We start from the raw sequence: 63,017 nt of genomic DNA, 5'->3' as shown, positions 1-63,017 counted from the left end.
TTTTTTTTTTTTTTTTTTTTTTTTTTTTTTTTTTTTTTTTTGGGGGGGGGGGGGGGGGGGGGGGGGGGGTTTAAGGGGAAAATTCATTTCTAAGAGTTTATCTATGTCCTATTTAAAAATTAAGAAAAGAAAGTTTACAATTTTAAAATTCATAAATTATTAAAATTTATTTATGAAATAATTGATTTAAAAAATATTTTATTAATTAAACATATTAAGGTCACAAACCTATATAATTTGATCACAGCTTATCAAATTAATTGATTACAAATTATTTCTAAGTCACAAATCAAAAATTCTATAGGTAACAAATTATTTGTCGCTCACAAATCAAAAATTTCATAAGTCACAATTTATTGATCGGTCACAAATCAAAATTTCATAGGTCACAACCCATTTGTCGGTCACAAATTAAAATTTTCATTAGTCACAATTATTGATCAGTCACAAAATCAAAATTTTTATTGGTCACAATTCATTTTCGAACACAAATAAAAAAAATTCATAGGTCACAATTCATTAATTGGTCACAACTCATTTGTCAACCACAAATTATCAAAATAATTGGTCATACTGGTGAAAATTCATTAATTTTATAATCACAACTTAATAAATTATGAGTCACACATTTTTAGGTCACATATTATTTATTAGACACAAATTAACCAATTTTTTTGTCACAAATACCCTTGTCCATCCCATCTACCTCGAACACCACCTGCCACGACCACCATCATCTCGCCAGACTGCAAAACCAGCAACCACCACACACCACATCAATACAAAATCACTGTCACGGTAACCAAACCACACCACCACCACACACCAAACTCTAAAACCAACCACCTCCACCGCAGCCAGAAACCACCACGTCGCCAATACCACCGCACCCTTGCACAACAGCACACCTAACCACCGCTCCACAGTCTACGGCACAACAGTAGTATAATACCACCACATCACACATCCAAGACACTACACAACCACAACACACGCAACACCACAGTAGTGCTTGCAACATGCTCACAGCGGCGATCGACATTGATAATTTTTGCAGCAGCCGCGGTAGAGAGAAATGGAGAGAATCTGATAGCCTCAGCCGCGGTGTCTGAGCGTCGACACCGCTGAGAGCGCTCTGATTGACAATGGCGATTCCATATCAGCCGCTATAGAGATAGTCGCAGCAGCTGCTGTGACGATCGATGTTGGTGCCGATCTCTGGTAGACAAAAGGAGACGTTGAGACTTGAGAGACATAGGGTAGAGAGAGAGTGTGGAGAGAAATTGAAGAAGAAAATGAATGGATTAGGGCTTGGAACGGGTTGATTATTTTTCATATATTAATTAATTAAGTAATCATCTGATTTTTGAAATAACAAACTTAATCATTTATGATTTATGAAATTGAATCTTCAAATATCTTAGTTTATGTAATTTCCTCTTTTTTTAAGAAAAATGCTAGAGGTACAAAATGGTATCCATTTCGTTGTCCAAAATGGACATTCGGCGCCTCGGTATTGGCCAAGGTGCCTTTGAGCCCCGGCGTGGTAGGCGCCTCGACAATGGACAGTGGACACCGTTTTGTACCCATAGCACAGTCGTTTTTTTAATCATGAGGGGCCCGTCGAGGTGAGAGAAATGAGAGAGGAGGCCTTTTTATAGGCCTGGTAAAGGAGCATTATTCTTTTAACAATTAATTTTCTGTTTAAAAATTAGAAAGCTGGCCAAAAGTTGGAATTATGGGGCTAAACACATGGAAGGAGCCAATCTCTGCCCACAAAAGCAACTCTTCATTTAAGAAAAAAAAAAAATTAAATTGTCATTTGATATTATAACGGCTATATTTTTTATTTTCTATCTCTTATGTGAGGCCCATAACAACTATATTTTTCATTCTCATTCTACAAATAATGTGGCTCAAATGGGCTCTATCTATAATGAAGTAAAAATGTTGGACTATAATTTTTTTTCAAAATATTGTTTAAGAATAGTAAATGATTCAGGTTAGATATAGCTTGTTACATAAAAAGGTTAACAATTTGTTGTATCTTCTAGTGATGACGTTGTCGGTCTTACTCCCTAGGGAATCCTTGGACCCTAATGTTTCAAAATGCATTTTTTTTTATAACTTAATCCATTAGATCAACGACTTTATCAAATATCGTCGATTGGCCCGGTCAAAGTCAATTACACCTTGCTCACATTATTAGGACTGGCCTAGTCAAGGGCTAGGGTCGTCAAGCTTTCGGTCTGACTGAGCAGATTGGGTCAAGGTTACTAACATTGGTTGCATTGCTATAAAAGGTATGGTGAATAACTTATTAGAGTTTGAATTAATTTTAAGTAAATTATTTTAAAAAAAAAAGAGAGAGAGTATATAATCTAAAGTCATTTTTAAAATGAATTCTAATTCTTATGCATAATTTTGTCTGTTACTTTTCTTAAAAATGAAGATCCAACTTGTTGCATTGTTTCCATTTAAAAAATGTATTTAACTGCTAAACCTCTCAAGTCTCAACATTAAGGACGCCTAAAACTTATTTTTATGAAAATTATTAATTGATAGTATCAGATATCAACTCCCCCCCCCCCCCCCCCCCCAAAAAAAAAAACCCCCCCCCCCCCCCCCCCCCCACCAAATGAAGAGTCGCTTTTGTGGTAGAGATTGGCTCCTCCCAATGTGTTTAGCCCCATTATTCCAACTTTTTGCCAGCTTTCTAATTTTTAAACAGTAAATTAATTGTTGAATAAATTGCAAGTGGCCAGAACTGCGTCAGGCCTTTTAATTGTTGCAAAAAACGTTGAAATTCAAAATGTCGAAAAACATCCCCATTTTTCGAAACCAATTTCCAAAAATAACGCTGCTATTCTTTAACTTTTAGGTAACCTCCCACGATCCCACCATTTATTCGAAGGGTAAACTAGGAAATCACATTTGGGTACCTGCCACAACTCTCCAACAGTATGGATTGTGTTTCTCTGGGCATTACCGACAAGGACCGTGCTATAGCTACAGCACGGTTCACACCTTTGTTCACAGCCCACTCACATCGGGAGGGCCCGCACATATTTAAAAAAAAAAAACAGAGGTGGGACTCCCTCACTGTGAGGGGACTGTGAATGTTGATGTACAGCTCGAGCTGTACAAGCAGCTTAGTCCTTATCGACAATTAGTGATGGCAATGGGGAGGGTTCGGGGTGGGGCGGGGTCGCCCCGCCCCGCCTCTCCAGCACCATGCCCCGCGAAGGCGGGGCTGGGCTGGGCAGTTTTTTTGCCCCGTTTCTCGCTCCGTTTAATTTTTTTTTTAAGTTCAATAAAATGCGGATAACATTCAAGCTTACAAAGTTAATATCCAAAAAAAACACTACAAATCTTAAATATAATTGTCACTATTGGTACACAACATTGATTATTATAATGAACAAGATTTTTTTGTGTTTTTTTCCTTTGATATTATCACAAAAGTTGTAACCCCACACACTTTAATTTATGACAATATATAGATTTTCAAATTTGTTCAATTGAATATGTTATATCTTTTTATATTTATTTTTATCAATATAATATCAATTTGACAAAGTAGCATAATTGTATATATAAATTAGTTAAGTTTGATAAGACTTGTACAATTGAGGATTTTAGAAAATAGGTCATCCTTCTATTTGAAGCATGTTGAACCTTAACCTTTTATATTAAAAAAAAAAAAAAAACTTCACGGGGCTGGGCATCCCCGCCCCACGCCCTGCAACGGGGCGGGGAGACACCGGGGCGGGATAAATTTCTATCACTACCGACAATTCATTCAATGTGACCCCACAATGAAGAAAATGAAACTAGCAAAAACTTGGAATAATAGGGACTCAAACACACATCAATACCACATAATTTTTTTTTATAATTTATCAGTAACTAATAAATGATTTCTGCATGACAAAAATGGGAATAATATAATTTTTTTAAATATAATATACAAATTTATAAAATCAAAATGTAATTATTATCACTAATAAATAAGTTCAAAAATTTATTATTTAAAGATAACAACTAATTAGTGATAAATAACTTAAAATTTTAATTTTGTCTCAAAAAAGATTTTTATAATTTTAAAAAATTAAATAAGTTTCAAATAATAACCTATTGACCTGATCGTTGACTCGTCAATTCAATCAGGAATTACATAATCTGGTACCACAACTGGGTCGATATTTGAGTTGAGTCTAACAAGCATGCTTATAAAGCAAAATCCAAACGAGCACTTGAAAAACTCCTACAATGAAGTGCAATTTCTGATCAAAGTTTTCAAGAATTTCAGTAAAAAAAAAAAAAATCATAAAATGTTTCCTTGGACTTCACAAATTTATTGAAAAATAAATCCCTGTATCATAGAAATTATAATATATGTTTTTATCAAAATCAAAGTTAATTATTAATTTTAACTATATATTTAATGGAATTCATAACTTTTTAATCACAAATTTCATTAAATTTTATCAAATTTTTCTAAAATTTGATTTTAATCTCTACCAGATAGGGTAATAATAAAAATTAGGAAATCTCTTTTGAATTTCAAAAGTATGATTGGAATTTCAAAAGTTCGAGCCATTGTCTTTGTCAACTACGTGAGGTGTATGTTGGTGTGTTTTGTTTCGGTACATAGGTCTAACGTCAAATTAGTGGATATTTACGTTTGCACCATCACTTGGGACTTCAGGCGGTGCCTGTTGTACCGTCTATGTTTTCTCCAAATAAAAGAATTCTCGGGTCATGCTGTTATAAAATGAAACTTTTTTTTTTTCGTTTTATTTTTTGTTTAATTTACACCGAAAGTATACTGAATTCACGACAAGGTGTTTGTTGTGAGTAAATTTAATCACTGCTCATTGAACTTGGGGGTATATTACTACTTGCTCACCAAACATTATAATATTATTCATTGCTCACTCAACTATCCAATTGCTTATCCATTCATCACCCAACTGATCTCCCTCATCCTAGACTAACGGAATTTGCCACGTGGAAGATGGAAATCCCACGTGGCACATAAATTAGATGTGATATCGAAAAACTCACCTGAAAATCAGACCTGGAGTCAGTTATCGGCTGGCATGGGTTTACAGACTCCTCACCGTCCAACAAAAAACCCAGGTGAAATCCTATCTCTGCCTCCCTTACATTCTCCACCAAAAACCACAGAACTAGTGACGACGAGTGGAACGTGAGTCGAAATTTCCACCTCCATGAGCCGGAAGATCCACTTCCACCTAACGCCAAACCTACTCTTGACACCATTGTTACCCTCCTCCACCGCCGTCGAATCGTGGGAACTACAACAACCCAAATTCGCCTTCTCTACCACCGATCTCTTCACCTTTAGGCTGGGCTATGAGCACACTATGCGAGAGATTAGACCGTTGTAGCTTCCATGAAATTTTTTTGGATTCCTAATTTATCGAAACCCTAAATACTCCCTCAAATCCGAGAAGAACCCTGAAATCGCCCCCAATTCCAACTTCCATTTTCTTGCCACAGTGTACCCATGAACGAAGGTCCTAAATCGAAACTCAAGTTCGCCCCCAATCTGCTGCACTGACTAGGCTGCATTCAGGGTCCAAGAACTTGAAGGAGAAGATGAGGAAGATGAATGGCTTTCTATACTTTTGGCCCATTTGATGTGTGACGTGCCACGTTGTAGATTCTATTAGTTTAAGGTAATGGAAATCTGATGAGTGATCAACCGGCAAACAATTTGATAGATGAGTGAGCAACCAGTAATGTTTTAATGTTTAGTGAGCAAGTGATAATGTAATATAAAGTTCAGTGATCATTCATTAAATTTACTCGTTTGTTGTTGAATAGTTTTTATTTTTTATTTTGCGTTGGAATTCGAATCTTGTACGCAATGAACTAAACATGAACAATGTTCTGGCGAATAAAGCTGCAGAGCCCAAGATTAAATCTCGGGCTCCAATCCAAGGGCTGATGTAAAGGGGCGTGAGCCCCATGTATTAAAGATCAAGGGTCGAGGCATGCGCCTGTTGTTGAGATCGACGGATTGTAGAGAATGAATTAATAACGCAATATGAAGTATTAATGATTGCAACGATATAAAAATATATATCAAGGTATAAAGTAAAGAAGAAAAGATGAATTAACGCAGAGGCAAGATGTGTTATTAATTGACAATATGGAAAGAATACAACGCCTCAGCAATATTGGCTTCTCCTAAACCAAAAGAGGAGACATATATTTATAGGTACATATTATGTCTAAAGATGGAAATAAAGAGAAATAAGGAAATAATATGTTTCTAATAAAATCACGTCAAAATAAGGAAATAACATTTTTTCCACGTGCAAATAAGGAAACAATTTATTTCCAAAAGTTTTACCCTAATTTGGGTCATAAACCCAACAATCTCCATCTTGACCCAAATTCTGGTGCAACGAACGAAACTCCAAGATTTCAAATCCCTTTACAACGAAATAGCTAAACTCCTCAACACAGTAACCAAAACTCTCCATCACCAAAACCATCTTCATCTGCAAGGCATCCACAAACGAAACCTGAACCCAAATCCCGAGTTTCCAAAAATTCTACCGAGGAATTACCGTTTACCAAATAGGGTCGAAGCACACTCTGCAGCAGAAACCAAACCAATGCTTGATCAGAAGGCTCATTGTCAGAACTGTCACCTTCAACGATCCCGAAAGCATCACAGACATCAATAACATCATTGTACATACACTATATGAGTCCACCCCTGACATTTGAACACAGTGCATCCGCTGAAATTGGTGCAAAATGGAATCACCAACGCTCTCCCTAGTAGTGTTTTGAACCGACCCAGAGCCCAATACAAGATATACTATACCAAACTGTATATCCACCACGGTACTGAACTTGTCCTGATGTCTCAAAATTGGTTTCGTGCTTCCCTGTAATATGTATAACTGGGATTTCTTCCGTCCCTCCAGTACAACCTGGACACCTCTTCGAACCTTCAAGACTCCACCTCCACAAAAGAATTTATACCCTTTTGCATCCAGTGTACTCAGCAAGATGAGATTCATCTTTAGATCAGGAACATGTCGAACCTGACCAAGTGTTCTGACCGTCCCATCCTGCAACCGCAATTTGACTCGATCGATTCCACCAATATGTTAAGACTTGTTGTTTGCCATTACAACTCCACCTTGCTGAACGGCCTCATATGTCTAAAACAAATTCCTATCGGAACACATATGTTGCGAACATGTCGAATCAAGATTCCACTCATCACCAGGCTTAGATTCCACGTCAGAAACTACAGTCAACATCACATCTCCATCATCCGAAAAATCCTCAGTCATATTAGTCTTGTCCGAATTCCATGATTGCCCCATATGATTTGCAGCTAAACCATCTTTAGCTTGCAACTTCTCACAATCCTTCTTCAAGTGTCCTTTCCGTCTGTAGTAGAAGCAGTACACATTGCTGTTCTCCCTAAATCTGTTTCTCCGTCGACCACCATGAGATACAAGAGCTTCCTCATCCCTCGATGTAGCTCCAACGAGATGCTTTAATTTTTCCTTCGAATGCAAAGCATCATAGACATCGTCTATAGTTACTGTAGCCTGACTGTACAAAATGATGTCCCAGAACGACGCATAAGAGCCAGACAACGAACATAACAGGATCAAGGCAAGATCCTCTTCATCATACTTAACCTCCAACGTCTTCAAATCTGTGACAATCTCCTTGAACACAGCAATATGGTCTTTCAACGACCCTTCTTCTGCCATGCCATGGGAATATAATTTTTGCTTTAGAACCAGTTTGCTAGTAAGACTCTTGATCATGCACAACTGCTCCAATTTCAACCATAAAGTAGTAGTCGTTTTCTCCTTCAAGACATCCTGCAGAATATTGTTTGATAGATGAAAATGAATTAGCAACAATGCCTTCCGATCCTCCTGTTATTTCTCCTCTGTTTGTCCAATTAGCTGGCATCTTCTCAAAATCCAGCAAAACATCTTCCAAATCCAATTAAGATAAAATAGCCCTCATCTTTACTTGTTACAACGAAAACTTTGTATTGCGATCCAAAAGCGGAATAGCAAACTTCATGGCAACCATCTCTGAAAAACTTCAACCAATCCACAAAAGACCCAAACTCTGATACCACTTGTTGAGATCGACGGATTGTAGAGAATGAAGTTAATGACGCAATATGAAGTATTAAGGATTGCAATAATATAAAAATATATATCAATGTATAAAGTAAAAAAGAAAAGATGAATTAACGCAGAGGCAAAATATATTATTAATTGACAATATAGAGAGAATACAACACCACAGCAATATTGACTTCTCTTAAATTGAAAGATGAGACCTATATTTATACATCTTTAGACATACTTTGTCTAAAGATGGAAATAAAGAAAAATAAAAAAATAATATGTTTTCAATAAAATCACGTTAAAATAAGAAAGTAATATTTTTTTCACGGTTAAATAAAAAAAAAATTTATTTTCAAAAGATTTACCCTAATTTGGGTCACAAATTCAATACTGTAGCATGATTTATGTTCTGACATGTCGTGACAGGGTCTTAATGTGGAATATTGACATATTGGCAGATAGCAGTGGCAGCCTTTGACTGGAAGCGTTTGACTGTTAGGTGGCCATCACATGCTCACGTTTATTTCCTCATATGCACCCATTTTCAAAGATGATGGGCCGAAATCTGAGCGAAATTGACGTACAGGGGCCCACGGTGTCGGCTTCAACGGTCGGAAAAGTCATAAAATGAAGAAAAATTTTGGTACAAACAGATCCGTACTAGAAGGAAATTTCCAGACTCGACTTTTGGATTTGGCTGTTTGGGGGCCACTTGCTCCACTTTTTGGCCTGTTTTTGCTATCTTCTCTGGAAAAAGTTGCAACCTGCAAATTATTGACTTGCTGAAACTGAGAAAAATAATCTGTTGTTCACAATATCTTTTTCGTCTCAAAATTGATCAAGCACCAAGCTTGAAGATGGCAAGCATCGTTGTGCCTCCATTTTTACAAGTTATAATTGACAAGCTATCGGAGCCTGTTTTTCGAAGGATTGATGATATTTGGCATGCCAAAGACCGGCTGAACAAGCTGCAAAGAATACTGCCAAGGGTCCAAGGTGTCATCGAGGATGCAGAAGAGCGGCAAATTACCGATAAAGCTGTTAGAACTTGGCTTTCTCAGCTCAAAGATGCAGCCTCCAAAGTAGAGGACTTGCTTGAAGAATTCAGATTTAACTGTATGCATGAGGGACTCACCAAAAACCTAATTGTCATTCTTCAAGATTTAGAAAAGGCAGCAGAGGAAGGGCTCAGCTTACACTTAAAAGAAAGAAATATTGCGAATAAGCAATTTGAAAAGAAGGAAACTAGCTCTTTTGTTATTGGACCTGAGGTTTATGGAAGGGAGGAGGACAAAAGGAAGATAGTAGATATGTTATTAGTCGGTGGAGGAACTACATCTGTGATATCAATAGTTGGTCCTCCAGGCATTGGAAAAACCACTCTTGCTCAGTTCATCTATAATGACGATGAGGTAAAGAAACATTTCGGTGATTTAAGAATTTGGGTTTTTGTATCGCAAGATTTTAATGCCAAAAGAATAATTAAAGAAGTAATTGAGAAATCAACTGGAAAGAAATGTGATTTAATGGACTTGGACGGTCTGCACTCTCAAATGTTGAAATCACTAAAAGAAAAGAAATATCTTCTCGTGCTCGATGATGTTTGGAATGAAGCTCACGGTGATTGGGAACAACTGATGCCACTGTTCAAGTGTGGAGTTGATGGAAGCAAAATACTTGTCACGACCCGCAGTCAAAAAGCTGCATTGGTTATAGGCAATCGAGATACAGCATATCGCTTGAAGGGTTTGTCTAATGATGATTGCTGGAAAATATTCACAGAGCGTGCTTTTTTTACTCGAACAGAAGAAGAGGAGTATCTAAAACTTCAAGCAATTGGGAAAGAACTAATGCGGAAATGTGGAGGTGTGCCTTTGGCTGCAAAAATTCTTGGTGGTCGCATGCGCCTCAAGAGAAAGGAGGAGGAGTGGTTATATGTGCAGAATAGTAATCTTTGGAATTTGAGGGATTACAAAGATGAAATTTTTCCTGTCCTACTGGTAAGTTACATGCATTTGCCGCCGCATCTCAAACATTGCTTTGCATTCTGCTCAATATTTCCGAAGAATTACGAAATCAAGAGGGAGAAATTAATCCCTATGTGGATTGCACTAGGCCTAATTCTTCCGGATGGTGGAAGCAAGGCACTAGAAGAAATTGGGGATGAGTATTTCAATGAGTTGGTCTGGATGTCCGTGTTCGAAGATGTCATGGAATATGAAGGTGGAGTCATAAGAAGGTACAAGATAAATGAACATTTTCACAGTCTTGCCCAATCTCTTACAGAAAATGAATGTTTAGTATCAGAAAACAGACGTGCAGGAAACAGTCTTGATCAAGTTCGTCATGCATCAATTGTATCTAAGCATATATCGTCCCCCATTCTAAATGACCTTCTTCGGGTAAAACATTTGCGTACTCTTCTTGTGTTCTCAGAAGGTGGAGCTCTGGAAGATTGTTCCCACATCATTAAACATTTTCCTTACTTGAGGATGCTGGATCTAAGTGGATGCCTAGTGCAGCTGCCTTCAATGAATTACCTGCCATTGTTGAAACACCTTGATCTGTCCAACAATCATTTCTATGATTTACCTTCAGAAATATCTTCCCTCTGCTCTTTACTGACATTGAATTTATTCGGTTGCTACAATCTTAGATCGTTGCCTAATTTGACTGGAATTACCGGCTTGAAGCATCTCATCGTCAGCGGATGTGAAGCTCTGCAGGAGATGCCCGTAGGCATCGGATCGTTATCTAAACTTCAGACGCTGCCAATATATGTTGTTGGGCATAGATGTAATGCTTGCTTGTATCAACCACACCCATCATATCTGGGAGATGGGTCAGTTGACTCATTTTCAGTGACTGGCGTGCTTGAATTTTTTGCTGCAGAGTCTTATTCTTGTTCGTGTCCAGCACCCATATCAGATCTGGAACCTTTGAAACTTCGAGGGGAACTAAAAATCAAGCACTTGGAGCGAGTTCATCGTGTTGAAGAAGTGGAATCGAAGCCTTTGATGAATAACGAGTATCTGGAGTCATTAGGACTTTGTTGGGGCAATGAAGCAGTAGATCGCATCATGAATCCTGCTTTAGAAGCCAACATAGCCAGACCCCAAGAAAGAAATAACCAAGCACCAGGGCCGTCAGAGGAGCCTGAAACACGTGCTTCTTATACTGATACGGACTTGCCCGGGAAAGTTTTGGTGTGCCTCCAACCACATAAAAATTTGAAGAAAATATTCATAGTTGGTTATCCTGGAATCGAGTTTCCATGCTGGACTCTTCCGAACCTTACTGAGATGGTGTTGATCAATTGCCGAGGATGCGAGCAGCTACCAATTCATGGTAATCTTCCATATCTTAGAACACTGCGCGTGGTAGGAATGGACAAGATTGTGTGTATTCGCCCTGAGTTCTATGGTGAGGGTGTTACATCATTTCCATCACTGCAAGAACTATTTATAAGAGACTTTCCAAGGTTGCAAGGGTGGGATTGCCCGAATGACACAGAAATATTTCCACAACTGAGCAAATTAGTCATCAGAAATTGTCCAAAACTTGATTTAAAATCACTCCCATTGTCTCTCCGTAAAGCACTTAGAGATGCAGAGTAGTCGTTCAATCATATTAAATAGAATAGAAGAATTAACCTTGTGATGCAAATATTCCAGGTATGAGCGCTGGAAGAAGAGCCGTGCTGGAAGAGGAGACAAGACCTGACCTGCTGGGACTTTGGTGGCTTGACTTGCTGGGACTTTAGTGGCCAACATTCTAGGGATAATTAGATTTGAATTTGTTTTGCCTTTTTATTATCTAGTTGTTTTATTTTATTATTATCTTTCCTAGATTTATGCATTTATTAGTTAGCCATTTCTTAGATATTCAAGAATAAATAGTCTGGTAGAGGAGTCTGTAATTCAAGTTGTTTTGGTTGATAGAACCTTGTGGTTCCTTGGAAAGATTCCAAGAAAGGGTGCATTGGAGAGATTCCAAACTCCGTTTCCATTGTTAATTGGTTCTTTGGAGAGATTCCGGGTTCCATATTAACTCCATCAATCGAAAACAAAATTCCTTTGCTTTTCTTCAATTGAAATAAAATTCTTTGCTACAATTTTTCTGTTGCACTACCTTGTTTTCAACCCTAATGATTGAGAGTTTTGATGATTTGTCATCTCTACCAGAAAATTTCCTCAGAAATAATTGTCTCCTCACGAGCTTGAAGATCAAATCTTGCCAGACACTTCAGCTCCTTGGTTCAGGTTTCAGATGCCTGACTTCCCTTAAATCCCTGAACATTCAATGGTGTGAACAACTCTCCTTGCTGCCAGAAGGATTTGAAAACCTCAATGCTTTGGAGTGTTTCGAAATCAGTGACTGCCGCAGTGTTAAGATTACACGTGCAACCAGATTTCTCCTGCTCACTCTTCCAGCAGCATCCAGAAGCTTCCAGCAGATTCCTCCAGATTCTATCTCAACAGAACGGTTGTCTTCAGCATGTTTAGTTGTTTAGTTAGATGATTAGTTAGTTAATTACCCTAGCTATTTTTCTCTATAAATAAGGCACCGTGTCTACATTTTTTGTCTATTGTAATGTGATATTCCAATCCCTTGAGGTTTCATGTTCTCCTTTCATGGAGATTTCTTCCTCCTTATGGAGATGTTTGTCCTCCTTCGTGGAGTGTTATGTTCCTCCTAATGGAGTGTCCAATTTTAATTCTTCTTTCTCTTTTTATGGAGCTCAATCGAAGTTTTTCATTCAATAAATTGTAATACACAGTATTGAAACTCTTCCAGAGAATCCAATTGGAGGTTTGATATCTCTTCAGATCTTGTCAATTGAGAACTGCAGTAGACTGAGTTCCGTATCAGTTGGACTTCAATATCTTATAGCTCTCAAACACTTAAACATTATGTACCGTCCAAATCTAGCTGGTTTGCCAGATAGTTTAGAGCACCTTACCTCCCTTTTAAGTTTGGCCATCATATACCGCCCTCTGATAGAATGTTTGCCCTTGAGAACTCTAGCAATATCAGAATGCCCTAATATAAAATCTTTGCCTGTTGCTTTTCGACACCTGACAAAACTCCAGCAACTGTCTATTCAAGACTGCCCCGATCTCCAAAGTTGTTGCCAGGGAGATAGAGGTGAAGATTGGTGGAAAGTTTCTCATGTCCCGCATAAATATATCTTCTCATCTCAGAAGCTGAGCCAGTAATTCAGGTTACCAGCCTCTTGGCTTGAAAAGTAAATTTTCTAGCTTTACCATTCTGTATGCTTCTTATGTTCCTATAATCACTCGAGAATGTTTCTCTCATCAAATATCTGAAATCCTTTTATGTTTTCAACAGGTGTCTCTTTTGCAAATTAAGGTCACTTGGCTTTAATGTCTTTCTTGAAATGCCTGAACTGTTGAAATAATGTCTTAACTTGAAGCGACGGAGATAGCCAAATTACAGCTATGTAAAAGCATGCTTCTGCAACTTCAATGCTGGTTCCTTCTGTTGTTTATCTGATGCAAAGTACCGCTCTGTTTCTTATCTGCGTTCTTATGATGATTGTTGAATCTAGTACTCAATTTGGTGCTATGGGCTATGGCCTTAGCCCTTAGGCCAAGAAGTCGGAAAAACATAAAAAGGGAAAAAAAAGAGTGTTGGGAGCTTCCACTGAATGATTTTTCGTCAAGGGCCCACGTTAGTTTCGGTATACTTTTCTATGTGATTATCTCCACTTGTGTTAGGTCCTGCCTTGATGATTTTTTAGTTTTTTCCTTTTTTTTGCCCTATTGGGTTTGTGTTGTTATGCGAATGGGAGGTCACGTTTAAGCCCTCCCTAAGGTAAGCTTTACTTTTTGTAGACTGCAGTTCAGGTATAAATGCACAAGCAACACGACATTTTGCCTTATAGATGCATCGGTTTAGTTTTCCTTCCCTTCACTGTGGTAGCTCAACAGACTAAGCATAACATACCCCTGTTTGGACTCCATTAAAATGAAATTTTGTAGGAAAATGTAAATAGTGATTTTTTGGAGAATTGTGGTTAAAAATAAGAAAAAGTTTTGGATTTATGTGTAACATTATTTTATGGAAAAATGTGTAGTTAAAAATGAATTTGGAAAAATGAAGCCCAAACGGGAAAATATGGTTAGACGGCTTACTTCACTGACATACAATACAACCCAACACTTTCATGATGTCCAGTTTCAACAACACAAATTAACGGCCTTTTTTCCACTTAGCTGCTGCTGTGAATGGTGCTTTAAACCATTGTTAATGAGAGATTTGGCTTTCTGATATTAAATTTGTCAAGTGATAACTGATCAATGAATACATGCAAAAGAAGGCTTAAATTTAAGTTAGTCATGCACATAGGCCGAAGAGTTAGTATGAAATTACCTGATCTAATGATTGAATATTGGAGCTGTAAAATGAGTAGGCACGACACTTGATAGTTAGCCCCTGTTTGAGCCCCATTTTTACTTCATTAAAATGAAAAATATGACCGTTATCCATCACATCAAATCACCATTTTTGAATTTCTATCTCTGGTGTGGAGCTCATAACGGCTCTATTTCTCATTCTCATTCTCATTATAATGTGGCTCAAACAGGGGTTTAATATGAAATCTACTCGTTCTAATGATTGAACTGTCGAGGTGTAAGATTTAAAATGGGCTAATATGAGACGTTTAGAAATAATGTTTGATATCATCTTTGTTTATACAAATTAATATTTAATTCTAATTCTATTATTAGTATTATTGGGTGTCAAAATATACCGAATTGTTTACATTTGGACTAAATATCCATTTCAACATGACCTAACATGGGTGATTGGTCAGCTTGTTTCCGATAGTCAGGTTGTGCCATGCCTGACTACGGGACATGCAAGGGCAAAGCTAGGGGGCAGGGGTGGCGATCCATCCAGCAACATTTAATATTTTTTTATAATTAGTAGAAAACTTAAAATTATTTTAATACGTATGCAAATTTTGTCTTCTAAACTTTTTACCCTTCAACATCAAGATCCTAGATCCACAATTGAGGACACGTGGCATGTCCAAGTTGGGCTAGGCGCCCTAGACATGCCTTCAAAGGGAAAGCTAGCAAAGGCAAGATTTGTGATGGAAATTTGTTGCTCTCTGCTGCAGATAAGTATAACATGTTTTTAACTAAGCTCCTGTGCCACATTTTTACCTCATTAAAAATGAAAAATATGATCGTTATCCATCACATCAAGTCACCATTTTTGAATTTCTATCTCTGGTGTGGGGTCCATAATGGCTCTATTTCTCATTCTCATTGTCATTATAATGTGACTCAAACAGGCTATAAGTAATAAAATATAAAAACATGAAACCGTATTGAGCTTGAGTTTAAAATATGTATTTAGTCGAATTGACACGAATCAGTTGCCCCTTTTAGCATTCTGGTGACGTTGACAATCATCCATCTTTTTAAATAAGCATATCTTAATATAATGATTCCTCCTCCATAAATTAGTAAATGAAGTACATCAATCCATCTATCAATCAATAGTTGTGTATAATTTGATCATGTTGTATTGCATGACATGATTACATTTAGACGAATACGTTGCCAACCAAACCATCCAATTTTCAATTTTAGTATAACTATATATGATAATTCTTGTTGTACATTACAGTGTTCATAATGGACACCCCTATGTACCTCGCAATGTACATGTAGCAAAGTCCATATATATATCTCTGTTGTATACACATTGGTTTAAACTTTAAAACGTTACACTTTAAAAAAAAAAATAAAAAAATTCCTCAATTTATTTCTTTATGGAGATAATTAAAGAATCTACAGGATATACATCCAAAGATCTTTGGTAAAATTTGTTGCAATCTGTTGAACAAATCTTAACAATCCCAAGCCAGATCCCCATTATAAAGGGAAAAATCATTAGAGTCCACAAAAGTAAAACACAAGTGGAACCTGACGCGGTGAATTCAAATAGGGTAATTATATTACCACTACAAAATTTAATTATTACACCACATTATAATCACATTACAATTAAAATATATTTTTAATATATACACCACAATAAATTTACAATTATACTCCTAATTCAATAAAAACAATAAAAAAATGAAAATTGTGGTGTGCTTATCACTAAAAGTGTGTTTGATTGACATAGAAAATATAACTTAGAAAAGAAAATTTTTTTCTTGTTTTGAGGAAAATAAAAACCACCTCCATCCAAGGAAAATATTTTCCTTAAAAACAAGAAAAATTAAGCATATTTTCAATAGTTGGAAAATGTTTTCCATGGAAAAAAATAGCAATCAAACACTCCGAATAAAAATTTGGGTGAAAAATTGATATTTTTCATGAAAAATAAATGTAATCAAACGTACCCTAATATTTGCAATTCCTTCCTTTTAAACCAATGCTTCAGTTAAATCAACGTATGTCTGTTCACTCCATGGAGATGGGCGAAGGCACACACGAAGCTCATCCTTTTCTGGTCCAACACGATGTTTGGGCACAAGAATCTCGAGCATAGTCCCAGTAGAGTCACCATATGCTTCTAATTTGGCATCTTCAGGAATACGTGTTGGAAGAGAAATTTCTCTGATAAACTCTCCTTCAGGGCGGTGCTCAGGGGCTGGATCAGTTAGCCTAAATGTTCTGTCTTACCTCTTAATTATTGGCATGCACCCAGTGCTCACACAAGATATCTTAAGAATCCCATGCGCGAGTGAGTTCCTCCATGTAACTTTCACCCTTTGAAGATCTGCAAAAGTGAAATGATCAGAATTGGAGAAGATTTTTATTTATACCTTAATTTTCAAATTCTCAGCAGGGTTTACTATTAGGAAAAGATGGAACAAGTTGGTTTCAATACTTTGTTTACAGACTTAAATTGTGATAGTGATGATGAGTATATTAGTGGCCCCAGGCAATTGATCCGGCAACCTTTGATCAATAATTGGCCAACAGTTACCGCCACAGGCGTGCCTGTTACTGTTACTCTTGATCATCTTCCAAGTAGGAGTGATGCTTGGAGCACATGAATGAGGGAAGAGTATGGGCTTGATACTTCAGAATTCACATACAATCCATCCGAGTCGAACAGGTACCAGCAAGCTGCCACACAATTATCAGAGGAAAGGAGTTGTTGTTTCTCCTTTCTGTTTCATTATTGAGAAATGGACGATTATGTTTTGTTTAAAAAAAAAAAATTGCTTGAGAGATGTTAAGGAAAATTAAAGAAAGAAGGAAAGAAGGTTTTAGTATTTGTGGTGTAACAATAATTTATTTAATTAAAAAGTATATTACAATTCTAATTATGTAATTTTACTTAGGGATATATAAATAAATAAGAAAATTGTGGTGTGCTTATTAAAATTTGTAGTGATATAATTACCCATTCAAATATTCAGTTTGCTCCAACCAAAATTCCAGTGTTAATGGGAGAGGAACAGCCACTGCCACTGCCCCCGCAGCCAGTGGCGAGCCACCTAACCCCAAGACCTCCCCCTGGAACGGGTTCTGTGGGGAAAGTGAAAAGCATGGATGTCGATCCAGTCCCATCTCCAGTATCAGCTCCCAAACCTTCTTGGTTCACTCCCATAAGGTTATCTTTTTTGGTATATATATAAATGTATTTCAGTATATATGGGTTATATTATTGGGTTCTTGATTATTTCAAGAACTTTAGTGTAAGGAATGGAAAAAGTTCGAATCTTGGGCGTATTTTTACCACTTGGGTAACCAGGAATTTGTTGGTTTTTATTGTTAAATAGAGTATCTGGGGAAATAGGTTTGCGCATTTACTTTTCTCCGAGGAAATGTGTGTTTGAAAATGTTTATATCACTTGTGTATTCTTGATTCATACGACTCACCACATATTCTTAAGGAAATATATGTAATAGGTTGTTGGGAAAATTTGTTATACGTGTTGGGTGATTGAAGGATGACAATTGTAACGCCCCAAAATTTTTATAAACACCGGAACGTTACGAAAAATTCACTTTTCCCTCTTTTAAATGCAGAACTATAAAAATAAAGATTCTTTAATAAACAAATAACTACAACATTTATAAAGTTTTTATTTGAAAACATGAAAATCGTATCTAAACATAAACATAAACTCTTAACATATTCAAATAACAATTTTTGAACAAAACTAAACTGATTGGTAAATTTAAAAACGACAAACTTATTTTTTTTTCTTTTCCTTTGATCCACTTGGCAACCCGCGTCACCAATTCGTCATAGTTCCAATTGACCCGATCTAACCTGTAAAAATTGTAAGGCTGAGTATTTAAAAATATCCAATAAGATACGTGCAATTTTCATAGGCAGATATATAACAATAAAATCTACACTTTATACCGTTCTTCCCTTATAGAGTATATCGGTGACCAAGCGACACACTCATCTTAGGTCCTCTATAATCCCGTAGGATTTCATTTATCTTTTTATAGAACCCGAAGATCCACTACCAATCCATGCATATTTAATTACATATAAAAGTATATAGAAACGAAAACAACTTGTACGTATGTATCTTACCTCGTTTGAAAAATCTGAATATACGTTCAAAATATTTTCTCGGCATTGAAAAACATGTGATTAAAATATTTGTTGTATGAAAACTTTATTTCCAATATTACTCTCTCTCTTTTCTCTCCTACGTTTTTCTGCCGTGCAGTGCATTCTATTTTCTTTCTCTCTTTGATTCTCTCTCTCTCTCTCTCTTCATATTTTGTGGTTAATACCTTTTTGAACATAGTGGGGTATTTATAGGGTATTTATAGTGTAGGCTTTTTGGAAAAGTGGGACACTGCACAATTAATCTTTATCTTAATCAACTAAAAAGATTTATTGGATTTGTATTGCACTTTTGTTTCTATCTCAAACAAATAACGTGATAGAGGGTTGGTTTATGCATGTACACGTGTAAATATGGGTAAGGAGGACTCCAATAAAATATTCCTCAACCCTTACTTGATTTCAGCAAAAATATTATTTTACTGATTATCACCAAAGTTGAGCACTGCTGAAAGACTTCATTTGATTTACTATTCTAGCCCAGCACAACATAAATTCTGAAATTTTCTACTATTATGATTCCATTAGATAACAACAACTTGGAGTTTTAATTGCATTACAATTAGTTTTTTATCCTAATAGGAAAATGGAAATCTACACATGGCTAACCACCATGTTAGTTCCCATAATGCTTTTCATCGTCATGATTATATATCATAGGTGATGTGACATCTTATATGAAGTGGTGGGATTGGATAGTTTTTTTTCTATCTCCTCTTTTTCTCTCTCATATTAATTAAACTACCCAATCCCACCACTTCATGTATTATGCCACATCACCGATAATGCATCATCATGATGATGAATAGCATTACTCAATATTAAAATGATTTACCTTATCTACCATTCACGTGTCTACTACACACATACAATTCAAAATCAAAGTAAAGAATTCTCTACAAAGGACACGTGGATAGCTAGGTGGTAATTACCAATAAAATACTAATAAATATTGATTCCTTTAAACGTCAATCTCTTAAACTTAGATTATCCGAATCAACTTTCCATCTCTTAAGCTTAGATTATCCGAATCAACTTTCTCTTGAGCCTAAAATTCATGATTTAATATGATCTATCCAATAAGCTAAATATTGATATATTAAATCTTGATCTATAAATATCTAATTATTAGACCCCAATATGATTTCAAAATCCTATTTCATTCTTTTATCTTTCCTTTTTTATATATATAATAATATAACAATTAACTTATTTACTTAGGATTAATATTAACGACTAACATTTATCCTAATCAACTATCAAAACTAATCTAAATTACCAGCCAATCATCTTAAATAACCTGATCAATTCCAGATTTATCTTTATCAAAATATAACCCATTCATCTCTACACACACATGGTTGGATCTAAAGTCAAAGCAAATAAATCTATTTAAAATAAAATTACCTCATCTTTAACAACCTACCATTGTACTATGACAAGAAAATTGCCCTACATTGTACCTAATAAATCATTCAACTCTAAAAGGAAGGCTATTTCTCTCTCCATCAAGTCATGATAAATTAAGAAATACATCTCTCTTTCTCCAACAATTAGCTCACGTGGGATGGAAGGATTTAAAATGAGTAATAATCTAATTAATTATAAATTTAGGCAAATCTTTCAACCTCAATAACATGGAGATAACTTATTCAAAATAATTATTTCTTGAGTCCAATATGCATTATTTAATACGAGCTACATAATGAGCTCAACATTGATATACTTATCACAACTCTATCAAAGTTCACATATTTGACCCAAAATAAAGAATTTAAAATATATTTTGACTTAGTCCCTCAACTTTTAAAATAGTAAAATATAATGCATAGAATAAATAATTTTTTATTCAAAAATTTCGGGATGTTACAACAATGGCTAAGGTTTTTGACTACTAATAAATTTTGAAATTAGGTGATGGTGAAGGATGACAATAATTAATACATTTGCTTTTTAATGAATCTTGAAATTCGGTTCTTATATAATTCCATTGATGAAATGGAATTGTTTTGAGTTGTAGAAGTGGCGGTTGTTTGTTTAATATGGAATCTACTGTCTTGCCATTAAACATTTCTGTTAATTTGATTCTAACTTGCTTTTTCTGGCAGGTTGCTTGTTATATTTTGTGTAATTAACCTAATAAATTACTTGGACCGTGGAGCAATAGCTAGCAATGGCGTTAATGGAAGCCGCAAAACTTGCACAAAAAATATTAAATGCTCACCAGGCACTGGAATTCAGTAAGTTCAATGTCAACATTTGGTCACTATTTCTTTTAATGGAGCATCTCCTTGCTTTATCTAACCCATAACCCTGAATTTTTTCTTTTTCTTTTTTACGAATTCTTAATTGTCATCCCGAAGATTTTTATACCATCCTTTCTCTCCATATGGCCTATTTTACACATTGCAAAAGAACCTAAATCTCTAAAATCGTGTAGGATGTAAATAAAAGGGGATTTAATGCAATCCATTTCTTTTACCTCTACTTCATTCCCACTTTTCACTCCAACCAAACATAGGGTAAGGATTCAAATCTACGCCATGTAATGCAGAGAGAAAACTACATTCATCCTCTCAATATTAAAAGAGCAAGAGAAAACAGAAAGAAAAACAAGAAAACAAATAACACCTCAAGAGTGATAGACTGTAAATGGTTCATTTCTAATTGGAAAATGTCTTTTTAGTTGTTTAACCCCTTGCCATATGAGGTTCTGCAATGCTGTGGGAGAATGTGTTGATGCTCATATAACAATACCCATACTACTACTCCAAGAATGTACATTTAGACTAACTACCAAATGAATAAATCCGTATATACTTTGCGTCGTTTCATAAGCCTCTTTCTACGCAGGGGTGATTTTGACCTAAATAATTTTAAGGATGGAGTTTTATCATCTACTTTCATGGTTGGACTCCTCGTGGCTTCCCCAATGTTTGCGTCTCTAACAAAGAGGTAGTCACTTTATGGTGTGATTCTTGCTCACTCCCATTATAGGTTTGATAAAATTTGAACACTCTGCATGAGAAGATGGTGATGTGTCAGGAAAGTATTAAATCAGAAAATGATATTTGTGTGGTATGAAGAAAATGTGAAATGGTTGTCAAGAAGTAGAATCAATGCTGCATGAATTGGATGGAGTTTTCCTGTCAAAATGATACAAGAACAAATTATGCTATTACATTTTCTTTGGTGTATTTTAATGTTATTTGTGATGTTATTGATGTCACAACAGCGTCATTGCAGTAAAATAAAATGTCAATGAATTATGTTCTATCAAGCATTCACTGTTGAGTTCTTTCCTACATCTATGGGAAGTATTTGAATTCTCCAAAATGTAGCATGAATATATTTTCAGAAACATTGCATGTCATGTGAGATTTGGTTTCTCAATCTTTTCAATGTTCTTATAAAATCAATAGGATGTCAATTTTGAAAGAGCTACTGTGTCTAACAGAATGTTCTTCTACCTGTCTGCAGCTAGCTTATTATAGTTCGTGTACTTGAATTTTGTAGAGTCAATCCATTTAGGTTTATTGGAGTTGGTTTGTCAGTCTGGACCATTGCTACTGCTGGTTGTGGTTTTTCAAAAAACTTTTGGTCCATTGCAATTTTTCGCATGTGAGTAAAATTCTCTTAATTACTCAAAGGTTTGCCATTTTTGTTTTTTTATTTTTTATTATTTTGTGATTTTTTTTATTTGGCTTGTTTTATTAGGCTAGTGGGTGTTGGCGAGGCTTCTTTTATAAGTCTTGCAGCTCCATTCATCGATGATAATGCCCCACCTGCTAAGGTTTGTTGTTTCATGCAATGATACATCATATAAGATTCACCCTTCGATTCACATGATATTGTCTTTTAACTTTATGCACTTGTTTCAGCAAGGCTTGTTTGAAATTATTTGAATTATACACATTTCTTTATAGTAAAGCATAATTTCCTCAAGGCATGTAGGTTGGTGAAACTCACAGGGTCACAATTGAACATTGACATGTATGTTCATCTTAGTATGATTATAAGAGCGGATTCTCTCATTATACTTTTGGGATCTGGAATGATGCAAGTATTTTACGGAAATAGCAGGCATGGAGTAGTGATGACTAATGAGATAGTTGTTATCTATCACAGTGTACATTATGCTTTGACTTGTGCCAAGTGCTAATTTTATTTCTCTAAACTTGTGGAAATTGAGATTGGAGTAATCATGTGCTTTTCTTCCATGTTACAATTTGCTCATTTCCTGCTCTGAGGCTCATATATCTTCTATCTTATCTTTCGTACATGAATTTTATTACATTTTGATGTGGTCTTCTCTTTTGTCAGAAAACATTTTGGCTGGGAGCATTTTACATGTGTATACCAACTGGAATTGCAGTTGGTTACGTTTATGGTGGTCTGGTATGCATATTCTTAATAACTATTTTGTGTGCTTTGAAATATTTAATGTTTTGAAGCAAACGTTCTTGTGAGTATCAAATGTCTCCTACAAGTGAACAAATCAACAAGTAAGTGATAAACTCAATTAATAAACAAGAATCAATCAAAACAATCAAGAAAGTGAAGAAATAGATGCAAGAACAAAGAAGTAATAATTCCTCCTTTTCTTAGGCTCAGAAACTTCGATCCAACACCACAAAGGTAACACCAACAATAGATTTTCGGAGTCCAAGATATACACTAAGTATTAGGGCACACAAAGGCAAAGAAAAATAGCTTCAAGGCACAAAGCAAGAAGGTTTTCAAAGGCACAAAGCACAGGGACTATTTTCTAGGGTTGTTGGTGTGTTTACATAGGTTTAGAGGTCAATTATATGTAGGTCAAGTAGAAAAACGAATTTCCTAGATATTCCAATAAAATCTTCAAAGATGGGTATCAATTTGAATAAGGTAGGTTACCAAAAGTTAGGGATAGTGTATATCTCTAACTACCAAGTCCATCTTTTAATTAGGTATTGAGCACCTAGCCCTAATGGGCCGATTCCCTCTAAATACCCAACTTAATTGGGTTACTACAATTGTGGTGTGGATCTTTAATACATATTTCAATCTCGGGCTTAAAACCTATGAGACGAACGGGTCTCAGTTTTTCATCATTGCCTAGGGGGTTGTTTGAGCATCACTAAAATACCTAACAACCTCCACCTTGATGCCAGAACAACCTGCAAGTCAGATAAGATAACAAATAGCTTAAGTAAAGAGACTTACAAGTTTGTACCGATATTTAGAAGATCAAGGCAACTTCTAAACTTTACCAATGGGAGCACTTTAGTTCCCATATCTGTAGGATTGTACTCTGAAAGGATTTTCTCAAGTTTTACCAGTTCTTGAGAAACCATATCTCTAATAAAATGCAATTTAACATCTATATGTTTAGTACGTTCATGAAAGACAGGATTTTTGCATAAGTGAATAGCAGATTGACTATCAGAATATATTGTCACGTCATTATCAAGAACACCTAGTTCATTTAACATACCTTTAAACCACATAGATTCTTTAAAGGCTTTAGTAGCAGCAATATATTCAGATTCAGTAGTAGATAATGCAACATGTTGAAGTTGTGATTTCCAGCTAATACATGATTCACACAAAGTAAATACATAGGAAGATGTAGATTTCCTATTATCTCTATCACCAGCATAATCAGCATCAGTAAAGCCTTTCAATTTTACTCCTTCAATACTAAACCAACATTGCATGTTCCTTTCAAACATTTAAACAACCATTTCAAAGCTTCCCAATGCGTGGGACCAGGGTTTGACATATACCTGCTAAGTGTACTAACAGTAAAAGCTAAATCAGATCTAGTACACACCATTAAATACATCACAGAACCGATGGCATTCGAATATGGAACATTTTTCATATATTCCTCTTCCTCTTCATTAGCAGGTGATTGTTCCTTAGATAACACAAAGTGATTGCCCAAAGGTAAAGAAACAGGTTTACATTCAATCATGCCAAACTTTTTCAAAATTTTCATAATGTATGGAGCCTGATGCAAAAGCAACAATGAATTTGACCTATCTCTTTTAATCTCCATGCCTAAGATCATTTTAGCATTACCTAGGTCTTTCATATCAAATTCATTACTCAAAGTAGTTTTTATACTGTTTAACAACTTTAAGTTAGGACCAATCAAAAGTATATCATCCATGTATAGCAACAGAAACACATAGTTATTATTCATACTGCCTTGATAGTACAAGCAATGATCAAATTCACTCCTTTTAAAACCAATTGTTTGAACAAACGAATCAAAACGTTTGTACCACTGTCTAGGAGATTTTTTTAAACCATATAGAGAGCGTTTTAGAAAACACACATGATTAGGTTTTTGTTTGTTTTCAAAACCCTTAGGTTGATCCATAAAAATCTTTTCATCAAATTCACCATGCAGAAAAGCAGTTTTAACATCAAGTTGTTCAAGTTCCTAATTAAAATGCGCAACTAATGCAATCATAGTCCTAATTGTGGTATACTTAACAACTGGAGAAAAGATCTCATTATAATCTATCCCTTCCTTTTGTGTGTAACCTTTGGCCACAAGTCTAGCCTTAAACCTTAAATCGTCTCCTTTGGTAATTCCCTCCTTAACCTTAAAAACCCATTTGCACCCAACAATAGACTTGTCTTTAGGTCTTGGGACTAACTCCCATGTTTGATTTTTATCGAGGGAATTTATCTCTTCTTTCATCGCTTTTACCCAATTCTCAGATTGTTCACTCCTCAAGGCTTCTTCATACATGTTTGGTTCCCTATCAACTAATTCTTCATAACTAGTATAAGCAAGCTCAAAATCAGACTCTAATCTTTGAGGCACCCTATGTGTTCTCCTAACTCTGTCTCTAGCTAACTGATAACCAGATAAAGGTTTTTGTTCTTCTTGATATTCCTCTACAATCTCATCTCTCTTAGTATTTTCATTCTGGCTGTCTTCTAATTCAGGATTTTGATGCTCCACCTCAATTGAGGTGGTGGGGGTTCTAACACTTAAAGATCTTAGATCCTCTCGGGATTCGTCACTAGTGTTTTCTTACTGTTTTTCTCTCAAACTGTCATTCTCTGATTTAAGGCACGACATATCAGACTCATTAAATGTAACATCACGACTTACGATGATCTTAACTCCAGGTTGACTTCTATCCCAAAGCCTATACCCTTTAACTCCTTTGGGGTGTCCTAAGAAAATACATTTCCTAGCTCTAGGTTCTAGTTTTCCCTCATTTTGATGAGAGAAAGCAGCACAGCCAAAAGTTTTCAACATAGTATAGTCAGCACATTTACCATACCATTTTTCATACGGAGTATCACCATTTAATGCAGTAGAAGGTGTCATATTAATCAAATAACATGTAGTTACAACAGCTTCACCCCAAAACGATTTAGGAATACCAGAACTCAACATCATACATCTAACTTTGTCAAGTGAAGTACGATTCATACGTTCAGCCACCCGGTTCTGTTGAGGTGTATAAGAAACAGTTCTATGTCTAGTAATTCCACATTTTTCACACATATCATCAAAATCTTTATTACAGAATTCTAGGCCATTATCAGTTCTTAGATATTTTACCATTTTGCCAGTTTGAGTTTCAACTTGCAATTTCCATATTTTGAAAACATTAAAGGTTTCAGTTTTATCCTTTGACAAATAAACCCATACTCTACGAGAGTAATCATCAATTATGGACAAAAAAAATATATTACCACCCATAGTAGGATTAGTAGCAGGCCCCCATAAATCTGTATGAATGTATTCCAAAACTTTAGCAGTTTTATGCATGCCAGATGAGAAAGATAACTTATGATGTTTTCCAAGCACACAGTGGTCACAGAAAGGCATATTAGACACACAGTCTTTTCCAAATACACCTTTATCATTTAGCAGTTTAAGTCCTTTAATACTTATGTGAGCTAATCTATTGTGCCACTTGTGTGTATCATCAGTGTTGGTCAAATTTATAGAGGAAATAGAATCTTTAACAATTTCAGCATTGGTCACATAAATACCGTTTCTTTTAATACCTTTACATGTGACAAGCGAACCCTTAATCATTTTCAACATATTGTTTCCAATTTTACTAGAAAAACCATCGGTTTCTAATGCTCCTACCGAAATAAGATTCCTAGCCATTTCAAGAATATATCTGACTCCATATAATTTAAGTACATAGCCAGTGTCAAATTTTAACGTGATATCACCAATTCCAACAATTTTATATGCATCATTATTGCATAAAATAGCATGACCACTTTCAGACTCTTGCAAATTTTCAAACCAAGCTTTATGTGATGAAACATGGAATGATGCACCAGAATCAAGTATCCATTCATGCACGTGTGATTTCATAGTCAGATTTACTTCAGTAGGTTTAGAGTTCAATAACACATATACTTCACAGCATTTATCAGAAGAAGTAACAACATTGGCCTCATCAACAACCTTTTCATTTTGTTTGTTTTTCTCAACATAACAATCTTTAATGAAATGTCCAGTTTTACCGCACCTATAACATTTCCTACCTTTAGGTTTACCTTTTGGCCTAGATAGACTCCTATTTCTCTTTTTACCACCAGATGCATATCCTCTTTGGTTATCACGAGTCCTAGACTGAGACCTACCTCTCATCATATGGACCTCACCACTTTTTCTCTCGACTCTCTCGGCTCGCATTTCCATATCTTTACTTCTTAACGAGTCTATAACAATTTCAGGTGTTAAAGTATCTTTCCCGTACTTAATAGCATTTTTAACATCTCTATAAGTGTCAGGAATAGCATTCAACAAAATGATAGCCTTATATTTTTCAGATACTTTTTCACCACAGTTAGTGATGTATTGCACAAGTTTATTGAAAACATCCAAATTGTCATCAAGGTCTTTTGAAGAATCAATTTTGAAACTAAAAAAGCTTTCGAGTAGAAAAAGTTTGTTTGGAGTGGACCTTGACACATAAAGTTCCTACAATTTTTCCCAAAGTTCTTTGGTAGTTTTTAACTTACCAACTTTTCTTAAAACTGTATAAGACAAGTGTAAAATAATAGAAGTGTATTCCAATTCATCCAAGTTTTCTTTTTCTTCAGCAGTCAAGGTTTCATAAAAAGAATTATCAATAGCTTTTGAAACTTTTTGTTGAACAAGAATACCTTTCATTTTTTGTTGCCAAATAGAAAAATCTCCTTTACCATTAAAGATACCTAATTCAAAGTGATGTGTCGACATCTTACCCAAAAATGCACAGAACACAAATTCAAACTTGTAAAAGTCACAGGTCACACAGATTACACAGAGTAACAAGATTCCTATGGTTTCACAGTAATACTCTATTCTAGAACCCCACGATTCTGTGAGAATCAAGTTCTTAGGTCAAGGGAAGAAACTAGAATAGGCGGCTCGGGTACAATTCTAAAATGATATAAGATAACGCAACAACGTTCAACAAATTAAGCTAAAAACGATAAACAAATAATTTTACTTAGAAATTAAATAGGTAATCCTAGGTTCTAGCAACAAACAATGGTTACCAAGCAATGGCAACCCCCAAACCTATGTGATCACCCCACACGATGATCTGCTAGTGCAATAATGTAAAGGTTTCAGCCAATTTACCAGAGCGGACCACTTCTGAGGTCCGTAAATTGAAGAGATGCGAATTTACTGCTTTAGGGCCACAATCTTGGCCTAAAGTAATTCAGTAAATATTCAAAAGTTTCGACCGGCAATCCACCAAGGGCAAAATCATCCAACTTTTTCTACAGTACCTGAAATCGAAAACTAACAGCACAGGAGTGTTAGAAATGACAAAATAAAGATTCTGTCAGAAGGGACCTTCCCCGGAATCAGAGCACGTGGCCCTCACGAGCCATCGGCGTTGACCAACGCGCCGGTGGTCCTGAATCTCCTCCGTCTGCACGTCCCAAATCCCGTCTCCGTTTCTCCAAACGACTTCTGGTTTGTCCAGAAATCGAATTTACAGGTTCAGATTTTTTTTTTGAAAAAATCTGGGCAGATTGCGTTTCTGATCTGTTTTCTTCGATTCTGATCTGTTTTCTTCGATTCCACCAGCTCTGATACCAAATTTGTGAGTATTAAATGTCTCCTACAAGTGAACAAATCAACAAGTAAGTGATAAACTCAATTAATAAACAAGAATCAATCAAAACAATCAAGAAAGTGAAGAAATAGATGCAAGAACAAAGAAGTAATAATTCCTCCTTTTCTTAGGCTCAGAAACTTCGATCCAACACCACAAAGGTAACACCAACAATAGATTTTCGGAGTTCAAGATATACACCAAGTATTAGGGCACACAAAGGCAAAGAAAAATAGTTTCAAGGCACAAAGCAAAAAGGTTTTCAAAGGCACAAAGCACAGGGACTATTTTCCAGGGTTGTTGGTGTGTTTACATAGGTTTAAAGGTCAATTATATGTAGGTCAAGTAGAAAAACGAATTTCCTAGTTATTCTAATAAAATCTTCGAAGATGGGTATCAATTTGAATAAGGTAGGTTACCAAAAGTTAGGGATAGTGTATATCTCTAACTACCAAGTCCATCTTTTAATTAGGTATTGAGCACCTAGCCCTAATGGGCCGATTCCCTCTAAATACCCAACTTAATTGGGTTACTACAATTGTGGTGTGGATCTTTAATACATATTTCAATCCTGGGCTTAAAGCCTATGAGACGAACGGGTCTCGATTTTTCATCATTGCCTAGGGAGTTGTTTGGGCATCACTAAAATACCTAACAGTTCTTACAATTTTGCTTTATTGGTTTACGTTTTATTACCTATTCCATTTGAAAAAATATCTAACAGCCTTTTACTTCTTATCTCCATCTCACATATACTTAATATTCTCATTTTCCCATTCTTTTTTTTTTAAATAAACTCCAGATTTTATAGATCAGCCCACATATGGCGGAGGAATACCATGAATACAAACTCCACATTACAGATAGACTTAAAAGACAAACTTTTATTAACGTCGTACCTATGGAAAATGATTTCTGTTTGATATAAATAACTTGGTAACGGCCCCAGGAAGATCTGCCATATCAAGAAATGTTGTCGTGCTTCCATTTCCACCTATTTTAGATAATACGTCTGCAACTTGATTTGCTTCCCGAAAAACATGTCTGAACACCACTTCTCTTTTGATCATGAGATCATTTATCTCCTCCCATGCTTTCCAAAATTTCCATCCTGTACATCGTTTATTGAGAAACAGTTCACAACGACTTGAGAATCACTTTCGATTATAATCTTTGGGAAATTTCGTTCTACACATATGTGGATGCCTTCCAAAATAGCTTTTAGCTCCGCCCATGTGTTAGTACCGTGACCATATAAAGTGTGAAAAGCATAGATGAACTCCCCATTATTCGCCCTGATCAGTACTCCACCTCCACCACAATTACCAGGATTTCTTATGCAACATCCATCAATGTTTAATTTAACCCAAGTAGGGAGAGGAGGTATCCAATGGACAAATTTAGTGACTTTATTATGTAGTTTTCTGATTTGGATTCCCAAAGTTCTTAGTGCAATACAATCGGACAAAGATAGTCTAGATACCTTAGCCGCATTGGCACATAGTTCACCCAACCACCACTTCACTGAAGCCCAAATTTGATCATACTTAATGTCCACACCTTCCATCTTTTTTCTGCACCTTGCTGTCCAAATCGCCCAGAAAATCAGAACAGGAGAAAAGCCAATAATCATGCCTACTTAGGACGTTTTTGATGCCTTGGAGAACCAGAAACTCATTCTTTGTCTCCAACCCAAAGATGGAGTGTTAGTGATGCCTGTTGTCGTCGATATCTGATTCCAAAGAAATTTTGCCAGGTCGCTGCCATCCAACAAATGGTTGAGAGACTCACAGTGAGGTGTAACACAACATACACATTTTGATGCTAAGGGGATCCCACCATTTGTATTTTTTCATCCACAACAAGTGCATTCTGTATAGCTTTCCAAGTAATGAAAGAGATTCTTTTTGGAATTAGTGGATGCCATACCCATTTATCCCAATCTACACTCCCCCGTTTGTCTCGAATGAGCTCCCAGGTACTCCCAGTGCTGAACAAGCCATCTGGAGAGGGTTTCCAAACAACTGTATCCACTCATTCACGTAACTTTGGAACAAAGTCTATAGCAGCTTTAGCTAAATCATTCCCGATTAATTCTGATAAGACATCTTCATTCCACCCCCTTGAGGTCACCACCGCATTTAGCCTCAAATCAGGTTCCACTACCTCCACCAGGTTTGCTAATGGTCCTAGACCAGGCCAATTTTCTTGCCAGAAATTAACATCTCCACTTTTATGTGCGACACCGAATTTTCAATTACCGTAGGTATCAAACTTGCTATGCTCTTCCAAAAAGGTGAGTTTAAGGCTGATATCTGGATCTCGTTGTATGAATTGTGCGGAAAATATTTTGCTTTTAGGAACTCTTGTAGTAGAGAAACAGAGAAACAAATTTTCCAAGCAAATCTTGTTTTTAGAGCCACTTGTACTTCTGCTAAGTCTCGAATGCCTATTCCTCCTTCTGATAATGGTTTGGTAATTTTTCCAAAGCTTACCCAATGTCGCTTAGCTTTTCCATCTGCCTCTCCCCAAATAAAATTTGAGATCAAAGAATGAATTTGATGAATAACCCCTTGATGTACGCAAATAACCGATAAGATATGTATAGGCATACTTAAAAGAACGTGCTTTACAAGAGTTAATCTTCCTCCAACTGATAAGAGTAAAGATTTCCAGCCATATATTTTCTTTCTCACCTTCATAATCAGCGGCTCGAAATGTCTGATACATAAACGACCTGGGCTATTGGAGCCCCCAAATATGTGATTGGAAAAGACCCTTGTGTGAAGTTGCTCAAACGGAGTGATTCATTTTTCCTCTGCAAGGACATGTGGTTCGAGAAAAATTTTGCTGATTTCCGGGGTTGCAATTGGCGTTTGGCTTTTTGGGTGGAGGCTATTTTGATGCTTCCTTTTGCCATATTAGGCTTTGTGATGAAACCTTTGCAGTTGAAAGGTCCATGTGCAGATATTACTTGCTTTGATCTCATTTTCATTCCCAAGACATTTCTTTAAACACTTTGCTCCTACAGGTTTCTCTTCTGTTGGATCTAAAACAGCATTGACATCTGCAGAAGACGGGACAGAAAATCAAGCTGCTGGATCTTCCTATTAACATGAACTAACAATATTTGGAAAGCACTTTAACACTATTTTCTTTGTGTAATAATTGCAAAAGTCCTATAGATGTATCAATTACCAGATAGACAATTTGGTTCTTATCTATTAGGAAATTGGTTGTTTTAAAAGGACTAGTGAGTGTTTGAGTGGGATTCATTTAAAGTTAAAGCATTAGACAAAAGGTTAAATTTCAGCATTTTATAATGGTCAAAGTGACAGTGATATGTCAACAGTTAAATACAATTTCTTTGACGAAAAGTAAATAACAAATGTTTGGCTTACTATATGCCTTGTTCATACTGTCGCTCTAGTTCTATCTTAATGTTCATTATGTATGTGGCACCATGTCTTAGCAGGGGGAGTCTTTTGGTTACCTTTCAAAAAAAAAGGGGGAGTCTTTTGGTTATGTCTTTGCTTCTTATTTCGATTGTTCTTATAGTTCTATTATTTAAAAAATACATCTTATTCGTTTCATATTATTCATTAACACAATTATTTTGGGTGATGAAGGTGGTGGACTGTCCTCAAGAGAAGCGGTTGCTGATCAAAATTCGAAACGTTTTGGGTGAGAGCTCATTTATTTGAGATTCCAGCGATATCAGCTAGGTTCTTCTCGGCTATAAGCATATCTTATCTGTATAATAAGGTTTCCTTATTCAAGTGCATGGCTGATATTTCAGAAGTTCTTTTCCAGAGTTAAATGAATTTTCTTACTAGCAAATCTTGTATCTTTCAGGTCAACGGATGCATGTAATGAATGTATTGTCATCAGATTTTTGAAGGATATGAAGATTCTTTTGCTTGATCAAGTTTATATTGTGAATGTTTTAGGTATGTTCTTCACTCTGCCAGAACTACAAACTCATAATTTAGTTCATCCTATAAATATTTTCAGGAGTGCTGATGTACCATCTCTCTGTTTTTTGGCATTTTGAGCATGTTTGGCTAACCCCACAAGAAGTAAAAGTTGCTTTTAAGCTTCCCATTCCCCAACATAATTTAAAAATACTTTTCTTTACTAACTAAACTTACTTTTCTAGAAACTACATCTTAAGATACTTTCTAGGAAAGTGACTTTTAATCTTAAATAACATGCTTATTGCTAGCTGAAAGTGCTAAGATAATGGTTGCTGACTTGCTGAAAAACTGCTCCTGCATGTAGTGGACGTAACTACTAAAATAAGCATGTTAATTTGTTATCATTCAAATAACTTTGACTTTTTTATATAAATGGTAAATGCAGGTTATATTGCCTATAATTTCGTTGTAGGTGCATATTCTTATTGGGGTCCCAAGGCTGGTTATAACATATATCACATGGTAAGTTTTAAATATTTTTCATTATTTTGCATGTATTTATTTTTTTGTTTTGCTAATGATTTGCCGTCCGAACTAGTGTTTGTTGCGCAACGAACTAGTGTTTGTCGCTGCGCAACAGAGATCGACTTGCTCGGTCAGGTCACGGAGGTCGAGGGGGCAGCGCCTCCCCAAGAAAATTTTATTTTCAAAAGTTTTTGAATAGGTGTATCTGTTCGTTTTTAACAGTCACTTCTAACAGATGTATGCAAGAATTTTAAGGGACACACCTATTCAAACGGTTGCCTCAATTTCTATAAATTCTGGGCGAATTCTCGTTTGTAAAACACATTAAAAAATTATTCTTTTCTCTTTCTCTTGGCATCAATCAGTTCTTTTCGAGTGTTTTTTTTGTTTGATCAAATAATCACAATTTGAATCAAACGCCTCCATTGTATCATAAGAGAGATTTTCTTTCATACCCCAATTGTGACTTTGTTGGATAGGAGAGAAACATCTCTTAAAAGATAATGTTTTTTCGTGCCTTAGAGTTCATTAAGTTTTCAGATTTCCCTACATTTTTCTCAACAGTAAGCTCTTAACGGCCTTTGAAAAATTTATCAACACAACATTCTCCATTTTCTAGTCCGTTGAAATTGAACATTTATGTAGTCTAACCATTTGAAAATTGTTCTTTTCCAGAAAAATGCTGATTATACGTTTGGAGGGATAACAGTAGTTTGTGGAATATTGGGATCACTAGCAGGGGGTTTCGCTCTTGATTATATGACTTCCACAATTTCCAATGATTTTAAGGTGGGCCACACAATTTACTTTCTCATAGCAATTGATTGAGAAGAAAGTTTCATTATTAGAGTACTCAGTTACTATAGCTTCTGGAATCTTGCTACTCCTTCAGTTAGTTAATATGACAGCTGGAGCTACTTGTATAGCTATTTATAGATATAGTCAGTGTAATACGTAGATGTTGAATGAAATTTTTCTTCCATTTTTCTCTGAACTCAATATGGTATCAGAGCAATAATCTCTTCCGCATTCTTATCTCTTCTTCACAGATTTAATCTGTTGCTTGATTTCTTATTTTTTTTTCACATATCCTATTGATCTGTTGATCTAATCTCCATATGGAGTCATTGCAATCCGAAATTCGGACTGTTTCGAGGTCATCAGTGAGCAGATCGGCCATTGATGAACTTGCAAACCCTTATTTCTTACATCATTCAGTGAGTGATTCGAGTACTCACAATTTCCAGAATTCCTCCAGTTCTAAGCTTCATAATTCACAGCAATCTGGAATTGGAAGGTTCATTCAGAGTTTGAATCCTAATCAGTATCATCAATTGATGTCTATGCTATCCAATCACTTGACGTCAAGTTCCAATCCCACTGATCGACATAAATACAACGCCACTTCATATGCTGTAGGTACATGTTTTTCACTGTCAGAACACTCAATTTTTTCTTCCAATAATATTTGGATAGTTGATTCTGGTGCAACGAGACATATCTGTTCCCATGCTGGTGCTTTTATATCAATGAGAATCATTGAGAATTCTACTGTCACTTTACCAAATCTCACACAGATTCCAGTTAGACTGTGTGGTAATGTCAGATTGAGTTCAAATCTTGTGCCTCAAGATGTTCTGTTCGTACCACAATTCAAGTTCAACTTACTATCTGTTAGTGCTTTAACATATGGCTCAAAGCTCACTGTTAGCTTCTTTCCTGATCACTTTATTATCTAGGAAGCCATTACCCAGAAGATGACTGGCAAGGGTAATAGGCTACAGGGCTTATATGTCCTTAATACCAATGATCTGAGTTCAACTTCTAATGCTGTTTTTGTTCGTAATGCACTTGTAAACAAGTTGTCTATCCAAGTTTGGCACAAAAGATTGGGTCATCTCTCTTTTAAAAGGTTGGAATGTTTGAAAAATAAACTGCCTTGTGATGCTTCAAAAATAAATAGATGTTCTCCATGTTATATCTGCCCTCTTGCCAAACAAAGAAGGCTGTCTTTTGAGTCAAATAATCATTTCTCAAGAAATCCCTTTGATCTTGTGCATTGTGACATTTGGGGACCCTACCATATTGCATCTTACATAGGACACAAGTATTTCTTGACTTTGGTAGATGATTGTTCCAGATTTACTTGGGTTTACTTATTGAAACATAAGTCTGATGTGACCATGGTTATTCCAAGATTTTTTAATATGGTGGAAACCCAATTCAAGACACGAATAAAGGTGTTCAGATCAGACAATGCACCTGAACTAGCCTTCACTGATCTGTTCACTGAAAAAGGTGTCTTACATTAATTCAGTTGTGTAGAAAGGCCACAACAAAACTCCGTCGTGGAACGCAAACATCAGCATCTTTTAAATGTGGCAAGGGCCCTATATTTTCAATCTCGACTACCTATGAAATTTTGGACAGAATGTGTGCTGACAGCCACTTATCTAATAAACAGGACACCATCTCCTCTGTTGAATAATAATTCTCCATATGAAATGTTATATCATGAGCCTGCAAATTACTCCAATCTCAGAGTGTTTGGCTGCTTGGCTTTTGCATCAACCTTGACTGCCCATAGAACTAAATTCCAACCACGTGCTGTGGCTTGTGTGTTTATGGGATATCCAGCTGGAGTAAAAGGATAGAAATTGTATGATATTGTATCAAAGAGAATTTTAATATCCAGGGATGTCATTTTCCATGAAGAGATTTATCCATTTCATAAGTTTGTGGAGACTGATCAGCTCATTGATCTATTTCCTGATTTAGTGTTGACCACACCTTCACTGGTTCAACATCAAGATCCTTGCATTAATCAACATGAGCGTGAGCCTATTCCAAATGATTCTCATCAGAGAGAACATCTGTCACCTAATTTGAAGACACCTGAATTAAGTCCTGCATCTTCTATTCCTGAAAATCAGCCCAGTCCTCCGCCATCTAATGCTGTTCTTCGAAGATCACAAAGGGTCATCAAACCTCCTGCATATCTTAAGGATTTTCATTGCAATGTGATGGCTCAAAAATCTCCTTATCACATTGGAAATTTTGTCTCATATGCAGCCCTGTCCCCATCTCATAGGGAGTTTGTGTTAAGTGTTTCAGCCCATTGTGAACCACAATTCTTCCATCAGGCTGTTAAACTTCCTCAGTGGCGTGAGGCCATGAAGCTGGAGTTGGAGGCCATGGAGTGCAATAACACATGGTCCGTTGTCCCATTGCCGCAAGGAAAGCACACCATTGGCTGTCGGTGGATTTATAAAACTAAATACAAGTCAGATGGGACTGTCGAAAGTCACAAAGCGTGCCTTGTAGCAAAAGGCTATACACAGCAAGAAGGGCTAGATTATTTTGACACATTTTCCCCTGTGGCTAAAATAGTGACTGTCAAGGTATTGTTGGCACTTGCTTCCTATCAAAGTTGGCACCTAGTACAACTTGATGTCAATAATGCATTTTTGAATGGAGATTTATTTGAAGAAGTCTACATGGACCTGCCTCTTGGATATAATACATAGGATATATGTAGAAAGAATGGGGAGAAACTGGTATGCAAATTACATAAATCCATCTATGGGCTCAAACAAGCCTCACGACAGTGGAACTCAAAATTTTCTCAAGCTCTCGTTCGTCTTGGTTTCACACAATATAAGGCTGATTATTCGTTGTTTACCAAAGGATCTGGATCTCAATTTGTAGCCTTATTAGTGTACGTTGATGATATAGTTTTCACAGGTCCCAACATTCAGGTCATTGATTCCTTGAAGGAGTTTTTACACTCCCAATTCAAGTTGAAGGATTTGGGAAACCTGAAATATTTTTTGGGGGCTTGAAATTGCTAGATCAAGTTCAGGTATTGTGCTATCTCAAAGGCAGTACACATTGCAACTTCTTGAAGACAGGCTATATAGATTGCAAACCAGTTGCTGCACCTATGGACTCGAAACTATCTCTCAGTCTCCATGAAGGAGATCTATTGCCTGATGCTTCTCTATACAGAAGACTCATTGGGCGTCTGATTTACTTAACTATATCCCGTCCTGATATCACTTTTGTTGTCCACAAGTCGAGCCAATTCCTCTCACAACCACGGTTACCTCATCTAAAGGCTGCACATCATCTTCTTCGTTATTTGAAGAATAGTCCTGGCCAAGGTATTTTTTTTTTTCGGCTTCCCTTAAGACTCCTATCAACCTCCAGGCTTTTTCTGATGCTGACTGGGGTTCTTGTGTTGACACGAGAAAATCCACGATTGGCTTTTGCATCTTCATTGGGAGTTCTCTGGTCTCATGGAAAGCAAAGCGTCAAGCAACGGTCTCCCGATCTTCAGCTGAAGCAGAGTATCTTTCTCTTGCTGCAACCACCAGTGAAGTTCTTTGGATTCAACAATTGTTGCAAGATTTTCAGTTTCATGTTCCTTCTCCTGCTCTTGTTTTCTGTGATAATCATGCTGCAGTGCAACTAGCATCCAATCCCATCCTACATGAGAGGACTAAACATATAGAAATTGATTGCCATTTCATTCGTGACAAAGTTGCAGCTGGGTTCGTGAAACTTCTTCCAATTCGTTCTCAAAATCAGCTAGCTGATATCTTTACTAAGCCACTTCCTTATTCAGTTTTAGCTCCCTTATTAGCCAAGATGTCTGTAAAGAATATTTACAGTACATCTTGAGGGGGCGTATTGGAGTACTCAGTTACTATAGCTTCTGGAATCTTCCTACTCCTTCAGTTAGTTAATATGACAGCTGGAGCTATTTGTATAGCTATTTATAGATATAGTCAGTGTAATACGTAGATGTTGAATGAAATTTTTCTTCCATTTTTCTCTGAACTCAATATTCATTTTTGCAAACTTCACTTTATTCAGTTTTAAATTCTGCATAAAGCAAATGCGTAAATGGATTAACAGTGAGATGCCAGAGAATTTCTTCTATAATGTATTGCCTTTCTCCTTCCATCATTTCCTTCTACTAGAAAAAGAAACAAAAATTTAATGGCTTGCGAACTGCTGTAAACACAACACCAGCACAAATATTCAACCAGTTAGCCAGCGAACTTTATTCCTGTTAATTTTATTCTTGAACCTAACACCTCCTTCTCTTCACTGGCTTCCAGAATGTATTGCCTCCAATGGCAATGTATATATATCAGTGGCATTATGGAATTGGAAATTCGATAGGAAATTTCCTGTTGAGCCTTCCCAATAACTATCCTCTTCAGCTCTTCTTTTCCCTGTCTTATCTCTCACCCAAAAGAAAAAATTAAAAGAAAGAAGTTAAAAGTTGGTAAACTCTATTTCAAGTGACAATGATCACCAAATGAGAATCCTCTGTTGTATTATTGCCATTATTTTGCTAGAGATACCCCATGTGTGGCCTATCTGGAAAGGCGAGCCTTGCTGGTCCTGACTCTCTAGACCTGCAGCCCATGAGCGCTGGCTCACACTGACATTTTTAATCCTTTTGTCCCTCAGAAAATTAACTACATAGAAAAAAGAAGGACCTGACTGGATTTTAACGGTTTCAAATTGTTTTTGCAAAGTTGACAGGGGGAAGGGTGGATTGATCCCCTGAACTCTGCTCAAGGAAGCTATCAGCGTTGCCAGCTGGTAAAAATGCACTATTGCAACAATATGTGCATTTATATAAACCATTACCTCTATTTCTTTTTCTTTTTTTTTAAAACTTTTTCACCTTATAGAAAATTAAATAATCAAATAAAAAATTTATGAAACACATGCTATTAATTTTTCAATTATCAAAAAGCTGTTTTATAAATTTTTGTTTGCTAGGATATATCTAAAGTTTTACATAATAAAGGGAACAACGTTATTAGAAATTCTATAATATACAAAATTATAGTAGTACATGTAATCATTATAGTAACAGATAGTTTTATTAAAAATATCTGGGCTTGCTTCCGGTTCAAGGCAGTATTTAAGATTCTCTGTTCTTATTTTTCTGGTTTCTGTGTATCTTTTCTATTGGCTAAATTTATGGTCATTACAAGCATGGTGCATAGTGCTCAATAATTATTCGAAGCGTGCTTAGCTTCTTGCACTTCATACCATGCCAGTATGTAATGTGGGATTCATAATCAAAGTTTTCATTTCTCTCTCTGGTGCAGCTTCTATCAATGACAACACTATTTGGAGCAATATTTTGTCTTGCCGCATTTTGCTTTAAGAGCCTAATTGCTTACGTGATCATTTTTTCAATAGGGGAACTGCTAATATTTGCCACCCAGGTAAATTTTCTTGTGAGCGAATCTTCATTGATGTTTATGCTCTTGTACAACTGTATATGGTGCCTATCGTTCTATGCTTTGCTTTTTTTTTTCACGCCTTCGTCACATTTTCTATTCTTGTTTATCAATTTGAAGTTTGTCACTGTTCTTATTATCTGTTGTCTTTAAGACTATACTTCGATATGAAGCATAAGCAGTTGCTGATTTAGTGCCCTCATACGATTGTGGCTGTATATTCCCATTTCTTTTGAATCTAACAGTTTTATATTGTTCTTCAGTTTTACTTGTTAACTTCTAGAAGAGTTTGCTCAGAATATCTTTGAGGTGTTGTGTTATTGTGCTAGACAAATTAAATCACATAGATTTATTAGAAAATAATTGCTTAATATTTCATACGAATGGAGTTTTTTGGATCTGTAAGTAGATGTTGCAATTAACTGAATGGAGTGGTTCATTTAATCTACCACAAATTTAGGAGCAGTAAGACTTCAATTGTTCTGTTTGCATAAATTGGCTAAATTTAAGCTTCTGCTCTTTTTCTTTCTTTCTTTCTTCCATGGAATTTTCAGTCAATGATTTGTAGGTTGAGTATTAACATTTCGTTTATGCCTCTGCAGGCCCCTGTAAATTTTGTTTGTCTACATTGTGTCACACCTAGTTTGAGACCATTATTGATGGCTATGTCTACTGTCTGCATTCACATTTTTGGTGATGTACCTTCCTCGCCTCTTGTTGGGCTTCTTCAGGTTTGCTAATTTTGTTAAATTGATTATTATTTACTTTTCGGAAAGGCAGTGAACAATGGGAGGCATATTTCGTATGAGCGCACGCGCACAAGCACAAATAAAGAAAAAGTGGTAGTAGACCAAAATTGTAATGGTTGTCAGGCATCTTGTTGGTTTAAATCTACTAGTTGATCTAGTGATGCACCGAAAAGAGTGGCGAAAAGGGATTTATGCAAGGGATCCACTATATAGATCATTTTTTTTGCAATTATGTTCAAAAGTACTCGTCATGATGTTTGATGGTCTTCTCCTGATCACAATTACTTTCTGTTAGGATCATCTTAACAATTGGAGGAAAACTGCTCTTATTCTAACATCCATTCTGTTTGTGGCTGCCGCAATTTGGTTTATAGGTAATCTTTGTTGGGAACCGGGCTTATTTGTGAGCGGTAAAGATGGTTGTTTGTGAGCGTAGTTTAACCACAAATTTATTAAATGGAAATGTAGTAAAAACCATAAAACCAAATAAGAAAAATAAAATAAGGAGTAGAAAATGAAGATCATATCTGAGGCAAGTGATGACACTTTTTCCTTAAGACAATATTGCCCCGCTACGGTGCTCACGGTTGGCGGCACTTGTCTCCCAAGATACAACGGATTCGATTTGTGGTAGTAGCACTTCAAACCACAAATCCGGCGAACTTTCGACGGAGTTTCCCCTCTACAAGGAAACTAATATATGAAAAGAGAGGAAGAAGAAGTGAATTGCAATTTTGAGAAGAATGAATGCTTGCCAATGGTCGAATTTTATAACTATGCGACCGCATAGTTCAAACCTATGCGGTCGCATAGTTATAGGGAATTTCTTCAAAATTTCCCTGTAAGGCTCTATGCGACCGCATAGTTCAAACCTATGTAGTCGCATAGACCAAAACTAAAATGACCCGCGATTTCCTTTCCAACTTGAACCACTATTTCAAACAATAATTTCTCATTCATTTTGAATTGGTTTATAATAGTAAACACCAACTCCAACAATCTTTTAGTTACCATGTTTTCAAGGTTTTCATGCATATTTCCAGGTCAATTTCTATTCCAAAAATGCCAGCATTTCTCTTTTAGTTATCTTTCATGAGAATATATTGATAACTGGGAACAATTTATGGAAATTCTAAGATATTTGAACCTTTATGTACTTTTGGCAGGAATTTTTCTTCACAGTGTAGATAGGTTTAATGAAGAGAGTAAGAATCTAGTTACTACAACCGTCAAGTCAAACACGATTACCTCTGCGGAAGTGAAGAAGAAGACTGAAACAGCATAATTTTTTCTCGTACCATAAATTCTTTCAAGACTATAGCCAGTTTTAACCTGCGTATTTTATGTAAGTTCTTTCTTCTAATGGCCATTGTGAGTGTAAATAATGTTATCTTCTGTATTTGAATTCATTCACATTGCTTCGACTACTTTCCCGGGAAAGAAATGTAAAAATTCCTGCGAACACTATTTTAATGCTATTTTTTCTGTTGGAATAATACCCATTTTCTCTTCCCTTCTCTGAGCAATGATGAATCAGAAACAGCGTGAATGATATTTTAGTTGAATCGCCATAAATCCCCTTGTAATAAAAGAAATCTCTTCGTTCAAAATCCAGATGGTGAGAAGTACACTGCTCTCTCAAATACAAATATCTACTTTCATTCTAGACCAATTATTATCAAGATTTTTCCAAGAAGACCTATTGTGTCTCACCTAATACAGACTGAGATTGGCAGCTCAAACTCTTATGAATCACATTTAAACAAGGGAAAGTTTACCAGCAGGTATAGATCTTTTCACAAGCTTAGCCCAGGACTCGGTGGTTTCAGTGATTACCTCGAGGGCATAATCCTGTAATCGTAAAATAAGACTGATTACAATATGACTGACGAGAGCGTGTTTCTATGATTTTTCAAGAACCCTGTTGTTGGGAAAACAACACTCCCAAGATTGCCCAAGAAAGATAAGCTTGCTTTGTGAAAAAATCCCAAACCACTCAAGAACAAGAAAATTGGGGAAGAAATGATTTCAATATATAAGAAGAACAATGGATTAGGATTACTTGAACAAGCCTCAAGTTAATCCCCAAGAAAGAAAATAGCTTTGAATTTATACCCAAGAAGAACAATCTCTATCTTATAAAATTCTATCCAAACTTTCTCTCTTCTTTCTCTAAAAATCGGGTTCTCAACGAATGGAGGAAAAAACAGCATATATATAGAGGTATCGGGGCTCCTAGGCACCCATGAGTGGCGCCTAGGCGCCATGTTATTGCCTGGTTGTGCACCGGTGGGCGCCCAGGTACCCACTCATGGCGCCTGGGCGCCCATGAGTGGCGCCTAGGCGCTCTCCACCCCTTGACTCAGCCCCCTCTTCTCACAATTCTCCACTTCGTACATCATTTGATAGACCTCAAATTTTGGACGAACACAAGAAGAAGCAGCAAGCACCAAAACTCGGCTGTACCATTCAAACCATGGTTGCCTACGTACCCAAAACTCGGGATCAAGCCTTCGTAGTTCACCTCCACCTTCATATACTCTTCACTTCATTTCAACCCCGCCCCGAAGGGCCATGCCCTCTTGGGCAAATCAACACGGACTAATGTGAAGCAAGTCCAAGCAATGCTGAAACTTGCTACCCGTTACCACTTTGGTTAACATATCTGCTGGGTTCTCATTTGTGTGTACCTTCAAGAGAGAAATATCACCTTCCTCTATGACATCACGCACAAAATGATACCTGACGTCGATATGCTTGGTTCGAGCATGATGAACCTGATTCTTAGCCAAGTGTATCGCACTCTGGCTATCACACCACAGGTCCACACAATCCCGCTTAATCCCCAAATCATCTAGAAGACCCCACAACCACAATGCTTCCTTCACTCCCTCTGCCGTGGCCATATACTCGGCTTCTATAGTAGAAAGAGCCACTGTAGCCTGTAATATCGATCACCAACTAACTGGGGCACCATGTATGCAAAACACATATCCAGTAGTAGATCGTCGTCTATCTAGATCACCTGCATAATTCGAGTCCACAAACCCACTTATATGACATGCATCTCCACCAAAACATAAACTCGTATCCGCGGTACCTTTTAAGTACCTCAGGATCCACTTCACAGCTTCCTAATGTGCCTTCCCCGGATTCGCCATGAATCTACTGACCACACTAACCGACTGTGAAATATCTGGGCGTGTACATACCATGGCATACATCAGACTGCCAACTGCACTAGCATAAGATACATGATCCATGCGTAACTTTTCTTCCGCTGTAGTAGGAGATTGTTTACCAGAGAGCCTGAAATGTGGAGCCAATGGAGTCACCACCGACTTTGCACCTTGCGACCCGAACCTAGGAATAACCCGCTCAATGTAGCCTTTCTGACTAAAAAACATTCGCCGGTTCGTCCTCTCTCTTCTAATCTCCATACCCAGTATTTTCCTAGCAGCCCTCATATCCTTCATCTCAAACTCTTTACCAAGTTGAGATTTCAACCTATCTATCTCCACCTTGCTTTTCGAAGCGATAAGCATGTCATCCACATACAAAAGAAGATAGATATAGTTACCTCCCCGAAGTTTTCGAATATAAACACAACAGTCATACTCACTTTCTGGAGAAACCATGCTTTAGCATAAAGGAGTCAAATCGCTTGTACCACTGCCGAGGAGATTGCTTCAATCCATATAGTGATTTTCTCAAGCGATATACCTGACGTTCCTTATCCTCAACCTTGTAGCCCTCAGGTTGATGCATATAGATTTCCTCATCCAAGTCCCCGTGTAAGAAGACAGTTTTGACATCGAGTTGTTCCAGCTCAAGATCATGATGAGCAACAATACTCAATAGCACCCGAATGAAAGTATGCTTGACCACCGGAGAAAAGATCTCATTGTAGTCAACTCACTCTCTTTGTGCAAACCCTTTAGCCACTAAACTTGCTTTGAATCTTGTACCACCGAGCTTGGTAAGATCCTCTTTCTTTTTGTACAACCACTTGCAACCAATAGCTTTCTTACATATGGGCAATGGGACAACCTCCCATGTTTGATTCTTGTGAAGTGATTCCATCTCTTCTTCCATCGCTGCCAACCAACTCTCACTATTGTTGTTTAAAATAGCTTCCTTGAAAGTGGGAGGCTCATCATCCTCCACCGAGAGTGCATACTCAACCAAATTTGTCTGCCCATAGGGCCTCAAAGGCTCGTCTAACCCCAATTTTAAAACTTGCTTGTAAATACGTCGTGGCCTAGAGGAAGCCAAGTTATCTACAAGCTGCTGTTGTTGCTGTGCCCTGTACATTCTCTTGCTGAACCGCCTCTTGTTCAAGCTCATCATCACTCTCATCTTAAGTGTCTGCATGATGCTCCTCTTGAACACGACTAGAACCAAGTTGATCATTAGGTTCTATGTCAACATCTTGAGACTTTGTAGTCTCAACATCACCACCATCGGGCACTGTAGCTTTCAACAAAGCTATCATGGAGTTCTCATCAAAAGTAACATCTCTGCTGATTATGAACTTAGAATCCTCTACACACCATAGGCGATAGCCTTTTACACCTGCCGCATACCCCAAGAATATAGCCTTCTTGGCCCTCGCATCAAGCTTTCCCTCGCTGACGTGATAGTAGGTTGTGCATCCAAATATTCTGAGTTTCTCATAATCTGCATGTTCTCCTATCAATACCCTGTAAGGTACATCTCCATCTAACCTTGAATGTGGAGACCAGTTCACTATGTAGCAAGCATTTGCAACCGACTCTACTCACCATTCTCTGCCCAAACCATCATAGGATCACATACACATCGATTTCTCTCGAATTGTGCGATTCAGTCTTTCTGCGACCCCATTCTGTTGCGGTGTATTCCTTACTATCCAGTGTCTTGCAGTGCCTTCCTTACCACAAAACTCCTTGAAAGCACCATCTGTATACTCAGTACCGTTATCAGATCGCAGTATCTTCAATTTCTTTCCTGTTCTGTTTTCAACCATTGCTTTCCACTTCTTGAAAGTGTCGAATACCTCATTCTTATGCTTCAAAAAATAAATCCAAGCATATCTAGAATAATAATCAACAAATGTGACAAAATACTTGGAACCGCCTTTGGAAGCGACTGAAGCCGGACCCCATACATCCGTGTGCACATAGTCTAGAATACCTCTACTTCTATGTTTGCTTGGCTAGAACTGAACTCGGTGTGCTTTACCGTACACGCAATGCTCGTAAAAATCCATACAAGGCTTCTTCAAGTTCTTTAGCAAACCTTTCTTGACTAGCAGATCTAGCCCCTTTTCAGACATATGCGCAAGCCTCCTATGCCATAGTCGAGTGCACTCACATGGGTCTCCACCACTTCCACTAGTTCCAACTGCTACATCTTCTGTAACTGTAGTACCCTAAAGAGCATAGAGATTGCCTTCACGAATACCTTTCATCACAATCAAAGAACCACGAACAACCTTCTTTACTTCATTCCATGTTACAATCTTGCAACCACCGGAGTCTAAGGCACCAACAGAGATAAGGTTCTTCCGCAAATCAGGAACATGTCTAACATCCATCAATGTTCTAACCACTCCATCATGCATCTTGATTCTAATTGAACCGAGCCCCACCGTTTTACATGAATGGTTATTACCCATCAACACGGTTCCACCATCAGTGTTTCTATAGGTAGTAAACCATTTCCTATTTGGACACATATGGTAAGAGCATCCAGAGTCAAGAATTCACTTACCGGAGATTTCTTCATCAGAAGTGATGGTGTAGCACTCATCGCTTTCCCCTCCTTCCGAGGCATAGCTAACCTCTTGCTTGACTTGCACCTTCCCGTTGTTGTTGTTCTTATTGTTCTTCTTCCAACCCCTTTTGTTAGTACAATTCGCCTTGAAATGCCCAAGCTCGCCGCATTTGAAACAAGGCCTTTCCGTAAGAGGTCTAGAACTCGATCTAAATTTTTCTCACTTGCCCTTTGGTCGCACATTGCTTTTACCTCTTACAAACAATCCTTGAGCTTGCTCCTTGTTACCAATGGTAGACATGCCACTAGTTGCAATCTTTCAAAGATCATCTGCTAGAAGTGACATTCTAGTGTCGTCCATCACAAGTTTATCACCCACAAGCATCAATGTTTATACTAGGTTCTCGTAAGACTTTGGCAATGAAAGAAGTAGTAGAAGTGCTTGATCCTCATCATCTACTTCCACATCAATGTCCTTCAAGTCCGATATGCACCTATCAAACTTGTTGACGTACTCCCGAATTGGTGTACCTTCATTCATCTTGCAAGTATACAATTTGGACTTCAAATAGATCCGATTTGTTAGAGTCTTCGTCATGAAATTCGCCTCCAACTTTGTCCACAACTCCACCGCCGTTACCTCACTATCAACCAAGAAAGCAACATCTCTTTCAAGGCATAGAATGATAGACGCTCGTGCCTCAAGATCTAGCTCTTTCCAATCCTCGTCAGACATATCTACGTGCTTCTTCTCCTTTCCTGCCAATGTCTTGTGCAACTTTTGGGAAATTAACAAATTTTTCATTTGCATTCTCCAATATGAGAAGTCATTCTTCCCTTTGAATTTCTCTATCTCATACTTCCCAATCTTCACCGTTCCTCTAGAAGACATGATTTATCTACTTGTTTACCGAAAATAAACCAACAAAGTTCACTTGAAAATTTTCACAAACACATTGTGTGCACAACAAAGTTCAAGCCACCCACCAAAAATCGGAGCTTAACCACCCTGATTTAAGAAGAAACTCTGATATCAAATTGTTGGGAAAACAACACTCCCAAGATTGCTCAAGAAAGATAAGCTTGCTTTGTGAAAAAATCCCAAACCACTCAAGAACAAGAAAATTGGGGAAGAAATGATTTCAATATATAAGAAGAACAATGGATTAGGAATACTTGAACAAGCCTCAAGTTAATCCCCAAAAAAGAAAATAGCTTTGAATTTATATCCAAGAAGAACAACCTCTATCTTGTAAAATTCTATCCAAGCTTTCTCTCTTCTTTCTCTAAAAATCGGGTTCTCAACGAATGGTGGAAAAAACAGCATATATATAGAGGGCGCCTAGGCGCCATGTTACCGCCTGGTTGGGCACCGGTGGGCGCCCACTCATGGCGCCTGGGCGCCCAGATACTGCTCCAGTTGGGCACCTGGGCGCCCACTCATGGCACCTGGGCGCCTAGGTTTTGCTGGAGCAGAACCTGGGCGCCTAGGCGCTCTCCACCCCTCGACTCAGCCCCCTCTTCTCACACCTGTAAATTGATAATTGCAAATGATGATATACATCGCAAGGTGCTTAGTTGCAAAACTTTCTCCCTGCACTACATATTCACCCAAAGTACATTAAATTTGTAACCTGTTGAAGTAATGGTTTGTTGTACTTCCAACAATTTTTACCCTCTTACCTAGGAGATATTTACTAAGTTTTACCACCAAAACAACATAACTAACTGTTAAGTTACTAATTGATATAATACACCCTGATGCCAATTAGAGATTTTTCACAATATCAAGCAAAAGCAAACAGAAATGTTGGGTTATAGCTGTCGAGTTACCTTGTTAGCTGGCTCGTTGCCAAGGCAAAAACTTGTTCGCAGGTTTCCCATCAGGAATTTTGTAGTCTCTAAACCAGTCCTAATTGCAGTAAGAGTCCCCTGAAAAAAATAGTGTGGTTAGTCTGGAATAGTTGTTGCAAGACATGAGAAGAATGGAGACCTTAAATTTACAAGACATAAAAGGTATGTTTACTAAGTTGGACTGGTGACAAGATTAGGAAAGTAGTCTAACGTAGAAAAGATGCCAATATATTTGGTTATTGCCTTATCTTCACAGGAAATAGCAGAGTTCAACATATGAAAGTTTAGCATGCAGTTTGAGACTTGGACAACTCCTTTGCAAATCTTCATTCTTTGTACTCCTTGAGGATAAATACACTAAACCTCCTTTGAAGTCTCAAGTGAACTATTTTTATACAAAAAGTAAATTTTGAAACATTTAATTTTCTGACCATAACGTCATATACTCCATCTTTGAGATAATAACATACTGAGCCAACAGATGAAACACTTGCTACACCCAAGGAAAGCCAAACTGGTGGGCTATGCAATCTATGATTCAACATTTGAGCAAAACGAACTAGCTCAACATGAGAAAGGATCACTACACAACATATAAAAAATAATAGTGTAGGCATGTGTCCATTAGGGAAGCCAGACTGGGAAATGCTTCTCAACATCACTTGTGTCGTTAACTAGGGAAGCTTTTGGATCATCCGTTGAAATTGCAACTAGTTTCCAATCAAGTTCTCCTTCATCAATCATTGCCAGAGCAGCCAAGGGCTTGACTTTCAAAATTTGCCCAATTTTGGCTCGAATTTCACCAATCTCAACTACAAACAAAAGAGCCGGAGACAAATTAACTGGTTTGCTTGATTTATTTTTCATTTCAATTGGAGACAGCAAAACGAAGACTGCTAAATAAATAAGGATAGCCAAGAAGTAGAGGGTGACACTTACTGGGATCATTGTCTCCAAATGCCCCCTCTTCCACTGATAAACTGCACCCAAGAGACGCACCATAGACGTAATGACAGTTATCATAACTCTGCTTAAATGCATATTTACATCTTACAAATGCCAGATGAATCACTTACTTTCCTTTTCCTTTTAATGTTAAACGATGAATCAGATATCTACACCAGACTTCCGTGGAAACAGATCTACTGGTCGTGTTGAATCTAGTTAGCCTAATTACAAATTCTGTTTCAGTATTCATAAGTTGATTTGCACGAAGACCTTTAAAAAGAGCTCTACCATTACAAAGTAAAACTTGACCAGTTTTTTTCCTTTTTCCCACTTTGGTGGGATAGGGTGAATTATGAATTGAGGCAAGTAGCTGAGTGCTCCATGGAGAACAGTAGTTACATACTAGGATTAATAATATTGGCCAAATGCCAATATTAATGTGGTATATGAGGGGATCTGAAAATTATGCAAGTTGACAGCAGTTTTAAAGCAGGAAGCTGTATGGTCCTCATTTTCTTTACCCATCCAAGAAACATGTACGAGATTCAAATCCAACTACAGCAGAATCTAATTGCAAAAACTATAATCATACAAAAGTATCACAGTAATAGGCTATCTGGTTTAACAATTTCTTTTCAGGCTAAAATATATATACACGAAAATAATCTCCTAAGCACTGGTGCTTAGCTTATGTTAAGCACCGATAGTATGAGACGCCATTTAATTGGTGAATAAGTTAATGGTAGGTCTCATGTATTTAATGATTCACTAATTAAATAATTTGTCATGTCATCGGTGCTTAACATAAACTAATCACCAGTGATTAGCTTATGTTTCCGATATATATTTCTTGTTTCTCAGAATGAAGAATTAACTTGACAGTGAAAGAGCCCACAAAAGGGTCAAATCAAACTGGTACAAACAAAATAGCTGAAAGTAACTAACATGAATGCATGGATGACAAATAAATATAGGAGGGACAAAAGAGGTGAAACAGCATAATCTTACGGGTAATATCAAGTTTTCCCCTCTTGGTGTCTTGCTTAATGGGAGTAATTGGCTCATCAGTAGTGTTCATGAAATATTTTCTTTCGTTTTAAATCACCGCAAGTGTACGGTTCGTTAACAAGTAATAAAGTGAATTTTTAGAGTCCGAATATTGTCTCACAGAGATTGAGTAGTTCAATATTACATAGTGTAGTCTTAACCGAAACGAAATTACTTAATGTGAATATTTACCTAAACAAACCCTAATTTTAGAAAGAAAACCCTGCTTTGGAATACAGACCCTAATTTATGAAAACCCTAAATATGTAAAATTGAAGATTGGGATGAACTCGGTATGCAAAACGATATTTTAATTAATTAAAATACAAATTATATGCTAGAGCGCGAATTGGTTGTACTCAATGGAAATTAAAAACACTAGGATCACGATTTCTCATACAATTATCACCTTAAACCCTAATTTCACAATGTGACAACACACTTAAATTATTGACGAATCAGTGCTCCTATTCTATCCAATACTCTCTCTCAAGATGTATCGAACCTATTTTTACATACCACCGACCTATATTTCTATGACAAGTGCATATATAAAAATGTATGCAGTCTTGTAAATACTTAAAAATTTACGTAGGGTATAGCGGTATATTTCTATCCCTATCGGACCCTACGATGATTTATATTATGTCGAACCTATTTTGATTCTCTCAAATGCAAGAATAAGCCACCTAAACTCACACAATTACAGACCCTTAATTGCGGGGACAAAAATTGCATATAAACCATTCAAAACAATCAAAACGTGTTTTTAATGTCAAATTGTAAAATTAGAAAATTAAAGATCAAATCACATGGTACATCGATCTCCTAGTACATGAAAATCTAGCCTAGCATTGATAAACTATAAGAATACATCAAATTTTGAAGAAAGAACATCACTGGATTATAAATACTTGATAAATCTTGAAAATCCTCGTGCAATTCTTCGTTACTTGCGCTCAAAATCCTCTCCAATATGTGGTTTCTTGCCTCCCAATGCGTTCTGCCCCGAAATATGACGGCTCTAGGCTTTAATATTGCATCCCAATCGAGTTTCAAAAGAATTATAACGCAAAAAGGAAACTGCAAAATCGCGACATAACTTTACACCACGCAGCCGCATGGTGTTAATCCATGCGGTCGCATGTTTGAATCAATTTCCTGGACTTTAATCTCGGATGGGGGCTGTGCGGCCGCATGGTTATGTTCCATGCGGTTGTATGGTTGAAATTTTCTTTTTGTGCCATTTTTGTCCCCAGATTCAATCTTCTTGTTTCTTGACCTCTTTTCTTCAACTCTTTTGTTCCATCATCTCATATTGACCTCCAATTGGTACTTGGCACTATAAATTTTTCGAATCTTATAATATAATCCTTTAATATTTCTGATTTTCCATGTCATTGATTTGATACCAGCATCCAGTTTTCATATTGGCACAAGCATGAGAATTTTTTGTCAAACAAATTTTTGGCAATGTTGTATATGACTTTAATTCTAAGTGCTCTTCTATGTTTGATCCATGATTTTGTCACTTCAAAACTTTTCTATCATTTTTCACCACATCTATTTGGAAATTGGCTGCAACATATCCAATTGAGATTATGTGTTCAACTGGATAGTAAACAACTCCATCATATTTAGGACTTATTGAGTAAATTTCAAATATATTCTTCGTCCTTTGGCAAATCTGGATACTTCTTTTATGAATATATCATCAATTTTTTATAAATAAAGGGTCTCCTCCTTCCATAGCTGTTATTCTGGGATAACATTATTTTCCGGAGAGATGAACTATGAATCACTCATTTTTATTTCGTAAGCAATTCTGACTATTTCAGTATATTTTTCTTCTTTTGGATTTAAAGGGATTTTATCTTCTTGGTCTATGATACTGATTGTTTTGGAATCTCTTTTATCTCCATGTATCATTACTTTTTCGATTGATGATATTGAAATGGAATCTCTTTTTTTATTAGTTGGTATATTGTCACGTCTGGGTCCACTGCTGCTTCCAACTGTCCCTGTTTGGTATTAACTTGGAAAACTCATTTCTGAGCTCTTTGGTGTATCTGTCTCAGACAATACATCTTTTAGTTGTGCTGCAATAGCATCAACTTGATTTTTGAGTTCTATGGCCTCTTTATGATGCTCGGTAGTGATATTCAACAATATTTTTATATTTGCGTTGAATATCTCTGAGATCTGTGTAGCACCAATATTTATATTTTTAGATTCTTCTTTAAGAAAATCTGTCCTTTTTTGTATATGTAGAATAGATTGTTATAACTCCATGACCTTAATTTTATTCATCAGCAAATTCTATGTTTCTGTTGAGAAAATCTGTAAGAAAATTATTAACTCATTTAATATGAACTATATCAAAATTATAAAATGCTAAATAAGTTTGCCATCTATGGAGCCTTCTGTATTGAGGTTTTGATGGTAATTAATTCCTGACTAATCCTGCAACTTGAGAATTATCAGTCTCGACAGTAAATTTCTTGGATAACAAAAATAATGAAAACTTTTTTATCCCTTTAATAATTGTTAGTAATTCTTTCTCATGAGTGGTATAATTTATTTCTGCTTGATTAAAAGTTTCACATGAATACCTACAAATCTCATTTAAATCTGTTTTTAATATTGCTGCCCAATATTTCTCTGAGGCATCAGTATTAACAATCAAATTATTTTTTTCATCTGGTAATCTTAATTTTGGTAAATTTTTACATTATTCTTTTAATGATTTAACTATTTATGTATGTTCTTCATTCCATCATTTAGTATTTATTTTTCTAAATAAAACTTGTATTTTATGCCTTTTCTTAGAAATATTTTCAATAAATCCTTCTGCATAATTTAAACATTCTAAAAAAAATTTATTTGTTCTTTGGATTCTAATTTATTTGAAAATTTTTCTTTCTTTTTAGATATATGAGTCTGCAATTTTATTCATTTTTTATCTATTGATAATCCAAAAAAATCTATCTTTTGTTTTTCTATTATAGATTTCTTTTTAAAAAATACAATTCCTTCTTTTTTACATTCATTTATGAATTTTATTAAATCATTCATTAGTTCTACTTTACTATTAGAACATATCAATATATCATTTATATAAACAATTAGAAATTCATTAAACTTTTTAAATACATTTTCCATTTTCCTTTGATATATTTGTGGTGCATTTTTTAATCCAAATAGCATTACTAACAACTCATATTTTTCTTGAGGTGTACTAAATGCAGTATATTGTATACTGTCTTCTTCCATTCTTACTTACCAAAAACCTGATTTACAATCAAATTTAGAATAATATTGTTTTCCTTTTGCAAGGTTTATTAAAACTTCTTTATTTGGTAAAAAAAATCCATCAAATTTAGTATATTTATTTCTTTATAATTTATAACCATTTTAGCTTTTCCTCCTGTTCAGAATGTTTCATAACCATAAAGGCTGGACTACTATGGATCCGTTGCTATGTCTAATAAGTTTCTGTTATAACAATTCTTTTATCTGATTTTTGAATTCTTGTGTATCTTCTATGGTATACATCATTGGTCTGACTTTTATTATAACATTTCCTGTCAATTCTATTTTGGCTTTAGGGTGATGGGGTTTCCAAAATAACAATGAATTTTCTCCATAAACTTTTTCTAATTGTTCAATAATTTTTTCTATACTTATTTCTATTCTCATTTTCAAAACTTTTTTATACAATATTCTTTTATTTTTTATTTCATTAAATGTTATTAGTTTTTTCTCTCATTTATCACCACGCTGGGCTGGCTGAACTCTATAAGATCTAAATTCTATTGAAATTTTTAATAAATGTTCACAAGGTGTTTGTAGTATTATCATATAATTATTTTGCTTATAATATTGAAATTATTGTATAAAATCATTTTCTAATAATATATCACGTTCTAAATTATCATATTTATAAATTTTATTTATTGTAACTTGTTTACTTCCAAAAATTATACTACTTTATGAACACTATTTATTATCTAGATACTTTCTCCTGTAACTCCAGTTATTTTTATATTACTATTATCATTCCATGCTTTTATCAAAAATCTTTTAAATATTGTTATATCACTTCCTGCTTCTATTAAAGCACAATTTGTTTCAATAATAGTAATTTGTATATATACAGCCAATGGAAAACTTATCCGATTATTCTTTTTTTTTCAAATAGTATATTTTGTCCATTATGGACTATATATAATCTTTCTCTTTTTATACTATAATCTTCTAATCCATTTAGAAAATTCATTCTTAAAAGTATATGAAGGTTTATATCCATACTTTTATCTATATAACATAGTACTAAAAGATCTATTCCTCATATTTTTATTGGTACCTTGACTTCCAAATCTGTAATATGTACTTGTCCATCAAAATTTACATATTTATATGGATCAGTTTTATGGGTTATTAATCATTTATTTCTAATTGAAACTATATGACATTCACTAACTCCTGTATCTATTAATATATTTGGTCCATTTATATTTTCTCTTCCATTATAATATTCTCCTTCTATTTTCATATTTCCAACGTTCCTATATAGTTTTATTTCTTTTATATTATTGAATTCTTCTAATTGGTTTTTATTAGGTATTCTAAAACTTTTTTATCTTTTGATTAATTTTTCATCCTTAAATGTTATATTATTAGAACATTCTCCTTCATTTAATTCTGTTATTTCAGGTTTATTTCTTGTTATGCTAAATTCATATTCTTCTGGAATTAAACTTATTTGTTTATTTGGTTCTATTATTTTACTAATATCCTTACATTCTTTATGTATTTTAATATAAGGTTTATTGGAATAAGTGTTTCCATAATTAGAATTGGTAAATGTATATAAAACTCTATACTCTATAGTCATAATTTAATCACCTGGTTGCATGATATCATTTCTATGCAATTTAAAATGTAATCCTAAAATTTCATTAAAGTTTCTATCTTTTAATGATACACAATATTTTGAGTAAACATTATTTTTTGATATGCTAGATTTCCTTCTTTGTTCCTAAATGGCTATCTTTTAAATTTATTATTCTTCCATCATGTAAGGTTATAGTTAAAGGTCAATCTATTCCTTCTCTGAACAATAATTTAAACATTATTTGTATTCCTATTAAATAAACATATTGGATTTTTTCACTTTGTTTTTTACTAACCTTTATTAATATTTCTTCAACCATATTTTTGGTTAAAAGATTTAATTTATGTTGTCCATATATTGTTCTTACATCTATGATTTTTTCTATTTTATGATATTCATTTATTGCTATCCTCTCTCTTTTTCAAATTCTATCTAAAACCTTCAATTTTCTTATTTTTAAATCTAAAGATAATTTTTATAATTTTCTAAATTTATTGTTATCAAATGTAACTTTTAATCCATATCATTCTATTCCTTCATATTCATGTATATTTATATTATCACTTTCTAGTTCCTTATTTAGATTCTGATTCACCATCTTCTGTTTCACTTATATAAACTTCTTGATTATAATATGTTTCAATGTCTGATATTTCATTCAATTCATCTTTTATTTCTAAATATTCTTTTTATAATATTTTAACTTTCTTTTTATCACAATCAGAGCTTATATAACCTATTTCTCAACAATTTCAATATTTACATTGACTTTTATTTTTCTTATAACTTTTATTTTTCTGTTGACCATATGAGATATTTTTTCTTTTATAATATCTTCTTCTAAGTTTTATATATTTTTTATTAAAATTTCTAAAATTTCTAAATTTTATTTTATTAACTCTTCTTTCAAGATTATATTCTCACTGTATAGAATTTTCCATATCTTCACAACATATTCCAGTTAATTTTCCTGATTTTTTCATTAATCGTCTTTGTTGACATATATATGCAAATCTTTCAAATAAAAATTTTATTCTTGAACCTAAAGTCCTAGGTATTCCAACATTATCTTTAACATATTTTTCAAATTCTATTTTAAAATATATTCTCCATGAACCTGGTAATTTATTATAATACATATCTTGGTATACTTTTGGTTCTCATTATTATAAAATTGAACATAATAATAATTTCTAAATTCACAAGTATATTCTTTAATTTTACACATATCACATATTGTTAAATTTATTAGTTTAATTCTAGCATTATCTTTTTCTCTTATTTCTTCTTTTTCAGCATTTCTTATCCAATTTTCTCCTAAAAATTCATCTGAAATATATTCTACTAATTTTTCTATACCTTATCAATCTGATTTTATTATTTCTGTTTGTACATTTCTTTTTATTAATATTTTTGTATCATTACTTATTTCTTCCCACCAATTTCTAACATCTCTTTCAAAGGATGCTATTAAGAAATATATTATTCTTTCAGTATCTTTATTATATAAAAAGAATAATATCATTGAATCTGCCAAAGTTAATAAGATTTTTTAGTATCTATTTTGCAATTTAAATCTAATTTTGTTCCTCCATGGTTAATAGGTTTATCACAATTATCATTTAATTCAAACATGTCTCTATATTTATTTTCTTTAAGTGGTTGTCTATCTCTTACTTTATCATAAAATTATCTGTAGGGTTTATTATATATAGGTGCATAACTTTCATCTAAATCTTGTAATTCTTGTTCAGAAATTCTTATTGGATTAGGTCCTCCTCTAGTATTCATTAAAATTTGGTATTCACTTATATCACTTAAACTTAATTGATCAAAATTTTCTATGAGTAAGTCTAATTCCTCATTCATCTTTATTCTCTTGATTTTCTTCTATTTTTAATTTTCCTAATATTTTTTCTCTAGATCCTTCTTCTTCTGATATTTTAGGTAATTTATTCTTTCTAAATTCATCATCTGTACTTCCTATTTCTATTACTATATTTTCTTTCTCAATTTATTTCTTTCCTATTCTAATCATTTCTTTTTCTATTAATTTTTTCATCATTTTCTTATCTTTATTTTTATTGTTCTCTTTTAATTCTCTAATTTCAATTTTTTAATATATTTATATCGTTTCTTGTTTCTCTAACTTCATTTCTTAAATCTTGTATATCATTTATTAACATTTTTATTAATGACTTTAATTCTTCCATATATTCACTTATCACTTCAAGAATTTTATGTTTTCCCTATAAAATTTATTTGTGGGGAAATGCTATTATTTGTGGGAAAATACCTTTGCAGACGAAAAAAGTTTGTAGGCACGTTTGTGGGGCAAACATCTAGGGGATAAGTCTAAGACGACAAATTTTTGAAGTTTTTGGGCTAAGGTTTTTCGTTACGAACCATTTGGAGACGAATACAATTCATCGTGTAAGTTTTCCTCCGACAAATAATTCGTCTGCTAAAGTTACTTCTACACATGAAGCGATTTCACTTATCCCTACAAATTATCTTGTGGGCTAAACCGTGTTCGTCCCCACAAATAATATTTTGTATGGAAAATTTATTTGTGGGTCAAGATATAAACATCTTTTCCTACAATTAAAAGTTTGTGACAATGTTGAACAAATTATTTTGTGGGCTGAACCTTGTTTTTCTGCAAATAATTTTTAGTAGGGAAAGGATATTTGTAAGCTATTAAAAAAAATTTGTAGGGAGAAATTAAACTATTTCTATATTTTTTTTATTTATATTATACTAATTTTTTAACCTCATTCAAAATAATATAAAAATACAAAAATCATAATAAATCAATTAAAACGTAACGTCAATCAACATTGAATCCAAAATATTTCATCAAAACACGAATAAATGAGTTTCACCAAGTATAATTACATCTAAAATTAAAATAAGCAGAGCAAACATGTTATATATCTATTTTTATACAAATAAAAGACATGACTCTTCAATCTCGTGAATTAGACATGTACTGATTCTCACCAAAGTTATTCTCTTCATCCTCAATAGCATAATCTTTCTCATTACCATCATTCTCTATTGACAATGGTATAAATGGTGGTACAATGAAGTTAGGAACTTTACTACATAACTGTTGTATAGAATGATGCCAAGATTGTTATGTAGAATTGAATTGTTGCTCGACAACCTTTGGCTTGTTCTGCATATTTTGCTCCATGTTTACTCGAGCCGCATTGGCTACTTTAAAAGCAGCACATTCTGCTCCCAACTTCTTCTCCAAACTGCATATGTTAGAAGAAGATATCCCAATGTCTCGAAGGCGGCCATCTCCTAACCCAAGAATTTGATGCCCGAGCTTCGTACCTAGAACGGACATCATGATATTAATTTCAACATCAGGATCATCTACAAGTATCTCCTCCAAAGGGGTATCTTCGGGAATTTGTTGCTCCTTTGACCCTCTCTACAAGATATTCATACTCTTTGACAAGCATCTCATCCTACAAACACAACCAACAAGATATATAAAATAGTCCACAAAATCAAAATTTGCAAGAGATAAAATTTATAGATTTGTTCATTGACTAGGCTAAAAGATGCAGGCAGCACACTCTCTTTTGCAAATACAAGTTCCAGTCTCCTCCATTTATGATGTAGTAACAGAAAATCAAATAAATTGACACCATTTACTATGAATAGCTAGTTATATACTCATACCTAAACACATATACATCAAGCACCAACAAAAATAAATATATACATATGTAAATATATACATATACATATGTATGTATTTATTTTTGTATGTGGACACATACACTGCCAAAAAACTTGATGATGGTGTACTTAGATTTACGAACTTACCTTGTTGCAATTTGAATTGAAGGAAGCTTTTTTATCAAAAACTCTTTGTCCAGCCCCTACAAGATGTTTTAACTAAAAATTAAAACTTTCTATTCAATTGAGAAACAATACAATAAAAGATTAGACCTAAAATAAACATGAGGATATAAGCTGTGCTTTCTGCTATTTCAACAGCAGAATCACCAGCATGTGCAAACCTGTTCACCCAACCTGTCACGAACTCGTACGAACATAATATAGTACATGGTAAGTTACAAAATATTAAATAAAGAGGCAGTGGAAAAAATGTCAAAGTCATGACCATTCTAAAATTAAAATGGTAAAAAATAAAATTTACAGCACATTATCAAATTTATGCATAAACTCCAACATACAATCTTTCTCCAGGCCTGCAGCAACTTATCCTCTCTTGCAGGTTCGCAACTTCATTTAGATCGTGTACTAGCTCTAAAAATTCTAAACACGCTTCTACAAGAACAAATCACACTAGGTAGTCAATTCACATTAAGAACTAGAAAACTCATTAATTAACTTCGAACCTAATTCTAAATGAATCTAGCTCAAAAAGCTTAGCAACAACTGCAATAGAAGCATAATTCATATTTTATTTTCTCCCAAAAGAAAAAGGAGAAATCATATTGGCACAATGATAAAATTCACAATTGTAATTAAAAATACTTAATTTAGGTCTTATTAAGTTTACAAGTCATGTTGATATCTACAAGTTGAATTAAAAGTAAAAATGTTTGTATTACTTGGGTATATATGCTAAAGTTGCTTTAGGATGTCATGTCACCGGAGCTCATAAATAGACATGATGTCTTCACAGAACAAGGAAGATTACAAAATCGTATTTCTTCGCAGAGCAATAAGAGTTATTAAGATGATGTGATGAATTCCAACCCTGGAAATGGTCCCTAAATTTCTTTAACTTCCATCATCATTCTTTTTCAAGTTTAGCTAAATTCACCAAGATACCTTCAAACCAATTTACTTTAGTTCCCACGTCTCAGATATAAGTCCAACCAATTTTCTCCTACAGACCTTACCAAGCAAATTTTCAACATGTGCAACGGTTAATGAACATCTCCTCATCGACCTCCCAAAACCTTAAATAAATTAGATCAATCCCCATATTAATACTTGTCTCTAACTGAGGCTTCCTACACAAAAAGCTTTTTAGCCTATTGTTTTGCTACTTCTCAAAACCAAATCTCATTAGGTAGACAAACTCAAACGACAATTAGCTAATCTTCTTTTCACTTAACCACATAACTTCTATGATTCTGTAGCAACATATATCAAGAGGTATAATCACTTTTCTTTCAAAGACAAATAAATGTTTGTGCATCTGCAACATCAGATATTAGCAAACAATGCGAGACTAAGACCTAAATGATATTTCTATACCCCTTGCACACGAAAGAAGCAAGTTGATGGGCTACTCTATTCCCCTTGCACACGAACCAAATACCAATCTCATTTAAAAGTGGTCAAGAATGAGTATACCTAACAATCGAGATGTGCGCATATAGAATGAAGTAAATTCACCTGTTTAAACCAAAAAATAGATAGGATTGATGGGCATACCTAGAAGACTGCTTGAAGAATAACACTGAAACCTGTCGATTAAGCCATAATTTGTTGACGAGATGATGCTTCAATTGAAAATTTTGAATTAGGTTTGGACCAATTAAGAAGCGGCAAACAGAGTTAATGAATATTTTTGGGGGAAAATTTTTGGAGGCAATTTGAAGAGTGGAAAACGGCAAGGAAGGGAATTAATTTTGAGGAAAAAGAATTTGCAGGCAAAGGTATTGAGGAAAAAGACGACAATAGTGGAAACCATAATTACATGGGTTTGCTGGGTTATGTGGGGTTTCGATTTTGGGTGTTAATAAAATGGATTAAGCTAGACGGACAGATGGGGACTTACAGAATCTCTACAGAATTTCAAAATTTGGTCACGTGTCAGTGTGTGGGTTCAAGGAAAAGGAAATGACTGCTGACGGAAAAGGCACGGAACTGTTGGCTTGGAGGAAATTATCTAATAAATTCATCAAATTACTCATGGTTTTTGTCTTCATTTTCGGACTCATCACGAGTTATCAAATGAACTTGAAATGTTAAATTCTTAATATTATTTTAAAGTACTCACGGCCTAGTATTTGACATAGTTAATGGTACGCGAAACGGTCAATCGTAACAAATGTTACGGCTCGTCAAAGTAGGCTACTTCAAACTAATATTTCGAGAATTTCGATAATAAGTTAACTTTGAAAATTTTTCTACGATTGTACGCTAGTCGAATCCATAAATCTTCTATATCTTCTTGAAACTCATTTCGAGAACTATATCATAGACTCATCGAATGATCTAAATGAATAATGAAAATAGTTAAACGTACGTCAAACGTGTGTGTCAAAAAAACGTATATTTCGTCTTTTTTAAGAAAAAATCAATTATTTTATTAATGTTTATTATTTTTGCTTGACAAATTTCTCAATATAATTTACATTATTTTTTTAGCAAATTTTATATATGATATGACATCAATTTTTTTTGGACGTATTTTGAGCACGACTTTTTCTTGTCCAAGTGTATCTTGTCTTTACCACGAATCATTTTCCTTAGTTAACAATAATTGTTATTTTGCCAATATCTGGGTTCCTTAATTTTCTTTCTTCCATATAGAGGAAATAAGGTAATTCGTTGGTATACTATATGTATATCACAGACCAAGAATACGAGATCACCCCTTGTCCAAAAAAAAAAATTAAAAATTGACGTCATACCATATATAAAATTTACTAATAAAATGATATAAATTATATTGAGAAATTTTTCGAGCAAAAATAATAAATATTAATAAAATAACTGATTTTTTTCTTAAAAAAGACGAGATATACGTTTTTTTGGCACACACGTTTGACGTACGTTTAACTATTTTCGTTATTCATTTAGATCATTCGATGAGTCTATGATATAGTTCTCGAAATGAGCTTCAAGAAGATATAGAAGATTTATGGATTCGACTAGCGTACAATCGTAGAAATTTTTTTAAAGTTAGCTTGTTATTGAAATTTCGAAATATTAGTTTGGAGTAGCCTATTTTGACGAGCCGTAACGTTTGATACGATTGACCGTTTCATGGACCATTAACTATGTGAAATACTAGACCATGAGTACTTTCAAATAATATTAAGAATTTAATATTTCGATTTCGTTTGGGATGAAGCTACACGTACAGGAGAGGACTTACAGAACCTCTACAGAATTTCAAAATTTGGTCACGTGTCAGTGTGTGAGTGAACGGAAAAGGATATGATGGCTGGCGGAAAAGGCAAGGAACTGCTGGCTTGGAGGGAATTATCAAATAAATTTATCAAATTACTTATGGTTTTTGTCTTCATTTTCGAACTCATTACGGGATATCAAACGAAATCGAAATATTAAATTCTTAATATCATTTGAAAGTACTCATGGCCTAGTATTTCACATAGTTAATGGTCCATGAAACGGTCAATCGTATCAAACATTACGGCTCGTCAAAATAGGCTACTCCAAACTAATATTTCGAGAATTTCAATAACAAGCTAACTTTAAAAAAATTTCTACGATTGTACGCTAGTCGAATCCATAAATCTTCTATATCTTCTTGAAACTCATTTCGAGAACTATATCATAGACTCATCGAATGATCTAAATGAATAACGAAAATAGTTAAACGTACGTCAAACGTGTGTGCCAAAAAAACGTATATCTCGTCTTTTTTAAGAAAAAAATCAGTTATTTTATTAATATTTATTATTTTTGCTCGAAAAATTTCTCAATATAATTTATATCATTTTATTAGTAAATTTTATATATGGTATGACGTCAATTTTTAATTTTTTTTTTTGGACAAGGGGTGATCTCGTATTCTTGGTCTGTGATATACATATAGTATACCAACGAATTACCTTATTTCCTCTATATGGAAGAAAGAAAATTAAGGAACCCAGATATTGGCAAAATAACAATTATTGTTAACTAAGGAAAATGATTCGTGGTAAAGACAAGATACACTTGGACAAGAAAAAGTCGTGCTCAAAATACGTCCAAAAAAAATTGATGTCATATCATATATAAAATTTGCTAATAAAATGATATAAATTATATTGAGAAATTTTTCGAGCAAAAATAATAAACATTAATAAAATAATTGATTTTTTCTTAAAAAAGACGAAATATACGTTTTTTTGACACACACGTTTGACGTACGTTTAACTATTTTCATTATTCATTTAGATCATTCGATGAGTCTATGATATAGTTCTCGAAATGAGTTTCAAGAAGATATAGAAGATTTATGGA

The 63,017-nt window shown here is 35.1% G+C and overlaps 2 protein-coding genes and 2 long non-coding RNA genes across 5 annotated transcripts; 2 read left to right on the top strand and 2 right to left on the bottom strand.

The window, feature by feature from the left end:
* Positions 1-8,851: 8,851 nt before the first annotated feature.
* LOC111410187 (putative disease resistance protein RGA3) lies at positions 8,852-12,286 on the top strand. The gene is made up of 2 exons (XM_023040419.1): positions 8,852-11,507; positions 11,834-12,286. Exons 1-2 carry the CDS (start codon positions 9,017-9,019, stop codon positions 11,920-11,922), a joined length of 2,580 nt encoding a protein of 859 aa, XP_022896187.1. The 5' UTR covers positions 8,852-9,016; the 3' UTR covers positions 11,923-12,286.
* LOC111410188 (putative disease resistance protein RGA3) lies at positions 12,283-13,792 on the top strand. 2 transcript variants are annotated; one of them, XM_023040421.1, is made up of 3 exons: positions 12,283-12,540; positions 12,935-13,383; positions 13,512-13,792. In XM_023040421.1, the coding sequence occupies exons 1-2, from the start codon at positions 12,307-12,309 to the stop codon at positions 13,376-13,378; spliced, it is 678 nt and encodes a 225-aa protein (XP_022896189.1). In that variant the 5' UTR covers positions 12,283-12,306; the 3' UTR covers positions 13,379-13,383; positions 13,512-13,792. The 2 variants fall into 2 exon arrangements, with proteins under 2 accessions (XP_022896189.1, XP_022896188.1); XM_023040420.1 differs by having other exon boundaries at positions 12,935-13,407.
* Positions 13,793-18,268: 4,476 nt separating this feature from the next.
* LOC111410186 lies at positions 18,269-18,883 on the bottom strand. The gene is made up of 2 exons (XR_002705622.1): positions 18,714-18,883; positions 18,269-18,437 (listed from the first exon to the last, which is right to left on the bottom strand). It is a non-coding gene; the product is annotated as an uncharacterized LOC111410186 (long non-coding RNA).
* A 38,749-nt stretch (positions 18,884-57,632) lies between these two features.
* Positions 57,633-60,521, bottom strand: LOC111410184. Its single transcript, XR_002705621.1, has 2 exons — positions 58,662-60,521; positions 57,633-58,297 (listed from the first exon to the last, which is right to left on the bottom strand). It is a non-coding gene; the product is annotated as an uncharacterized LOC111410184 (long non-coding RNA).
* Between the last annotated feature and the right edge of the window lie 2,496 nt (positions 60,522-63,017).

This window comes from Olea europaea, chromosome 15, assembly GCF_002742605.1.
Source record: "Olea europaea var. sylvestris chromosome 15, O_europaea_v1, whole genome shotgun sequence".
In the NCBI taxonomy this organism is placed as follows: domain Eukaryota; kingdom Viridiplantae; phylum Streptophyta; class Magnoliopsida; order Lamiales; family Oleaceae; genus Olea; species Olea europaea.
Note: the sequence above shows the minus strand (reverse complement) of the source record. Positions and strands in the feature narration are given on the sequence as shown.

What these genes read in the sequence shown, in the direction of transcription:
- LOC111410187 (XM_023040419.1), top strand. Translation starts at nt 9,017, where the DNA reads ATGGCAAGCATCGTTGTGCCTCCATTTTTACAAGTTATAATTGACAAG. An exon ending in CGAGCAGCTACCAATTCATG is followed by an intron (nt 11,508 to 11,833) that starts GTAATCTTCCAT and finishes CAAATATTCCAG; the next exon opens with GTATGAGCGCTGGAAGAAGA.
- LOC111410188 (XM_023040421.1), top strand. Translation starts at nt 12,307, where the DNA reads ATGATTGAGAGTTTTGATGATTTGTCATCTCTACCAGAAAATTTCCTC. An exon ending in GTTTCGAAATCAGTGACTGC is followed by an intron (nt 12,541 to 12,934) that starts CGCAGTGTTAAG and finishes TAAATTGTAATA; the next exon opens with CACAGTATTGAAACTCTTCC.